The 70,306-nt window shown below is 41.4% G+C and overlaps 1 protein-coding gene, 1 non-coding gene and 1 pseudogene across 2 annotated transcripts; 2 read left to right on the top strand and 1 right to left on the bottom strand.

Moving 5' to 3' along the window:
* The first annotated feature begins 12,012 nt into the window (after positions 1-12,012).
* On the top strand, positions 12,013-12,132 carry LOC126016690 (uncharacterized; annotated as a pseudogene).
* Positions 12,133-30,592: 18,460 nt separating this feature from the next.
* SPATA19 (spermatogenesis associated 19) lies at positions 30,593-35,666 on the top strand. The gene is made up of 6 exons (XM_049778431.1): positions 30,593-30,670; positions 30,831-30,887; positions 32,379-32,468; positions 32,573-32,664; positions 35,303-35,377; positions 35,594-35,666. Exons 1-6 carry the CDS (start codon positions 30,593-30,595, stop codon positions 35,664-35,666), a joined length of 465 nt encoding a protein of 154 aa, XP_049634388.1.
* LOC126016657 (small nucleolar RNA SNORA51) lies at positions 31,539-31,672 on the bottom strand. The gene has a single exon (XR_007498442.1). It is a non-coding gene; the product is annotated as a small nucleolar RNA SNORA51 (small nucleolar RNA).
* Positions 35,667-70,306: the final 34,640 nt, after the last annotated feature.

The raw sequence follows: 70,306 nt of genomic DNA, 5'->3' as shown, positions 1-70,306 counted from the left end.
CTTCTTATACACCAATAATGATAGAGAAGCAATGGACATTAAAAAAACAATTCCATTCATATTAGTGCCACAAAAACAAATATCTTGGAGTCAACTTAACTAAAGAGGTGTAGGACCTATACAAGAAAACTACAAAAGCCTGCTTCAAGAAATAAGAGAGGACAACAAGGAAATAACCTGCTCGTGGATTGGCAGGTTTAATACTCATTAAAGTGGCAAACTCCCCTAAGCATTGTACAGATTTAATGCAATTACCTCTAAAAATACCCATGAAATTCTTCAAAGAAGTGGGTTAAAACACTCCTGAAAATCATTTGGAACAATAACCCCCATGAATAGCTAAAGTAATCCTTGGTAAAAGGAATATGGGAGGCATTACTTTTCCCCAATTTTATAAAGTATTATAAAGCAATAGTTTTTAAAACAGCATGACATTGGAATAAAGACAGATCCTCAATTCAGTGGAATATACTCGAGTATCAGAGAATGTTCCCCCTAGTCATACAATCAACTAATCTTTGATACATAGGTAAGAAATGCAAAATGGAGCAAGGAAAGCCTCTTCAACAAGTTGTGCTGGTGTAACTGGTTAGCATTTGCAAAAAAAGTGAACTCATACCCTTATCTAACATCCTGCACAAAGGTCAGATCCAATGACTCTAAACACCTTGATATCAAGCCTGAAACCCTTAAGGTAATATAGAGCAACACGTAGATAAACACTCCATGACATTGAGACTAAAGGCATCTTCAAGGAGGACACCACTCTCTAAAACAAGTGGAAGCAGATATAAACAGATGGGAAAAATATTAAGCGAGAAGCACCCTGCCACCTCAAGAAATAGTGCCTAGGATACAAAAAGCCATCCACACAATGAAGAGAAACTATTCATCCAATATCCATCATGTAGGGGGTTAATTTCAAAGATATACAAAGATACTGACAGAATTTAACAAGAAAAAATATCTAACCCATCAAAAAATGGGGAGAGAAATGAACAGACACTTTGTCAAAGAAGAAATATAAATGACCAAAAGGCCACATGAAAAAATGCTCCACATCATAAATCATCAAGGAAATGCAAATCAAAACAATGATAAGGTAGTATCTCACACCACAGAAGACTGGCACACCATAACAAAGAACAAGAACAATCAGTGCTGGCAAGGATTGGAGAGAAAGAAACTCTTATTCACTGCTGGTGGGAATGTCATCTAGTCCAGTCTTTATGGAAAACAATATGGAGATTCCTCAAAATACTGGAAGTTGAGCTACCAATATGATCCAGTTATTCTACTCCTAGGGATATACCCTATAACACAAATATACAATTCAAAAATCCCCTCCTCACACCAATATCATTGCAGTGCTGTTTTCAATAGCTGGAGTCTGGAAACAACCAAGATGCACATTAACAGAATGAGCGGCTAAAGAAACTTTGGTACATATACACAATGGAATATTATGACAGCCATCAGGAGAGATAAAGTCATGACATTTCCTATATGTGAATGTAACATATTATGCTGAGTGAAACAAGTCAGAGGTGAGAGAGAAAGACCAACAGAATAGTCTTACTGATCTATGGTTTTTTAAGAAAAATTTGGGACATTATTGTAATAATCCCCCCAGAGACAATAGAGTTCCAGAAGGACCAGCTCACAATATGAAGCTCACCACAAAGAGTGGTGAGTGCAGTTAGGGAAATAATTACAATAACACTATCATGACAATCTTTTTTTTTTTTTTTTTTTTTTGGTTTTTGGGTCACACCCGGCGGTGCTCAGGGGTTACTCCTGGCTGTCTGCTCAGAAATAGCTCCTGGCAGGCACGGTGGGACCATATGGGACACCGGGATTCGAACCATCCACCTTTGGTCCTGGATCAGCTGTCTTGCAAGGCAAACGCTGCTATGCTATCTCTCCGGGCCCTATCATGACAATCTTATTGATGTGAGAGAAGTAGAATGCCTGTCTCAAATACATGAAGGGGTTGGGAAGGGGGCGGCACTCGGTGGTGGGAATGTTGCACTGCTGAAGGGGGGTGTTCTATTTATGACTGAAACCCAACAATCAATGTTTGTGATTACTGGTGCTTAAATAAACATTTTATAAAAAAAATAAAACAACTACATGCAGTTCATTAGGAATGTTATATAAGGATATAGAAAGGTGTAAAATAAAAACATGTATATTCCAGCTAAATACTAAGGAAAAGTTGCTAGAGCCCTATTTAATGGCCAACTTGAAGTTAATGAAATATTTTTTGGCAATATTTTTTTTGAAATGTTACTTTAAGGGGCTGGAGATAGGGGCACAGCATTATAGAGGGCATTTGCCTTGCTTGCAATTGACCTGGGTTAGATCCCCAGCATCCCACCTGGTTCCCCTGAGCCTCCTAGGTGTGATCTCCGAGCACAAAAGCAGGAGTAACCCTCTGAACACTGCTAGGTATAGCCCCAAAACAAAAAGGAAAAAAGAAATAAAAGAAAAATGTTACTTTTAGGCTTTTATGATAAAGTGATAAGATTACCAGGAAGATAACTTACGTTTAATCTATGAATTAATACAAATTTTAAGGATATGGAGTCAAAATTGACAAATCTAAAAGGAGAAATAGATAAGATGCTCAATTATAATTGGTGACTGTGACTTCTCAGCATCTTCCAGAAAAGAGGACATGCTGTACAGATGGCAAGGAGAATGAAATGATGTGACAATGTTTGGATGCATCTGATCTAGAAAGCTCCCCCCAGCAGCAGGCTGACACCCCCTACCCCCTGACTCAGTGTGTTATACAGAGCAATGTGCAAGGGCAGGTACCTCTAAGCTTTCACAGTACTGACTTCAGCATTCGCTTCTCTGCCCACTGTGTATTTTAATTATAGATGAGTAGAATAATCTCGAGGACTTTTCTTTCACTACAAACTCAATTATAAGTTGAAGAAAACTAATGAAAATTAGAAAGTATTTCAGAGTGGGCTAGAGAAATGAGTGGGTAGAATAGAGTGGCGTAGCAGGCTTGCCTTCCAAGCAAAGAACCCTGGTACCAATCCCCCAGAGCCCCATAAAGTCTCCCAAACCCCACCAGGGAATCACTCCTGAGTACAGAGCCAGAATAAAGCCCTCCTGATCACTACCATACCCGCCCCACAGAAAGATAAATTTTGGTCTGAAGAATGTGAACATATCTATGAAATGTAGTTAAGGTAAAGTTATATTGTATGCAAATATTTTCTCCCCATGCTTTAGCTGTATTGAAAATCACAGGAACCTCAATCAATAAAAAAAGAAGGAAAAAATTAGTTTATGAAACACAGAGTATTGACAGAGAAGGAGAATTGACACTCGTGAGAATGGGAGGGAGCACAGGGCTGATTTTAGTCCCTGCTGTAACCAAAGTCTGGATTCTTGCATGGGATGAGGTGGCTTTTCCTCCTGGAAAGCATGATCCTTGTTTCTGGAGTTGGACTCTACCCCAGTTTTTTTAATATAATTTTTATTTTAATCATAGTGGCCTACCTATCATTGACATAATATTTTAGGTACATATTAACAAAATCAGGGGAGATTTCCATCACCGATTGTTCTCCCTCCACCTCCATTCCGTCCTACCTCCTATATCCTCCTCCTTCACCCCTGGGGCTGCCAGAATAAGTGGTTCCACCCTGTGCTTAGCTAACTACTTAGTGGTTCCTACACCTGTTTGGTCTTGGTACCTCCCTTATTTCCCCGCTCTAAGTTGGGAGGCGGGACTAGATAGTTCAAGTTATGTGGTTTTGTTTTGAAGAAGAGAAAAAGTAATAAATTGAGGGAAAAAATCAAATACGCTGAAAATAGGCGTAGAGTCCTTCTGGAAGCTCTCTCCTAGTTTTGAGAGGCGAAGGGGATAAAGGATGGTGGAACACCACAAACCCAGTTTTTAGTCTCTTTTTGGTCCACTATAGGAATGGTCTTTGGTTGGTGCCAAGCTAAGGGTATCCTAACCTGAAATAAGGGAGATGGATTCTCAGTCAGATGGGTTTCTGGCTGTGGACAAACAGACAGTACTATGTTTGCCCAGATCAACTGCTATGAAATGATCTGGTGTTCTGTGGATGTCAGACAGTGCTGCAGCAGAAGTGGATGTGCAAGAAAACGAGAATCCTTTTTTAAGAAACTCGTCCTTTAACCCACTGGGGTTTTCCACAAGCAAAGACACCCCTCCCCCAGGAATGAAGTGCTGAACATGCATCTTGGGGGAAGTGCATTCCTTGGCTAGGTACATGTCTTGGCCTTCCTGGAGGGCAGAGCAGTATTAATAGCTTCACTTGACAGAAACAGGTGGAAACTTCCAAATGCTTATGTAAGCACTAAAAATGAACCTGGTATTTAGTAATTGAGACCAGTTTGCCAATAACTTTTTTTTTGGTCACAGGGAAGCTATGAAAATGTACCTCATTACATTATACAGAATGTCGACATAGCAGTAGCTACATTCTCTTTTTTAGTCTGTCTTGTGGTTTCCCCCAGAAAGCAATTCTCCCTGTTCCTCATGTACCCCGTTGGAGTAGCAGCTCATAACAGGAAAATAGGGAAACTGATGTTTTGATGTGGGACATCTGCTCTGTAATGCTTCTATTGATGCTGGGAAGCAATGTGTAGATGGGAAACAAGGGGTCTCCATATTTCGTCTCATCTCATTTGTTGATGGTTATTTAAGTCAACATCATTTTTTTGCCAATAGAAATGCATTGACTCCTAAAATGAAGGGAAAAAGTTAAAAAAATATCTGATGAATGAATGTAGGAGGGACAAGTGAGGATACATTTTTTTTCAATCCGAACACCCACATAGAAAATAAAAATATAATTGCTTGAAAAATAGGAATAAAATTAACATAGCTCTAACAAAAAAATACAATGGAGATAATAAAACAAAACTAAGAAATGATGGTCAAGAATAACATTTAGGATCTCACATCAAACTCCACACTTTAGGAAGATGAAAAAAGAATTTTGTGAACAGTGTGCCAGTACATTTAACAGCTTAGATAAACGATATCCTTTGAGAAACACAAAGTTAAAATTTACACCAGCAGAAAAACAAATCTGAAGAATTTTCTCTCTCTCTCTATCTCTCTCTCTCTATATATATGAAGTTCATTCTGTAATTAAAATATACCCCAAACAAAAAGCTCCAGGGCCAGACAGATGGATTCACAGATGGATTCTTCCAAACCTATAGGAAAGGAACATTATGAAGCTTTACTTGAAATTGCCTAGAGAATAGACACAGTGATATTTAGCATATGAGTTCAGCATAATGCTGAACTCAATATCCAATAAGAAAAGACAAACCAGGGAAATTATAGACTAATATCTCGTATTATCCAAGATGCAAAGACTCTAACAAGACCAGACATGTTAAAATGTCTATGTGTGCATATATATACTTATATACACTAGTAATGGTATTCATCACAAAATTTCAGAGTTAGTCTAAAACTTGAAAACTAGTCAATGAAATTAAAAGAATATGGTTATCTCAACATATGCAAAGACAAATTGGTGAAATTTAACATACTTTATTTTTTATTTTTTTTTAAATTTTTAATATCTTTATTTAGGCACCATTATTGTTGTATTTTTGTTTAGGAAATTTTTAAAAATTTTTTTTATTTTGAATTATGAGAACAAAAGATGCAAAGAAAGAGGACAAGGTAAAGTTACAGTGGAAGGACAATCACCCATAACATAATTCTCAGAAGAAATCCCCTTGCTGATATCTTAACTTTGAACTTTCAGCCAAAGAACGTTAAGATAAATAAAACAGAATCCATGTATAATTACTTTGTCCCTCAAGTCCCCAGATTGTAACACATTATAATATTTCTTAACAGCACACAAGGCAATCTAAAGACATAAAACTTACGTAACTCCTTAAACATTACAGGCATAGTATTTTTTACATTTCCATGTACATGCATATTAGCTTAAGTTAACCTCAAATTTTAAGTGGTTTTTTTTTAAGGATTAGAGTCAAAGGAGCACAGTAAAAACGGTGTTAGAGTGGCAATTGTTGTTTGCATAGGCCCACCAAAATATGAGAGGCATGGAAAGGAATAACCTTGGCCTAAATACAAAGAGATCCTACCCCTAAAGTTTCCTGGCATAAGACCAACTCTAGGCTTCAGGCAAGTTATCGTCCAATCCAAGACATTGTCCGTAGTGCCAACACACTTTTCACACAGTCTCTGTTGTTGGTATCATGTTTCTGTATTAAAGATTCTGGAATCTGCATATCCTACATTGAAGTCATGATGTGGAGCGTCTTCTCGTTTCACCTCACCATGAAAGGGCAATGCAGGAAGCCCTGTCCTGTAAGCAGGTCGTTGTTGTTAAGTCTTCTCAGTGTTAAGGGAAGTCTCTTTTGAGCAGGTCGATGTCTGAGCAGTGGTAGGGTCTTCTGTGGTAGAGGATTGCTTCCAGGTGATGTTATAGACAAACCTCACAATTAAGGTGCAATACAGCAAGCCCTGTCCAGTAAGCAGGTCATTGTTCTTGTTAAGTCTTCTCAGTGTTAAGGGAAGTCTCTTTTGAGTAGATCGATGTCAGAGCAGCTGTAGGGTCTTCCCTGGTAGAGGAATGCCTCCAGGTGATGTTATATACAACCTTGGATGTTTTGTAGATGTCTTCTCTAGATCAGGGGTGAATGGAGAATGCCCATTCTTCTGAGGCCTGTACCAGGTCTTTATGTCAATGTTCAGGGTGTAAGGTCCCATTGCACTACAAGATTTGTGTTTTCCCATCTCTATTAGATAAGAACTTATTGGTATGTATAGTATTTTCCCGTTTTAGCGTGCCTAAGCAAACAAGAAATAAAGCCACATGGTGCTATCAGAGTATATGGGGGCGTAAGAACATTTCCAACAATACCCATGACTTGGTTCAAACATAAGCATTAAACTGAGGGATTCTTTCACACCAAATTCCATATTAAGCAGTTCACAAAGAGAAGATAAAAAAAATGGGGGGGGAATCGTCACTGTATAAGAAAATATTCAGCAAAAGTTATAGCCATCAAAGAAAACACCCATAAAATATTGAAAAGACATAAGTGGCCTTTTTATGCCTTTTAAAATAGTTGGGTGGGTGTTAACTCCACTTTGGTCTGTGACTTAGGACTCTATAGTACTTAAGTTAGAAAGGGTAAATGAGGAGTAATGATGATAGGAGTTAAGGAAGTTAAAGAGAAATATGATCTTTTGAAGGGGTATGCAAAAGGGCAGAGTACAAAATGGACATTCTGCATACATAAAAACATAATTCAATGATAGTGAGTACTATTAATGTTTCTTGTGCTACTGCCCCCGCGCAATTTTGAAAATATAGACTGGAAAGAGATTACCAGTGACTTCAAGAAGCTGGGAGGCCAGAAGTTCAGAGCCCCACCCAGACCCTCCCTAAGGAGCTGAATGGATAATGGGGAAAGCCTAGGGTACCTTCAAGGTTCACCAAGGGGCCCGACTCACCGGCTTGCCCAGGCATGTGGCCCGGGGAAGCCCTGGAGATCTGGAGCAAGGCGGTAGAGGGGTGCTGGGGTTACCCAAGTCCCACACCCCCCCCCAGGCCTGGTTAAGAAGGCCTCCGACAGGGCGGGGGCCTGCCGAACCCCATACTGCTAGACTCTAACATACTTTTATTAGAAAAGTTTTCAGCAAATGAAAGAATTTGATCTTGATGACAAATGGACACCATATTTAATGGTGAAATAGTGATTTCTCCAATATTATAAATGAAACCAACACTTTTATCATTTCTATCCAATATTTTACCGAAAGTGCTAATTAGGGTCAAAAGAATGAAAAGAAACACTAAAGCGATTAGAAATCAGAAAAAGAATCATTCAGATTTGTCCTGACAGAATATATAGAATCTCAAGACTCCATGCTCACGAAAAATGAGTGAATTTTACAAGATTACTGAATAAAAGGACAACATAAAAATTATATTTACTAACAGCAAACACAGAAACACAGCTGAACTTGACTCAATATGGATGAAAATACTTAATCTAAAGAGAGACAAGCAACCCTCTTCACAGAAACTGTAAAATAGTGCTGATTAAAACAAAACTAAAACTAGGGGTCGTAGAGATAGGGTGTTTGCTTTGCATGCAGAACGATGGTGGTTTGAATCCCTGCATCCCATATAGTCTCCCAAACTTGCCAGGAGTGATTTCTGAGTGTAGAGCCAGAGGTAATCCCTGAGTGCTGCTGGCACGGCCCCAAAACAAACAAAAACAACAGCAACAAAAAACTAACCAAAAAAAAAAATGAAGAAAGGAATGGACATTTAATTCCTTAAAATGTCATTCAAAGGTGGTCTTCGGCCTGGCCTGCAGCGAATGTCATGGTGCCCAATGACTGAGTCTCAGGCCAGGGTGGCACTAACATGCTCAAATATGGCCTCTCACCTTCCTGGACATAGCAGGCCTGTGTCCTCTGAGCCATCAGTATCTATGACTTTAGCTCCATTCTTGCCTATTGATTTAGACATAAGGCCTCCTATGAGCTTCCTTTTCAGTAGGGTCATTTCGTCTACTACCACTGGAATTAAGGTATTCAGACAGGGCAAGAACAAGGTTCTGACACAGGAAGCCAACATTTTGCTATAGTTTCATTGACAGTACCAGGGAGTATGCCATGGCTGCTTCCCCACTGGCTTTCTGGGCTAGTGGAGATAGTAGGTTATAGGCAATGCTGAGCAGGGAAAGCAAGCCTCCAGATTTCTAAAGCTTCACCCCTTAGCCACTTTAAATGCCATTTTTGCTGTTCTATTGCTTCAAAGTGGCAGGGAACACTCTGGGTGGAGGGAAAAGTACCACCAGTATTGAGCTCCATGTGCTATGAATTCCTTGACCAGATGTCTGTCCATGGCTATTGCACCTGGCTGCTTGAGGAAACATGGTAGGCAGGGAAGGAAGGTCCACATCCAGAGTAAGGGTCTTACCAGGATACGAGCAAACCCTGTGTCCCAGAACAAGCGGGGAAGTGTGAGTATTATTAGTTCCCATGTCTGAACAATGAGTGGACTCTGCTGCTGGCAGGCTGGGTTCCTGCAGAGGCTGATGCCATGCTCATGTGGCATTACAGTCCCTGTTTGGAGCCCTCAGAGACACTTGGTGCCTGGGTTTATAGATGATAACTATGGTCACTGGGAAGATACACTAGTTAGTAAGTCCACAATGGGTATCTAAATCACTTGGATATTGAAAACTACTAAGGTTCTCTTGGATGAGATTTACACGAGACACAGTATCTTGACAATGTTATTCTGTTTTCCCTGTCGGGAGTATGATTCAGCCCCAGGACGAAGGGAATGGATGCTCCCATGTGCAGGAACCCTGAGACTTGAGGCTTAGAAAATAAGGCAGGCACAGAAGGGCAAATATTCCAGGGTTCACCTGCAGAAAGTCCTGGAGCAGGAAGAGTCATAAAGACAGAAAGAAGGACCATGAGTGCCAGGAGCAGGGTGTTGGGTTACTAGGTCCTACCCTACTCAGTATTCTTATCCCACCCTAGGGTATGATCTGGTGATTGGATTACTGGGTCCCTCCCTGCTTGGCATTCCTTCTCCACTCAATGGTGTGGTCTGGTTCTTGCTAACAAAAGCCTAGGTTTCAGGAAGCCAGGGGCTCATTCTTTGATTTTCTTCGACTAAGCTGCTTTCCTTCTTAGGAGAAGAAGGCTTGTGTGATGGAATTCGTGGCTTGAGTGTTGGAATTCCTGAACCCATTCTTGCACCCTTTCACTGTATGGATTATTTCTTGCATCTCTCCAGGTCCTAGTTTTGTAGCTAGAGGCTTCCCTCACAGTAGGGGACAGGGAAGAATAAAGAATTACTGCTTAGTTTTCAGTTTTTCAAAATGATGAGTCCTGAAGCTGAAAGGTGGAGAGAGGGATACCAGACAATATTGATGTGTTTAATACCACTTTAAAAAATGGAGAGGATGGCATATCTCAATTTACATGTAGATTAGCACAATGAAAAAGTAATATCTATATGAATATTTTGCTTTCCTTACTTCTTGAAAAGACATATATTCCATAAAATAATGATTATAACCCACTGTGTGTATAAATGTACACCATATATATTCTGTATCTGTTAAAATTTACTGAAATAAAAGGAAGATGAAGGTGTGTCATTTAAGCTTCCATCTCATATTTCATCTTAGCATTCAAATCATGTTTATATTAGTTTGAAGGAGACTAATATCAATCAACATCATCATCATCATAATGCTGATCATTATGATTGAAGATGCTTAATTGTTTGAAATGATTATTTCAATAATTAATTGAAATCTCTGGAGCCACCATGAAGAAACAAAAATAAAAAAAATCAAGATAAATAAAATAAACGTTAAAATGGGGCTGAAGAGACAGTATGGAGGTAGAGCGTTTGTCTTGCATGCAGAAGGATGGTGGTTTGAATCCCAGCATCCCATATGGTCTCCCTGAGCCTGCCAGGAGCAATTTCTGAGCACAGAGCCAGGAATAACCCCTGAGCACTGCCAGGTGTGACCCAAAAAACAAAACAAAACAAAAAAGTTAAAATGACATATGTAACACAAAACAAAGTAGTAAATAAAGGCCATATAATTAAAGCAAAATACATAAAAATTACATCAGGCAGGCTGATAGGACTATAATCATGTCAATAATAATAATAATAATAATAATATTTTATATGAATGAACTAAATAGAAGGCAGAGTGTCAGAGCAGATTGAAAATCTAACTTCTACTGTCTGCTCTCTTAGAGACAGATTGGATGCCAAGATATGAGTTAAAAAACAAAAGGGTGAAAAGATGTCATGAAAATTATAGTCAGTGGAGGACTGGAATATTTTATTAATGTCAGTGCAGATCCTAAGAAAATTAGTAGATATAAAAATGGCATTTCTTTTCTTTAATATATTTTTTATTTAAGTAACATGATCATAGTTGGGTTACAGTCAACCAAAACACCCCCCTTCACCAGTGTAACATTACCCCCTCCCCCTTCCCATCCTCTACTTGTATTCGAGACAGGCATTCTACTACAGTTATTTGTTTTTAGGTTCAGTTAGTTGTATTTTTTTCCTTAAAGGATGAGTAAAAAAATATAGTAAAGGTGTGGTAGTGGCAATCACCATTGTTTGCATAAGTCCAGAAAAATGGGAAAATGGAAAAAAAAATTTCTTTTTTTTTTTTTTTTTTGGTTTTGGGCCACACCCAGCGTTGCTCAGGGGTTACTCCTGGCTATCTGCTCAGAAATAGCTCCTGGCAGGCACAGGGGACCATATGGGACACCGGGATTCGAACCAACCACCTTTGGTCCTGGATGGGCTGCTTGCAAGGCAAACGCCGCTATGCTATCTCTCCGGGCCTGGAAAAAAAATCTTTGACCTGATTACAAAAAGGCCTCACCCCAGAAATTTATTGGCATAAGATCGACTCTGCGTTCCAGGCATATCAGTCTGTCCAACTTGAGACATTCTCAAGGTCCCGGTAAAAATGGCATTTCTTAAAGATAGGAGTTAATTTTTAAGGAAAATGTAACACTTACAGATGTCTGTGAGGGAAAAGAGTCCCTAAGAGTAGGAAGCAATAACCAATAAAAAGGATGAACTGGGTTTGGAGTGATAGAGTGGTAAGGCATTTGCCTTGCACTCAGAAAACATAGGATTGACCCTGATTTTATTCCCGGCATCTCTTATGGTCCCTCAAGCCTGCCAGGAGTGATTTCTGAGCTTAGAGCCAGGAGTAACCACTGAGTGCTACGGGGTGTAACCCAAAAACAAAAAACCACAAAACAAACAAACAAACAATAGGAGGAATCAACAATTCAAGTTGAAGTCTTAAATGTTTCTCAGTGATGGCCAGTGTGGGGTGGGGAGGAAGAACACTTGGGATATTGGTGATGGGAATGTTGCATTGGTGAAGGGTTTTTATATATATAATAAAAAAAAAAAGAAAAGATAAGGCCTTCCAATGCTTACCACAGTCACTGTATAGAAAGAGGAGGTTACAGTAAATGCTCCCCCACATACACCTCAAACCAGGCCCTTTGCCTGGTCTTGTATTGTGAATGGGGGGGGGGGGACAAAAGATAGAAAAAAAATAGTTGTTAGCAAGAGTGTAAAAACTTGGCACAACAATGCAATTATCTATAACCTAATGGATAGTGAAAGAATACTCAGGCCAGACACAGCAGGATCTGTTCGTGTGTATGCTTTGCAACGGGGAAAGATAGTGTGAATTGTATTGGTGGGTGAACTTCATAGTGTGAATGTTGTCTCGTGAATGTCAATTACAAAGACAAAACTAGAGAGTGGAGCAACTCATCTCTGCATCTCAGCTCTACTCTGGCTGTAGGGACTCACAGATAAGAGGCGGCTCATTATTTACTGAAATATCACAAAGTGATGCATGATTGCTTAATTCTTTGCCCTGCACACTTGGAGTTTTTCTGGAGGTAGATCAGACACTGGATCATAAAAACCAAGTTTCAATACACTTAAATGAACTGAAATCAAAGCTACTATTCTTTGATCACAAAAGAATTAAAGAAGAAATCAACAATAGGAAGATAATTGTAAACTCTTTAACCTACTTGAATAATTAGGCACATGCTTCTAGATTTACCTAGGGATAAAATAATAAGTCACCCAAGGAAATTTGAACATATGCTGAATCAAATGCCTACAGACATACAATTTATGAAATACAGCTTAAAGCTGTGTTTGCAAAGGCAATTTATATCTTTAAATACTGGTAAGAGAAATAGAGAAAGATCTCAAATGATTCTGAGTCTCCTTATTTATAAATTAGCAAAGAAGAGCTAAACCAAAAGCTATCAAAAGCAAAATCAAAAGATTAGAGAGCAATAAAACAGAAAGCAGGGGATATAGAGAATTTATTGTGACACCAGATGGTCTTGTGACAATATTTAATTAAACAACAACCGGTTAACCAAACACCAAACCCAAGTCAACAATCAACAGCCAAACCAAACCTAACCAAACCAGACCAGACCAAACATCTATCTAGAATTACCCAAGAAAAGAGAAGACATGAGGCTGCCATGCTCGGAATACAGCAGGTAAGATGCTTGCCTTACAGTAAGAGGACCCTGGTTCAATTCCCAGTATCCCATATCATCTCTGGAGCCCTTCCCAGGAGTGATTACTGTGTGCAGAACCAGGAGTACATTAAGGCTTCTGGGAGGCTATCATGAACAATTATATACCCATAGGAGAGGCAAGTTAGGGTAAACCTGAGTCCTTGCTTAAAAAAAAAGTTCTAACAACATTTCAGCAGTTTACTTACTAATGAATCTCCAAAATGTAAAGTAGGGGCCGGAGAGATGGCATGGAGGGTAAGGCGTTTACCTTTCATGCAGAAGGTCATCGGTTCAAATCCCGGCATCCCATATGGTCCCCCGTGCCTACCAGGAGCAGTTTCTGAGCACAGAGCCAGGAAAAAACCCTGAGCACTGTCCGGGTGTGACCCAAAAACCCACAAAAAAAAAAAAAAAAAAGTAAAGAAAAGGAATTAAAAGGAAAAATTTAAATTTATATGTAAACTCAATGGATATATTCTAGACTGGGAAGTTGGAGGAAAATAAGAGGATTTCTACTAACTGAAATATACTATATATATATATATATATATATATATATATATATATATATATATATATTTGTCAGGGGTCTCAAACTCAATTTACTTGGGGGCCACAGGAGGCAAAGTCGGGGTGATCCTTGAGTGCAAAGTCAGTAGTAAGCCTTGAACATTGGGGAGTGTGACCCAAACAACTAAAACAAAACAAAACAAACAAACAAAAGATTCCTCTAGGGCAGGACCACAAAATGTACAGAGGATCGCAAACGGTACACGCGGCGCGACGTTTGAGACCCCCTGGAGATAGTAAGTTTGAAAGCTTTACTATAAAAGCTGTAACTAGGGGCCAACGATGGTGGCGCTAGAGGTAAAGGTGTCTCCTTGCAAGCGCTAGCCAAGGATAGGACCGCGGTTCGATCCCCCGGCCATCCCATATGGTCCCCCCCAAGCCGGGGCAATTTGCTGAGCATCAACGGGTGTGGCCCCCCCCCAAAAAAGCTGTAATTAGTCAATGTGATATTTGTATAAGAATAAAATATCAGTCGAGTGAAACCAAAATTGAGATGCAGAAATAAATTATTATGGGAAGTAACTTGATTTTCAGTAGAAGTATTGACAACTCAAAGGGAGAAGAAATCAGTTTTTCCCCAATGAATGGTTTACTATAACATATTCGTATCTAAAAAAGATGTGCTCAGATACAAAATCAGGTTATACACATAGAAATAATGAAAAATAAGTCACAGTTCTTGAGGAGAGCAAAAATTTCTGGAAATAAAGGGAAAACAGGGGGCCGGAGAGGATAGCACAGTGGTGGGGCATTTGCCTTGCACGCAGCCAACTCAGGACAGATGGTTTTAAATCCTGGCATCCCATATAGTCCCCCCCGTGCCTGCCAGGCGCGACATCTGAGTGCAGAGCAGGAGTAACCCTGAGCGCTGGCTGGGTGTAACCCAAAAACAAACAAATTAAAAAGGGAAAAACAGTCTTATTGACTTTAAAGTTTGAAATGATGCATAAATATGAGATGATAAACCAATTTGATTCAATCAAAATGTGAACTGTTTTCCCTCCAGAAGAGGAAGTACAAGCCACGTTGTAGGAGAAAATATTTGTACACCATATATTTGAGAAAGTATGATGAAATCATGCAACTTGCTGCAATCTGGTTGGAGCCGGAAGATACTATGTTGAGTGAAGCCAGAAGAAGAGAGACACCAGGACGATCCCATTATCTGTGGTATATGGATAAAAAAAAATGTAATGTAGTAAAGGGGATGCCTAAATCACCCTTGATCCTAAAGCTTAGGGAGGAGAAGAACAGAGAAGGAAAAAAATCAAGGCAAGAAGGAAGAAGATAAGAAAGGGAAGCAGGGGCCAGAGTGATTGTGCAACAGTGATGTGTTTGCCTTGCATGTGGCTGACCCAAGATGGACCTGCGGTTTGATCCCCCTGTGTCCCATATGGTCCCCAAGCCAGGAGCGATTTTCTGAGTGCATAGCCAGGAGTAACCGCTGTGGTGTCACCAGGTGTGACCCCCCCCAAAAAAAAGAAAGCAATGGGGGAACAGGGGTCTGTGTTTTATTCATATTGATCATTTGGGAGAGCAGTATGACTTTACATCCAATGCAAAGACCCAACAACACTAAAAACAGGGATGACAGAGTACAGGAGTACTGTGTTGGGAGTTAACATTGGTGTTGAAAATATATGCTTAAAACTCAACTATCAATAACTTTGTAATGCACTGTTCTTTAAATAAGAAATTAAAAAAAATAAAATAAAACTCATCACAAGTTAAATCTCCATTCATTAAAACTGGCATAAATAAAACATTCTTTCAAAAAAAATGTTTTGTCTGAGGAAAGAAAAAGATTTCTACAGTTCTGTGCTCAGAGTTGTCCTCTGGTGGTGCCATAGGGACCATTGGTGCCCAGGATTCAAATTAAGATCAGCCACAGCAGGACAATCACCTGCACCTCTGGTCGGTAGAATATAGAAAATAATTCTTATAAAGTAACAAAAAGTCCTAATAAAATATATACATAGCTTTTAGTTCAATGACTAACTTGTTAGCATTAATAAATTAGGAAAACACAAGGTTAAAACCAAAGATACACCTTTTTCCTCTATGACTAACATGGTTATGATAGGAACTAAATGTCAATCTGAGTGTGGCAAGGATATGGAGAACCTTGAACCTGCATGTATTGCAGGCGGGAATATTTTGAAAGTGCTTACATTTACTAAAAATTAGCTATGAAATATTTAGAAAGGGACTGGCTACTTTTGCAGACTATTTAAAAAATAGAAGAGAAGAAAGCAGGACTCATTCTATGAGTCAAGTATTACCTTGAGAGCAAAACTAGAAAAGTCTATTGCAAGAAAATAAACTATATACCAATATTTCCTATAGCCTGTAGATGTGAAATCCACAACAAAGTATTAGTAAATTGAATTGGAGCAATGCATTGAAAGGATTAATATCTCAGGACCATGTAGGATTATCTCAAGAGACAAGATTGAATTCAGCACCTGGAAATCAAAATCATGTAGAGCTATTAATAGACTGAAAAGCCAAATGCCCACATGATCTTCTCCTCAAATGCAGAAAAAGCGTTTGCCAAAATCCAAAGATTTTTAATGAGGAAAACACAATCTAGGAAAAAAAAAAAAGAAATTTTCTCAATTTGTTTAAAAGGACATACAAAAAAAGCCCTGATCAAACACCATACTTAATGGTCAAAGAGAATGTTTTCCTCCTAAAATCTTGAGTAAAAAAGAAATTCAATCTATCAGTATTTAACAATGTGTACCACGGTAATTAGACAAGAAAAGCATTGGGAAGCACCCAGACTACAAATAAAGAAGAAATCTTATCTCTAGCTGCTAAAGACATGATTCATTTATAAAGAATCCTAAAGAAACCACTAAAAAATTACCCCAGCAAATGTTTGAAAAGTTGCAAAATTAGTATTTTAAAGTCTGCTGTATTTCTATATGCTAGAAATGCCCAATACAAAAATTAGGATAAGATAAATAGGTCAATGGACTGAACAAATGCTTTGTTTTCAGGAAGTAGGGTTCATTCTGCTTGTTTCCCTGAGTACCATTGGCAGTACCACCCCAAACAGCCACTTGTAGATGCTAAGCGCCACTGAGTATGATTCAAATTGCTATTATCCCCTTAACCCCCAAATAATAACATTTACTATAGCATTAAAAAGAATAAAATACTTGTGAATACATTTAACAGATTAAGTAAAAGTATGAAAAAATTTGAAAACTATAAACTTCATTGAAAGAAATGAAAGAAGATAAAAATAATTAAAAAAAAACTCCACACCACACCATGTTTGTGAAATGAAAATAATATGTTCAAGGTGATAATAATCCCTACCCAGACACCAGCAGATATGTTTCTTCTTATGGAAATGGACACTTTGATCCTAAAATGCTGCTGGCACTAGAAGTAGCTAAAAGGATCTTGAGAAAAAGTGATTTCCAGTGTCAGAAAATAATAGTAAGTCCATAGTAACCAAAACAGGTTGGTGTCAGTCTAAGGATAAACACTACAAAAATAGAGACTGACATGTCTAGAAATAAACTCATAATATGTCTAGCTCATTTTTTGACAAAAGTGCTTTTCTAAAAGGGAGAAAAAGTTTCTTTTCAGCATATGGGTCTGGGAACTAAGATTCCACATACAAAATAAGTATATGTCTTATATTTATCATATATATATATTTGGTTTTTGGCAGTGCTCAAGGATGACTCCTGACTCTACACTCAGAAATCGCTACTGACAGGCTCAGGGGAACCGTATGGGATGCTGGAATTCGAACCACCCTCCTTCTGCATGCAAGGCAAACTTCCTACCTCCATGCTATCTCTCTGGCCCTATATTTACCATATATAAAATTAATTAAAATGCACCAAAGGCATAACTATAAAAGCTACAACTATTTAACAATTTAAAATGAACACAAAAGTATATTGAAAATGAACATAGGGGACTGGAGATGTGGTGCAGGGCATAAAGGTGTCTGCCTTGTGCTCGCTAGTCTAGGACTGACCACAGTTTGATCTCCTGGCCATCCCTATATGGTCCCCCAAGCCAGGAGTGATTTCTGAGCTCATAGTCAGGAGATAACCCTGAGCACCACTGATGTGGCCCAAAATAAAAAAAGAAGAAGAGAAGAAAAAAATGACACATAGAAGAGTATTCTTTCAGAGTTCCCCAACACAGCAAGGGAGCAACCAAGGGCGAAAGGCAGCAACACAGGAAGGAGAATTGACCCACACAGCTGTTGTTGGGGACATTGAAAGGAAAGGGCAATTGGCATTCCTGGGGGAGGGTGGTGGGTCACTGGGATGGTTGAGGTGTTGGAATTATGTGCATGAACAACCATTATAAAGAGTATTGTAAAACACAGAATCTCAATCAATAAAACTTAAAAAAATAGATACCACCTGGACTTTTTCAAAAATGAAATTTATTCATTTTGTGTGTTTAGTACTTAGTTTCAGTTTCATCAAGAAAGTGAGAAAAAAAGAGCATCAAAGAATGGAGAAAAATATTTTCTACATGTGACTTGTCAACAGAACTTTGATGAACTCTTAAGACTTGACACTGGAGTCCTGGACCTGAAACTGAATTTCAGGCTCCCAATATGACCCACTGCTCCCCTTTGCCCAGCCTGTTTCCTGTCCTCACATCCATCTGCCCTCACATTCTCAAATCATGTGAATGTTAACTGTCTGCATGATGACATGCTAATTTATAATCATCTGCTATTTTCAGGTAGGGGGACCCAAGCATTTCTTTCTCTCAGACCATATACAGCATCAAAACTCAGTAGACCAAACCAAGTAAATAGTTGTTAATTTTTTTTTATCATACTCCAAATAACCCTGAATGGTTATTTGGAGTATCCTGTAAGGCAGATGTATTCGTAGTTACCTTTTGTATAAATCAATTCAATATATCACTTTCTTAAGTAAAACTTAAGAATGTGAAACTTTACCATTCCAACACACAAAATGCAAAGAACAATGGGGAAATACTGGAGGCTAACTGCAAGTGAGGTTAGGAAGAGAAACCTAGGCAAATCTTCAAGCCTGAGCCTTGTAGATGAGAACCTAAAATCAACACTTAATGCTTTAGCAATAGAAATCAAGGAGGCACTAGCCAACAAAATAAAGCAACCAATAGATGAGCAATTTAACTAACTCAAAGAACTCTTTCAGAAAATGAAAAAATCTATACAAATGGAACTTAATAAACTAAAGAACATGTCAGCAAGTCGTAGTAGCAGAATCACACAGGTGGAGAACTGTATATATAAACATAAAAACAATTTACAAGCCAGTATTGATAAAGAAGTAAAAAAATAAATAAAAAAGAAAAAAGACACAAAAAGATGGGAAAAATGTAAGGTAGTTAAAAAACGAAGACAAGAGAAATAATCTCCAAAGTATAGAAATACTAGGAGAGGGAAATGGAAAGAACAAGTAGTGGGAGAGATAACAGCAGAGAAATTTCCCATTCTTTGAAAGAGGCCACTGTACAAATACAAGTGGCAAAAAGAGTATCAAATAAAATAGACTCAAACAGAACAATACCAACACATATAGTAATCAAAATAGCAAAAACCAAAGAGAGATGTACTTCTTAAAGGAGTAAGGGAGAAGAAAAACCATAAGTATAAAGGAAAAAAACAAAAGAATCACTCCAGATTTCCCATACACGATGGTCCAGACAAGAGCGAATGACATATTCAAATTACTGAAAGAAAGGAAATTTCAACCTAGAGTCCACTGCCCAGTTAGCCTCATTTTTTATATGTGAGGGAGAGGTAAAAACATTCTCAGACAAAAAGAAATTGCAACGTTCAAAATAACCAAACTGACTCTAAATGAACAACTGAAAGACCACTTATATAAACCAAAGAGTCAATTGTAACAGCAATAATCATATACAATTTAATAGCACAACAACCATTTTTGTCAATAGTTAACTTAAATATCAATGGACTAAACTCTCCCACCAAAAGGCACAGTCTATCCCATTTAAAATATTGTCAAAACCATCAAGTACCTAGGAATCAACCTATCAAGAGATATGAGAGACCTATACCACTAGGTTAGCCCTTGAGATAACCACAAAATTTCATAGCAGTGGCAGACCAGCATGATTAAAGCAATTCTGATATAGAATTTTCACACTCAGTGAGCCTAAACAGTAGAAATACAGACAGCTCAAAAAGTACCAACCACTGCCCAGTAAACCCTTAGTACTTTAGTAACACCACTGAGTGATATTATTATATTATTATTTTTTTATTATCATCATCATCAAATACCCCTTATTGACCTAAGTTTTAATGATTCTATTTGCCTTTTTGTTGTAACTTGGTAAATCATGGTGTTGTAATAACAAATTAAAAATCTGATAAACAATTTGTATTACTGGAAATGATCTACAATTAAAATAATAGCAAACTATTGGCTCATGCAACACCAGAATGTCAAGTGAAAGGGCCAGATGAATAGAAGAGGACATGTGACTGAAATCTAGATAAAATCTGTCAGTGAGACTAGAGGTCAAAATGCTGGTCACCTATACAAAGAAAACTATAAAACAGTTTCAAGAAATAAAAATTGACACAAAGAAATGAAGACATATATGCTGTTTATGGATTGGGAGGATTAACATAATTAAAATGGCAATACTCCCCAAAACACTGTACAGATTTAATGCAAAGTTTCTAAGCATACCTATAACATTCTTTAAAAAAGTAGATTTAGGCCACTCCCCCCAGAGACTTCTGAGTGCCGGCTGGGGAGGCGTGAGTGAGCTTCTCTCCTTTTGCTTGGCGTTTGGGCCTGCCCCTCCCCCCAGAGACTCCTGAGTGCCGGCTGGGGAGGCTTGAGTGAGTTTCCCTCCTTTTGCTTGGCATTTGGGCCTGCCACTCCCCTCAGAGACTCCTGAGTGCCGGCTGGGGAGGCGTGAGTGAGTTTCTTTCCTTTTGCTTGGCGTTTGGGCCTGCCACTCCTCCCAGAGACTCCTGAGTGCCGGCTGGGGGGGCGTGAGTGAGCTTCTCTCCTTTTGCTTGGCATTTGGGCCTGCCACTCCTCCCAGAGACTCCTGAGTGCCGGCTGGGGAGGCGTGAGTGAGCTTCTCTCCTTTTGCTTGGCGTTTGGGCCTGCCACTCCCCCCAGAGACTTCTGAGTGCCGGCTGGGGAGGCGTGAGTGAGCTTCTCTCCTTTTGCTTGGCGTTTGGGCCTGCCACTCCTCCCAGAGACTCCTGAGTGCCGGCTGGGGAGGCGTGAGTGAGTTTCTCTCCTTTTGCTTGGCGTTTGGGCCTGCCACTCCTCCCAGAGACTCCTGAGTGCCGGCTGGGGAGGCGTGAGCTCCTCTAGAAAAACCTTTAGGAAGGAGACCAAAGCAGGCCGAAATTAGAAGCCACAGCACTCCAAAACACACCATTAAATACAAAGAATTATGCGTAAATCAAGGAGATCTCTTATAACTGAAGACATCATGACAAGCCCTATCAAGTTTCCAAGTCCACCAAAACGCACAGATCCAGGGGAAGAAGACCTAAAAGCGGTCATGAGGAAGGAAATGCGAGAATTACTAAAACAAATGAAAGAAAACCTAGCAACCGAGTATAAGAATTTCATGGACGAACGACTCAGCCAAATTAAAGAAGAAATGTTAAAGAACATGAGAGATTCCATACAAAAAGAAGTGAAGGATTTAAAAGACAAAATAACAAGCCTTACGAGTAGAACCACAGAGTTGGAGAAGCACATCGATGAACTCGAAGGAAAACTGCAATATAAAAATGATCAAGAAACCAACAAAGAAATAAAAGGCAAAGCACTGGAAGGAAAAATCCAATATCTAATGAACAAGGACAAAAGAAACAATCTAAGAATTGTGGGTATACCAGAAGGGGAAGAAATAGGGAAAGGGGAAGAACAAGTAGTCAGGGAGATAATAACAGAGAACTTTCCCACCCTCTGGAAAGACAATTTAGGACAAATCCAAGAAGTCAAGAGAGTCCCTAATAAAATAGACCCTAATAAACTCACACCAAGACACATAATAATCCAAATGGCGAAAAACAAAGAGAAAGAGGAACTCCTGAAAGCAATAAGGGAGAAAAAAAACCTCAAGTACAAAGGAAAGGACATAAGAATCAAACCAGATCTCCCATTTGAAATAATTCAAGCAAGAAGACAGTGGAATGACGTATTTAAACGACTGAGTGAAAGAAATTTCCAACCCAGGGTCCAATACCCAGCAAAACTATCATTCATATGGGAGGGCAGACTAAAAACATTCACAAATATGAACGAACTTGAACTATTTGTGCAAACTAAGCCGATCCTAAGTGACTTACTCAGAGACGAATTACACAATCCAAACCCCCGATTGTAACAACAACCACGCCACACAATACAACTGCACAACAGTCCTCTTTATCAATAATTTCCCTAAATGTTAATGGACTAAACTCTCCAATTAAAAGACACATAGTAGAGAACTGGGTTAGGAAAAATAAACCGGACTTCTGCTGTCTGCAAGAAACACACCTACAGTTACAGGATAAGCACAGGCTTAGAATTAAAGGATGGAAAGTAATTATTCAGGCCAATGGAAAACAAAAAAGAGCAGGGACAGCCATTCTTATATCAGACCAAATTGTATTCAACCTCAAGAAAGTGATCAGAGACAAAGAGGGGCACTACTTACTGATCAGGGGAACATTAGATCAAGAAGTGCTAACCCTGGTCAATATCTATGCACCTAATGTAAAATCACCAAAATATGTGAGGCAACTACTGACAAACCTGGAGAAACACATGAAGGGAATTGTGATAATAGTAGGGGACCTCAATACTCCACTATCACCACTGGACAGATCCTCCAAACAGAAAAATAGTAAAGAAATAAGAGCTCTAAATGAAAAATTAGAAGAATTAGGGCTAATAGACTTATATAGAGCCCTCCATCCCCAGAAAGTAGAATACACATTCTTCTCAAACCCACATGGAACCTTCTCCAGAATAGATCATGTCTTAGGATACAAAGCCAACCTATATAAGACCACAAAGGTAAGGATCATTAGAAGTACTCTTTCAGATCACTATGCAACAGAGCTTATAATTGATGTCAAGAAGAAGCAATGGAGGAAAACTAATACCTGGAGATTGAATAACATACTGCTTAACAACAGCTGGATCAAAGAACAACTCAAGGAGGAAATAAAAAGATTCCTTGAGACGAATGACAATGAAGAGACAACATGTCAGAATTTATGGGATACAGCAAAAGCAGTACTTAGGGGGAAACTCATAGCATTACAGGCCTATGTTAAGAAACAGGAAAATAACAAAACCAACAGTTTAAAAGATCACCTCAAAGAATTGGAACAACAGCAACAGAGAAATCCAACCACAACCAGAAGGCAAGAAATCATAAAAACCAGAGCAGAAATAAACAACATAGAGACTAAGAAAACAATACAAAAAATCAATGAGACCAGGAGTTGGTTTTTCGAAAAAATAAATAAGATAGACAAACCATTGGCAAAACTTACCAAAAAAAAAGAGGGAAAACACCCAAATCACTAGGATCACGAATGAAAGGGGAGAGATTACAACAGAACCCCAAGAAATACAACATATCATGAGATCATATTATGAACAACTATATTCAACTAGGCTAGAGAACCCACCAGAAATCGACAGATTCTTGGACAAACACCCTCTTCCAAGACTGGAAAAGGAAGACCTAGAAACTCTAAACAGTCCAATCACTTCAGAGGAAATTGAAGACGTAATTAAAAGACTCCCTAAGAACAAATGCCCAGGCCCAGATGGATTTACAGGTGAATTCTATCAAACATTTCAAGAAGACTTATTACCACTGTTCCATAGGCTTTTCAAAACCATAGAAAAAACAGGAATCCTCCCCAACTCCTTTTATGAGGCTAATATCACACTCATTCCTAAAGAAGGCAAAGACACCACCAAAAAAGAAAACTACAGACCAATCTCACTAATGAACATTGATGCAAAGATACTTAACAAAATCTTAGCAAACCGAATCCAACACCTCATCAAAAAGATCATACATCACGATCAAGTGGGATTCATACCAGGAATGCAAGGTTGGTTCAACATACGCAAATCAATAAACATTATACACCACATCAACAACATGAAGGACAAAAACCACATGATCATATCAATCGATGCAGAGAAGGCGTTTGACAAAATCCAACATCCGTTCATGTTAAAGACACTCAGCAAAATAGGGTTAGAAGGCACCTTCCTTAAGATAGTTACAGCTATTTATGAAAAGCCTACAGCCAACATTATACTTAATGGCGAGAAGCTAGAAGCATTCCCACTAAGGTCAGGAACTAGGCAAGGCTGTCCACTCTCTCCACTCTTATTCAATATAACCTTAGAAGTCCTAGCAATAGCAATCCGACAAGAGAAGGGAATCAAAGGAATTCAAGTAGGGAAAGAGGAACACAAGCTAGCTCTATTTGCTGATGATATGATGATATACATCAAAAACCCTAAAGAATCCACAGAAAAACTCCTAGAAACAATCAACCAATACAGTAAAGTGGCTGGATACAAAGTCAATACACAAAAGACAGTAGCGTTTTTATATACAAACAATGAAGTTGAGGAGAGAGAGATTAAAAATACAATTCCATTTAAGATAGTATCAAAAAATATCAAATACCTAGGAATCAACCTTACAAGAGAAGTGAAAGATCTATACCAGGGAAACTTCAAAACACTTCAGAAAGAAATTGAAGACGATCTAAAGAAATGGAAGAACATCCCATCCTCATGGATAGGTAGAATTAACATAGTCAAAATGACTATTTTACCCAAACTGCTATATAGATTTAATGCAATCCCTATCCAAATCCAGACACAATTCTTTAAAGAAATAGAACAATCAATTATAAAATTCATTTGGAACCATAAAAGACCCAGGATAGCTAAACACATTCTGAAAAATGAGAAGTTGGGAGGTATCTCCTTACCTAACTTGAAACTATACTATAAAGCCATAGTAATAAAAACAGCATGGTACTGGAACAGAGACAGGACCTCAGACCAGTGGATTAGAACAGAATTCCCAGACATAAACCCCCAGATATATAGCCAACTAATATTTGATAAAAGAGGCAAGAATATGAAATGGAACAAAGAAAGCCTATTCAACAAATGGTGTTGGTACAACTGGAAACTCATATGCACGAAAGTGAAAATCGACCCATATCTCACTCCTTATACAAAAGTCAACTCAAAATGGATCAAAGATCTGGAAATCAGACCTGAATCTATAAAGTTTATCGAGAATAAAATAGGCAGAACACTCAAAGACCTTTATATCAAAAGGGTCTTTGACAATGGAGCACCAATGGCAAAAACGTTAGCATCAACTATAAACAAATGGGACTATATCAAACTAAAAAGCTTCTGCATGGCAAAAGAAACCCTACTTAATGCAAGAAGACAGCTAACAGAATGGGAAAAAATCTTTTCACTTGATATATCAGATAAAGGGCTGATATCTAGAACATACAAAGCGCTCAGAAACCTGAGCCCTTCAAAACCAAACGAAGCCATAAAAAAATGGGGAGACGAAATGAATAGACATTTCTCTGAGGAAGAGAGAAGGATGGCCAACAAACACATGAAAACATGCTCACCTTCGCTCATCATCAGGGAGATCCAAATCAAGACAACAATGAGATACCACCTCACACCAGTGAGGTTGGCTCACATCAAAAATAATGGAAACAACCTTTGTTGGCGAGGATGCGGTATGAAAGGAACTCTCATCCACTGCTGGTGGGAATGCCCCCTAGTCCAACATCTATGGAGAAAAGTCTGGAGAGTGCTCAAAGAACTCAGAATTGAGCTGCCATTTGACCCAGCAATTGCTCTCCTAGGCATATACCCCCAAGATGGAAGGACATTCATTCCAAAATACGTATGCACCCCACTATTTATTGCAGCACTCAGTATAATAGCCAAATCTTGGAACCAACCTCGATGTCCAACAACAGATGAATGGATCATTAAGATGTGGTACATATATACAATGGAATATTACATGGCAGTTAGAAATGATACAATCACAGACTTTGCAGCAACGTGGATGGACCTAGATCATGTTATGTTAAACGAAGTAAGTCAGAAGACAAAAGAAAAACACAGAATGGTAGCACTATTCTGAAACACCTAGAACACATAAAAAACAAAAAAATGACATTGAAGAAGCATAACTGCTTGAACCACAAAGAAAGACTTCATAAACTCCATTCCCTGATCTGCACAGCCACCAAGATCTTTAGAAACAGGTCTGATTTTACCATCCAAGATAAAGTAGAAGTCTTCCACATACCACGAAAGCAGCAAGAGGAGAATAAATGATCTATTTTTTTGACGTCTTTATTTTGGTGTGGAGATTACGGTTGATGTCTCCAATATTATTTTATTTTATTTTGTTTTGTTTTTCTCTTTCTTTTTTGCACTTGAGTATGATTTGATTTCAGAACCGAGATTATTGTGTGGTGCCTGTCTTTATTGCTGTGGTGCTTATCGGTTATTTAATTCGATATTTTTTTTGTATTGTGGTATTTTAATTACTTTTTTCACATCCTCTCTCAAACTGAGGTTGGAAGCCTCTAGACAGGACTCTGCCTATTTTCAGCATATTTGATTTTTGATTGAGAAGAGGACATATTAGGTGATGGGTATTCCCCTGATTCAATGTGAATATGTACCCAAAATACTACAGTGAAAGATATGTAAGCCATTATGAAAAAAAAATTGTGTTTTTAATCAGATAAAAAAAAAAAGTAGATTTAACACTTCTGAAATTCGTTTGGAACAATAAATGCCCCCAACTAGCTAAAGCAACCTTTAGGAAAAGAAGATGGGAGGCATCACTTTCTCCTACTTTAAATTGTATTACAAAGCAATAGGAATTTAAACAGCATGGTATTCGAATAAAGACAGATCCTCAGATCAATGGAATAGACTTGAGTATTCAGAGAATGTTCCCCAGACATACAATAAATTAATCTTTGATAAAGGAGCAAGAAATGCAAAACGGAGCAAGGAAAGCCTCTTCAACAAGTGGTGTTGGGACAATTGGTCAGCCACATGCAGAAAAGTGAACTCAGACCTCCATCTAACACCATGCACAAAGTTCAAATTCAAATGGATTAAAGACCTTGATATCAGACCCAGAACTATAAGGTATATAGAAGAAAATATAGGTAAAACACTCCATGACATTGAGATGAAAGGCATCTTCAAGGAGGAAACAGCACTCTCCATGCCACTCTTCAAGTGGAAGCAGAGATAAACAGATGGAACTATTAAACCGAGAAGCTTCTGCACCTTGAAGAAAACAATGACTAGAATACAAAGGCCATCCACAGAATGGGAGAAACTATTCACCCCATACCCATCAGACAAGAGGCTAGCAACTAAGATATATACAAGGTACTGACAGAACTCAACAAAAAGAACCCCATCTAACCTCATCAAAAATGGGGAGAAGAAATGAACAGACATTTCCTTAAAGAAGAAATACAGATAGCCAAAAGGCACATGAAAAAATGCTCCACATCACTAATCATCAGGGAGATGCAAATTAAAACAACAATGCCACAGAGACTGGCGCACATCACAAAGAACAAGAACAATCAGTGCTGGTGGGATGTGGGGAGAAAGGAACTCTCATTCACTGCTGATGGGTATGCCGTCTAGTCCAGCCTTTATGGAAAACAATATGGAGATTCCTCAAGAAACTGGAAATTGAGCTCCCATATGATACAGCTATACCACTCCTAGGGATATACCCTAGGAACACAAAAACACAATACAAGAATTCTCTTTGCATGCCTATGTTCATTACAGCTCTATTTACAATAGCCAAAATTTGGAAACAATCCAAAGATCCAAAAACAGAGGAGTGGCTAAAGAAATTGTGGCATATATATATATATATATATATATATATATATATATATATAATGGAATACTATGCAGCTATTAGAAAAAATAAAGTCATGAAATTTTCCTATACATGGATGTAATGGAAACTATTATGCTGAGTGAAATAAGTCAGAGGGAGAGACACACACACAGAATAGTATCACTCATCTGTGGGATTTTAGAAGAATAAAAGACAGTATGCTAATAATACCCAGAGACAATAGAGATGAGGACCAAAAGGACCAGCTCATGATATGAAGCTTACCACAAAGATTGGTGAGTACAGTTAGAGAAATAATTATACCAACAACTATTATGACAATGATATTAAGAGAAATAGAATACCTGTATTGAAGACAGGTGGGGGGGGGAGGAGGGAGAAAGTAGGGGGCATTGGTGGTGAGAAAGTTGCAATGGTGAAGAGGGGGTGTACTTGTTTTATGACTGAAATTCAACTACAAACATGTTTGTAAACATGGTGCTTAAATAAATATTTTAATTAAAAAACAAACAAAAACTCCAAAAGCTGGTCACTTTATAGTTTCTGCGAACCTGTGATGAAACTGGAAATGACTTGGGTGTTGGTGACATACATATGCATGAATCTCTGTGAAATTTATGTGTTGTATGCTGGTACTGGTATAATTGTTTCTATGCAAATGATGTGTTAGACCTTTACTCATGGTAGATATGCAAAAATAACTCAGAAGCCTAAATTTGAAAGCTAAAATTATAAAACTTCTGAGAAAAAGTAGGAGAAAAATCAACCCTCCTGGGGGCTGGTGATTGGATTCAAAGGTGCAGGCTTTGTATGACCAAGGCCCAACCTTGATCTCCCTTTCTTTTCTTTTGTTTTTGGGCCACACCAGTGATGCTCAGGTGTTACTCCTGGCTATACATGCACTCAGAAATTGATCCTGGCTTGGGGAACCATATGGAATGCCCGGGGATCAAACCATGGTCTGTCCTAGGTTAGCTTGTGCAAGGCAGACACCCTTCTGCTTGTGCCACTGCTCTGGCCCCATAACCTTGATTTCTGGAAGTATAAAGCCTCAGCCCCAATCCCAGTACTTCTGAGTGCAACCCTGATGGACTTCAACACATCCATATCCAAGTGACACATCACTATCGTCTGGTCATTGAACAGTCACTGCCAGGCTGATCACTGCTGGATGACCTAGGAGATCCCTGGGGAGGCCCCCAGAGCTAGGTGACCTTGGACTTGAAGGCTTGCTCTAGAGCCTGACTCCCTGGGAGCTGAGACCAAACACCTGTATGATAGGGGTGTGTGTGTGTGTGTGTGTGTGTGTGTGTGTGTGTGTTCTGGTCTATACTTCTTTATGAAAATGGAAACTGGCATGTACTGGGAGGTCATTTTGGGAACAGACATGGTTGTTTGACTTTCATTATTAAGAAGAGCCTCTGGGATCAGAGAGAGAGCATGTAAGTAAGGCGTTTACCTTGCATGTAGAACGATGGTTCGAATCCCGGCATCCCATATGTTCCCCTGAGCCTGCTGGGGGTGATTTCTGAGCATGGAGCCAGGAGTAACCCCTGAGTGCTTCCGGGAGTAACTCAAAAACAAGACAAAAAACAAACAAACAACAAAAAAACAACAAAAAAAGGAAGAGCCTCTGGCATGAGAGCAGAGCTATTGGATCTTTCCAGAGTTCATCTTTCCATCTCATGTGAATTTGGGGTTCAAGTGACTCTGACAAATAAAAACCAAAAAGTGGTGTCTGTCCATCAGGGAGGCAGACAGTTCTTAGGAGCCAGAAGCAGTCTCATTTTCTGTCTCCAGGAGGGTCAGGACCAGGTCATACGGCTAGAAACTTTCAGAAGAGGACTTGGGTGAGTGTCAAATCTTAAAGCTCCAGGACAAGTGTTCAGGCCGGATGGTCCCCAACAGTCTATCCTTACTGAGAATCACTGGCCTCATGGGGGAGATGTGGGGAAGCGAGGTGCAGGACCTGAACCCTTCTCTTGTCATCCAGCATCTTGTACTGGAAGTTGAGGCCGATGCTGGGGCAACATCCTGACCAAGTAGCTCAGGGTAGGGTAACAGAAACCCATACCTGTGGGGTCCCCACAACCTGACATGCACAGAACAGCCTCTGTGCCTCTGCTGCCTCTCAGAGCTATAGGAGATCTACACTGTATAAGAAACACCCCTTTTCCATGACAACCTTTATAATAAGTGTGTTCTTTTGCTTAGTAAATCTATTTCTGTATCATCTGCTCCTGAGACTCGCCATACATACCCTGTGATTCTGTGATTAGGGAAATTCTGTCTGAAGTTTCTGGTTTCTCGCTTCCCTGCCCCATCTGTCTACTTCCAAGCTGCACCAAGGCAGATACTTATTTTAAATTGAATCACCTTGAGAAACACAGTTATAAAGAGGATGGTTGATTTTCAGCCATACAGTGGCCAATACCCATCCCTTCATCAGTGCACATTTCCCATTACCAATGTCCCCAATTTCCCTCCCACCACCCCCAGCTTGTCTCACAGGCAGACATCTCTCTCTCTCTCTCTCTCTCTCTCTCTCTCTCACACACACACACACACACACTTTTTCATTTTTCTTTTTAACACTCTGATTTACAATACTGTTACTGAAGGTATATGATGCATATCACTTTACCTACTTTCAGTGCCCAATTCTTGTCCCAAGAGATCATTTCCCACTCTCATTTGTCATAGTGGTCCCTTCACAGGCAGATAGATACTCTGATCTGGGTTCTCTCCACTGGGAGCCTGAGTTGAGGGTCATTGTCGCATCATCGTGGACCAACCAATCAGGGAGATGCCTTCACTCCCTTGCTTGACTGGCTTCTCAGGCAGCGTCAATGGAAGGAGGTCTGGCCTATTTTCAAGATGATTATTACAACATGGACTGTCTACATTGTTTTAAGGAAAAAGCTAGGCTTCCCCTTCCCACCAAGGAAGTACTCGGTAAGTGCTATTGGGATCACTATCAGAAACTGTTTCTACCCCCCCCCCCCCACTTTGAGCATCCTGCTGGCCAGGAGGAAGAGGTTCTTGGTATGGAGAAGAGGGGTAGATGTGGGGCCCTCAGGTTTCTGGAGGGCCTCATTAAACTCATTTGTTGCAGGATGTTCAAGTGGTGGAAAGTGATGCTGTGAATGTCGTGCAACATTGGTTGAAGAAAGTGAGTATGATTTTGGCATGCCTTGGCCCTCTCTTCTAGAGAGCAGGCCCAGAGGGTGCAGATATCCCGGTGGCTCTTGCCCTGGACCCAGGAAACTCTATCAGGGCTCTCAAACTCAATTTACCTGGGGGCTGCAGGAGGCAAAGTCGGGGTGATCCTTGAGTGAAAAGTCAGTAGTAAGCCTTGAACATTGGGGTGTGTGACCCAAACAACTAAAACAAAACAAAAAAAGATTCCTCTAGGGCAGGTCTATAAAATGTTGTATGGAGGGCCGTTTGAGACCCCTGCCAGTTTCTTGACAAACCTTTCTCCCTACTCCGTCCCTTCCTTCCTTCCTCCCGTCCTCCCTTCCTCCCTTCCTTCCTTCCTTCCTTCCTTCCTTCCTTCCTTCCTTCCTTCCTTCCTTCCTTCCTTCCTTCCTTCCTTCCTCCATTCTCCCTACTCACTCCCTCCCTCCCTCCCTCCCTTCCTTCCTTCCTTCCTTCCTTCCTTCCTTCCTTCCTTCCTTCCTTCCTTCCTTCCTTCCTTCCTTCCTTCCTTCCTTCCTTCCTTCCTTCCTTCCTTCCTTCCTTCCTTCCTTCCTTCCTTCCTTCCTCCCTTCTCTTCCCTTCCCCTCCCTCCCTTCCTCCTCTTCCTTTCTTTCCTCCTTTTTTTGGTCCCCCCATTCACAATACAGACCAGGCAAAGGGCCTGTGTTGAGGTGTATATGGGGTGCATTTATATATATCTATATATCTTTCTATACAGTCAGTGTAAAGAACACAGCCTGTGGTAAGAATGAGGCCTTATCTTTTTTTTTTTTATTTTATATATATTTATATATATCCCAGTGTCCCAGTGTCCTTCCTCCCCATCCCACACTGGCCTGTACTCTAGACAGGCTTTCTACAATGGAATATTATGCAGCCATCAGAAGAGATGAAGCCATGAAATTTTCTAAAATAGAGGGCATTTTATTTTTAGATAAACTGCACAATTTTCTAAAACATCCTATGTTCTTCATGATGCATAGCACACACTTTTATTTGTTAAGTCCGGCCAGTCTAATCTGACCCAAAACAGGCCATTTGACTTGTTCCCACTCCCTGGCTTTTGCACTAAGTGCTGCTGTGAACCTAGGTGTGCATACTAATCTTTTCAGAGGAATGTTTTGTGCTTTGGGAGTAGATACCAAGAAATGGAGTTAGTGGGGAATGTGGGATTCCCAGTATTTATCTTTAAAGGACTCTCCATATTGTTTTCTATGGAGACTGAGCCAGACAATACCTCAAGCAGTGACAGGGGTTCTTTCTGCACCTCCACCAATGCTGGTTGTGTATGATTGGAGGTACCTGTCCTTGTACGCTCTGTGCTCTAAGGGACACTGACCTGGGGTCCACTCTCAGTCTGTGGGCATCAGCATTAAAGTCCTGAGGGGGAGAAAGAAAAGAAACCTGGCAGAGGGGGACTGGGCCTGGTGAGGAGCACTGCTGGGGGTCACTCCTGTTTCAGACTGAAGATGAGGCTTGCCAGGACATCAAGGAGAAGCTCTCCACCTGCCCTTCCATCCACGGCCAGGATGTACATGTGACCCGAGATGTGGTAATGGAGGTGGCTCGGGAGAGTGGGGGGAGCTAGTTCTCAGTCTCCCCTGCTGCCCTGAGGTCTTGGCTGCAGGGGTCATGGAAGTACCCCTGGTTTCCTAGGTAAAGCATCGTTTTTCAAAGGCGGATCTGTTAACCAATCCGAGTCAGGAAGTTCTGGAGGAAAGAACAAGGATCCAGTTCATAAGATGGAGGTAAACATCCTGAGCCATGTTGTGGGTGGGGGTCTGGCCAATGCATACTCACAGCTGCTCTTCCCAGACTCGTCATTGCTTCAGTGAAGGCAGATATTGAATGTCTCGCTCATCGGTGGTTTGTAAGTATTGAAATAAGAGAACGGCAGGAGGACCAGCAATGACCTCTTGGCCTTGGATGACAAAACTTGGTTGCCAAGGCATGGGGTAGCAAGTGTGGGGAAGAGGAAGGCTAGAAGTCAAGTGGGGACCCTGCTGGAGGATCTAGGACACCGGTGGTGGTGAGGTGCAGTAACTGTGTCCTTAAAACAAAAAACATTAACACACTTGTAACCACATTATCCAAACAACCACAAACACCACCATCAAAATACGAGTGAAATCTCACACAAAAAAGATTTTCAGGTGTGGAACATGGGGCTTACTTCCTGTTTCTGGAGCACTTTGAACACATCTCCTACTTGTGTTACTTTTACACTTGATTTCTTCAGAGGTGGCTGCCCTTTGAGAAGCCAAACGAAAATAAAGTCATACAGTGCAAAAGCCCAAGCCCTCAACCAAGCCCAAGCCCTCATACAGGGTTAGGATGTGCTTAGAGCCTAAAGCGAAGAAGACTCTGTGGCTTTTTGAGGGTGTCTTGGGCAGCTTTATCCAGCACAGAGCCAGGTGCCGAGTGAGCTTGGCAGAAATGTGCTCCCTGCATCCTAGACTTCCACTTTCTTTGTGAGTTCTTGAGTGTGTCTTCCAGTAAAGGAGGGTGGAGTCTTCTACAGAGGTGCCAAGCCCCCCCTTGATCTCTGCATGTGGCCTCTGTACTTCCTTTCATGCCTCATTCTCCAGCTAGCTTGAGCAAATATGCCTCAAGAAATAAATGCCTTCTGGCTTCAGGGTATCTGGTTTCTGTGTGCATCTCATTCCCTCTATTCAAGACTCCTTCCCCGTTTTAGAAGAGGTTTAGGATGCATTTACACAGCAGGAAGGGAGGATGGGGTCAAATTGGAAACCTGGGAAAGATGGTTTACAGATCTTACAAATATATTTGAGTATTTTTTATTAATTTTGTTTATTAGTAATACTGTTATAACAGATTGTGAGTTGTTTTGGGTCAGGCTTACTACCACATGTTCTCTGCTACAGATTCTTTATTTGACAGCTCTTAACTGCTCATGTAGGTCTGACTGCTCTTGAGGTTGGAGCAGCTGCAAACAACAGAAATGTCATGTCCTGGACAGAAACCCTGATTGCTGTCCCTCTTCTTCCTTCTCCTTACCAGTCTGCTCTCTCTTTGCCAAACTTGCAGCCCCCTTCATCTTTCTCTCATACTACACCTCATCACACCTTTCCCCCCCAGTACTAGTCCACAAATATACAGTGACCTGGTTTTATGCATTATATATCCCCACCCCTTAATTGTTCCTACTATCTAATTGGTTGCACTCTATGAGGTCATCCAATTGGAACAGCCAGTCTGGTTTGTATGCAAATGAAAACATGAGGTGATTGTGGGATTTCCAATTAGATCACAGTACCCTGATGTGGGTTTGCAAGGTACACTTTTTGCAAATTTTTGCAAAATGTGCAAAAATTTGCACATTTTATGCAAATGAGGTCTGTAGAATGACACTACCCCATGCATGATTCTGAACCCTTCTATCATCTTTACTCAGAGTGTAGTGCTTGGATCCTATACCAAGAACCCTGTTTGTGCCTTTGTTGGGTACCAGTACCCTAATACCTCCTGCTTGCTCAGCCTTTGGAATAGAGGCAGATACTAGGAGGGGATGCATGGTGAATAGGTGCTGGGTGCATGCCAGTTCCTGGGAAGCAGAGACAGACCATGAAGTGCATCATAAGGGCCCTACATGGGGCCTGGTGTTGATAGGTTTCTAGTTGGATATTGGCTTGGCTATGCCACAGTCATGTGGGACCATCCACATGCAGAACTGGACCATCTCCTCTTCCCTGAGGCTCCCTTAACACACTCCTCCTAGCCTAACCTTTTCTCTCTCAACTCTCTCTCAACCTCTGAGAAAAGCATTTATGGTCATGTGGTTTTATTTGGGGGAAATTCCTATCTATCTTCACATGGAAATGGAGTGAGGCGGGGACAGTTCATGTCCTGGAGGTGGAGGGTTTCTGAGGCTTGAGTGGGTCCATGGAATTGGAAAAATAAATCTATTATGGCATCCACAACAATAAAATGTATGGCAAATGGCCAAGAGAGGATGACAGCTTGCCTCACTGTCCAAATCAGCTTTATAACTGGTTGTAAGAAGCCTGTGTCTTACAAGGCTACTGAATGGTTATGACTGGAGGAAAGTCTAAACCTCTCCCTGCCTACAATATTTGCTGGCTAAGGGGAATTTATGTATTTTAATTAAAACAACAAGCTTTCATGTTCCTTATGCCAGTGGCATAAATGAGCCCTGCAGATATGCAGGGAGGGAGTCTGTCCTCCAATGATTCAACCCAGTAGCTTGAAACACCCAGGAAGGTCAGGTGGGGTCCAGGTGTGGAGCACACCTTGCATGAGAGAGGCCCTCGGCTTCACTCTGGTACCTCACTGTCCCCTTACACCTCTGGGCGTGGCTCCATAAAACAAAGAGCCCCAGGAACCCCAATGCTCTCTGTCTTGTAGCCACACCCGCGTTTTTCAAGCGCCCGAGTCGAGAGAGGAGGTTATTCGTGATCGGATCCAGCAAGTAAGACAAAGGTAAAACAAGCAGCCGGGTAGCATCTTCCAGAGACTGTGGGGGACAGGCTGTGGGCTTCTACCTGTGCCTGCCCTCTGCTGCAGTCTATAGCAACCCCCACCCAGATGCTCCCACCTGAGTGAATGCTCCCATTTGGCTGGTGATTGTCTGCCTACCCAGCAGCCCTGTCCCACTGCACAGCTCTGCAGTCCCCATAAACACTCCTATCCCCACAGCCTCTGCCAGCTCTCAGATGAATCCTCCTCCGAAGGCTTCGATTGTTATGATTGTTGTTACCCAGAGTGCTAAGAGCTGCAGGTGAGGAGTGGAGGAGATGGTGAAGAACTGGGAATGGAACTTGCGACTTTCCCCTGGAATAGTTGGGCCCCCTTAGACTGCTGAAGGGCCTGGAGGTCATTTCCCAAAAGAAGTCACTGAGTTCAGAGTAGGGGTAGGCGTGAGGGGAATGGGTCAGACACAACGCAGCAGCCAGGCCTGAGTTGCATTTTCATGGCCCAGACCTTTATCACAGAGTACTTGTGTGGGCCCAGGTCACCCATAACAGGACTTCCAGGTTGCTCTTGACATGTTCTCCTGATGACAGCCATGCAGCTGTTTTTTGGTGTGAACAGTACAGGCCAGGGCACAAGTCAGTCACTACTAAGGAACCTCTGACACCCTGCCAGGTGCAAAGGACAGAGGAGCCTTGTCCACTTGAAACTCAATGGGAGGGTGGCAGAGAGGTGTTCAGGACTCAGGGAACACTTAACAGTACATCCTCTCTGCAAGGATGCACTTTGCATCTGCCTATTCCACCATGACACTTACTTTGTACTCTCCCATCATGGTGCTCACTCATAGTACACACTGCATACCACCCTGCAGTATGTTGAGGTTTCTCCTTGAGCCTAAAGATTTTTTGAGAAGGGTGTGGAGGGTGTCCACCACACAGATGGCCAAGAGCAAACTAAATATGGGACTAGATAGATGTTTCCCTGCAGCAAGGAAACTGGGTAAAAGTGCCACTAGGCTGGCCTTTTTGCACAAACTGTTGTATACCTGGGTGCTGGTGGGAAGAGAACTGGCTGGGATTAGAAGGTGTGTGAAGCAGAGCTTATCTTAGTTCCTCTGACCCCCTTTTCTTTCTGTTTGGAGGCACTGTCTTGCTCCAAGCACATCTCTGATGGTCCAACTTAGAGGAGCTGTGAGCCTGCCTCTGGCTATCATCTGTCACCTCTGGGCCATCATCTGTCACCCATCTTTTATTTTGAATATTTCTTTGCTTTCCAGGTTGATGGCTGTCAGGGTCAAGAATCAACCTGTGTCAGAACAAAATCACCTCCCCTTGACCCAAGGAATGGTCCCAGCTGGGTTGAGAGTATCACCAGATGGCCCTATCCAGCTCTGGGGTATCTGGGGAGCTGCTAATAAAGAGATGTTGCTATTTAACCACCACCTTGGTGTAAGAGCTCGTTATTCATTTATTTATTCACTCACTCAAGTATCACCCCTTTATTTATTCACTTAATCTTCCAAATATTCATCCATTTCTTATTCATTCACTCATTTACCCATCATTCCTCATTCACTCATATATTGAATTATTCAGTCATTGACTAACTTATTTGTTCATTCATTTCCATCCATCTCATTTACTAATTCCTTTATTCACCTATTTCCTTTTATTCACTTATTCATTCATTTTTCATCCACTAACTCATCTGTTCATTCACTTATGCATCCTTCCATTTACTCACTCACCCATCCATCTCTTTATTCACTCATTCATTCATTAATCACTTACTCTTCTATTCACTTATTCACCCATCCATTCATTTACGCATCAACCAATCCATCCATTTATATATATACTGACTTATTTATTTACTTCTTTATATACTTCCCTTCCTCCATCCATTTCCTTATTCACTCATTCATTTATCTATTTATTTACTCATCCATCCATCCCACTCATTCCCTGATTCATTCACCATTAACTTATCCCTCCATCATCCATTTATTCATTTACTTACTCCATTCAATATTATTTATTCATTCATTGCCTGATTCATTTACTCAATCATTCATTCACATATCCATCTATCATATTTTTATTCACTTATTCATTCACTCAGTAATTCTTTTATGGGACATTGAGCATCCTTAAAGTTCTTTTCTGAGCACACACAGTCATAGTTGTGAGGAAGAACACAGTCCATCCAGTGCTGGGCCCCAGGAGGACCGCAGGGCCAGTGCCCAGTGGAAGGAAGACTGGCCAGTGTCCAGGACTGGCTCCATCCTGTGGTCCTGGCCAGAGCCCTCCTCCTACTTCTGAAAGGTCTACTTTTCTTCTTCTGAGTCCTTTTTGAGCCTTTTTGAAAGGCAGGGAGGTTTCTTATGGTTTTGTCACTTTATTAAGACCAACACTCTTCCCTTTTTTTTTTTTTTTTTTGAAATAATGACTGAATGGCATTTAAATTTTTTGTTTGTTTTTTGGCCACACCTGGTGAGGCTCAGGGGTTTATTCCTGGCTATTTGCTCAGAAATTGCTCCTGGCTTGGGTAACCATATGGGATGCTGAAGGATCAAATCATGGTCGGTCCTAGGTTAGCAAGTGCAAAGCAAACGTTCTACCGCTTGTGCCACCACTTCGGCCTCATGAATGGCATTTAATTAAAATATAAATCTTTAGGGGCCAGAGAGATAGCACAGCAGTAGGGCATTTGCCTTGCATGCAGCCAATTCAGGACAACAATGGTTCGAATCTTGGCATCTTAGATCAGGGGTCCTCAAACTTTTTAAACAGGGGGTCAGTTCACTGTTCCTCAGACCATTGGAGGGTCTGACTATAGTAAAAACAAAACTTATGAATGAATTCTTATGCACACTGCATATATCTTATTTTGCAATGAAGAAACAAAACAGATACAATTACAATATGTGGCCCGCGGGCCATAGTTTGAGGACCACTGTCTTAGATGGTCCCCCATGCCTGCCAGGAGCGATTTCTTTCTTTCTTTTTTTTTATGTCATCATTATATTTTTCCACATTTTTTAAATAGCTTTATTTAAACATCTTGATTACAAACATGATTGTGGTTGGGTTTCAGTCATGTAAAGAACACCCCCCTTCACCAGTGCAACATTCCCATCACCAATGTTCCAAATCTCCCTCTCTCCTCTTCACCCCAGCCCCACCTGTACTCTTTTTTTTTTTTTTTTTGGGCCTCACCCGGCGGTGCTCAGGGGTTACTCCTGGCTGTCTGCTCAGAAATAGCTCCTGGCAGGCACGGGGGCCCATATGGGACACCGGGATTCGAACCAACCACCTTTGGTCCTGGATTGGCTGCTTGCAAGGCAAAACGCCACTGTGCTATCTCTCCGGGCCCTGGCCTGTACTCTTGACAGGTTTTCTACTTCCCTCATTCATTCACATTGTTATGATAGTTCGCAATGTAATTATTTCTCTAACTGCACTCATCACTCTTTGTGGTGAGCTTCATATCATGAGCTGGATCTTCCAGTTGCCAAGAGCGATTTTTGAGCGCAGCTGGGTGTGACCCAAAACAAAACAAACAAACAAAAATATCTTTCAGCACCATGGTTACAAATAGATTTGTATTAGGTTTTAGTCATAGATATACACAACCTTCACCAACGCAACCTTCCTGCCACCAATGTTCCCCATTTCCCTCCTGCCTGTCATCAGGACAGGCATTCTATTTCTCAATATCATTGTCATAATAGTATTTGGTGTAGTTATTTCTTTAACTGCACTCACCAATCTTTGTGGTAATCTTCACATCATGGGCTGATCCTTTTGGTTTTCATTTCTATTTTCTCTGGGTATTATTTACCATACTGTCTTTTATTTTTCTTAAAATAAAATAAAATGAGTGAGACTATTCTGTGTCTATCTCTTTCTCTCTGGCTTATTTCACTCAGAATAATAGTCTTCATGTCCATCCATGTACAGACAAATTTTATGACTTTATCTTTCCTAACAGCTGCATAGTATTTCATTGTATATTTATACCAAAGTTTTCTTTAGACACTTATCTGTTGTCGGGCATCTAGGTTGTTTCCAGATTATGGCTATTGTAAATAGCATTGCAATGAACATAGGCTTGTAGAGAACATTTTTATATTGTATTTTTATGTTCCTAAGGTATATCCCTAGGAGTAGTATGGCTGGATCATATGGGAGCTCAATTTCCAGTTTTTTGAGGAATCTCCATATTGTTTTTTATAAAGGCTGGACTAGATGGCATACCCACCAGCAGTAAATGAGAGTTCCTTTTTCCCCACATCTCTGCTAGTACTGATTGCTTTTGTTCTTTGTAATGTGTTCCAGTCTCTGTGGTATGAGATGATACCTCATTGTTGTTTTGATTTGATTTGCATCTTCCTGATGTGAAGCATTATCTTTATGTGCCTTTTGGCCATCTGTATTTTTTTTTTTTTTGAGGAAATGTCTGTTCATTTCTTCTCCCCATTTTTTTTTTTGTTTTGTTTTTGGGCCACACCTGGTGATGCTCAGGGGTTACTTCCGGCTATGTGCTATGAAATCGCTCTTGGCTTGGGGGACCATATGGGACGCTGGGGGATTGAATCACAATCTGTCATAGGCTAGCACAGGCAAGGCAGATGCCTTACCACTTGTGCCACTGCTCTGGCCCCTATTCTTCCCATTTTTTGATGAGGTTGGATGGAATTCTTTTTGTTGAGTTCTGTCAGTACCTTGTATATATCTTAGATGCTAGCCCCTTGTCTGATGGGTATTGGGTGAATAGTTTCTCCCATTCTGTGGATGGCCTTTGTATCCTAGTCACTACCGTATTTTCTGGTGTATAAGACGACAGGGCGTATAAGACAACCCCCTAATTTTGCAGTTAAAACATAGGTTTAGGCCTATATTCTCTGTATCAGACAGAATGTTCCTATGCTGTATGAGCATATGAGCCAATCACAACAAGCAAAGGTTCAAAGGTTATACTGTAATAGACTTCCTCTCTGACTCTGGCCAATCTGAGCAGGCTTTTTACAGTGTAGATTCAGGTCAAAAACATTGTCTAATTTGCATGCATAAAAAGCCTGCTTGGATTGGTTGAGTTAGAGAGGTGATCCGAGCAGCCTTGCAGTGATTGGTGCAGGATTGAGTTGGAAAATTCGTTTTGTGGCAATATTCAGACAATTTTCGTTTAGCGGCATATTGAAACATTTTTCGGGATATACTCGGCGTATAAGAGGACCCCCGATTTTCGGTTGACTTTTTTTTTTGTTTCAAAAGTCGTCTTATACGCTGGAAAATACGGTATTTCCTTTGAGGGGCAGAGCTTCTCACTTTAATATAGTCTCATTTGTTTATCTCTGCTTCGACTTGTTTGGACAGTGATGTTTCCTCCTTGAAAATTCCTTTAGACTCAATATCTTGGAGTGTTTTACCTATGTATTATTCTATATGTTTATGGTCTTGAATCTGATATCAAGGTCTTTAATTCATTTGGATTTGACCTTAGTGCATGCTGTTAGATGGAGATCTGAGTTTGTTTTTTTTGCAAGTGGCTGACCAGTTGTCCCAACACCACTTGTTGAAGAGGCTTTCCTTTTGCACCATTTTGTGGTTTTTGCCCCTTTATCAAAGATTAATTGATTTTATATCTGGGGAACATTCTCTGAAGACTCAAATCTATTCCACTGATATAAGGGTCTGTCTTTATTCTAATACTAATGTTTTAGTGATATTACTTTGTAATACAATTTAAAGTTGAAGAAAGCGATGCCTCCCACTTTATTTTTCCTAAGGGCTGCTTTAGCTATTCTTGGGCGTTTACTGTTCCAAATGAATATAAGGAACGTTCCGTCCACTTCTTTGAAGAATGTCATATACACCTTAAACAGATTGCATTAAATCTGTATAGTGCTTTGGGGAGTATTGCCATTTTAATGGTGTTATTCCTCCCAAACCATGAACAGGGTATGTATTTCCATTTCCTTGTATCCTCTTTTATTTCTTGAATCAGTGTCTTGTAGTTTTCTTTGTATTGGTCCTTCACCTCTTTAGTTAACTTGACTCCAAGATATTTGAGTTTGTGTGGCACTAATGTGAATGGGATTTTTTTGTTTGTTTGTTTTTGGGCCACACCAGGCAGTGCTCAGGGGTTACTCCTGGCTATCTGTTCAGAAATAGCTCCTGGCAGGCACGGGGGACCATATGGGATGCCAGGATTTGAACCAACCACCTTAGGTTCTGGATCAGCTTGCAATCAGTTAGGTCCTGGATCAGTTTGCAAGGCAAACGCCATTGTGCTATCTCTCCGGCCTGTGAATGGGATTTTTTAATGTCCATTTCTTCTCTATATTTGTGTATAAGAAGGCCATTGATTTTCGTGTGTTAATTTTGTAGGCTGCCACTTTGCTATATGAATCTATATTTTTCTAGAAGCTTTTTGGTAGTCTTTTGGTTTTCTAAATACAGTAGCATGCCATTTGCAAACAGTGAGAGCTTGATTCTTCCTTTCCTATTTGGATGCCCCTGATATCTTTTTTTTGACTAATTGTGATGGCAAGTGTTTCCAGTACTATGTTAAATAGGAGTGGTGAGAGGGGATAGCCTTATCAAGTACCAGATTTTAGAGGAAAGGCTTTTAGTTCGTTTCCATTGAGTATAATATTTGCCATGGGCTTTGTGGCAAATGGCCTTGACTATATTGAGAAAGGTTTTTTCCATTCCCATCTTTTGAGAGTTTTTTTTATCATGAATGGGCATTGGACCATATAAAATAATTTCTCTGCATCTATTGAATAATCATATGGTTTTTCTTTTTCTTCTATTGATATGGTGTATTACATTGATTCACATATGTTAAACCATCATTGCATCTCTGAAATAAAACCTACTTGGTCATGGTATGGTGTAAAGTGAACTTTTCCCCCAACTTCCTTTTGCCCTAATCTCTCTTTTGGTATGTAAAAGCCCACCTAGATGAAAGGAACTCCCCACACCCTGGTGGGTGGGGTTCTGGATAATAAAGAAAGGATCTGGCTTTGAGGTTCGAGAGAGAGACATGACAGAGAAAGCACCTGGTGGAGAAAGGCTATGAGGAATAAAGTGAGCTGACTCCAGTGACTATCTTTTCTAACTGCTTGGTGTATTATTTCTCCACTGCTACCTTGCTTCAATAGACCTATTTGCCTGAGGGGTTAGGAACATGCTGCTTGGGAGGTCTCACCCAACTCATGGACTCATTATTATATTTTTATTTTACTGTATATGACCTTCTTGATTAGGCATTGGATCCTATTTGGATCCTATTAGGATTTTTCAAAACTCATTATTAATTCTTTAATAGGAGGGAGACTACTTTAGGTGGATAAAAACAGAATGTTTGAAGTAAAAACGAGTTTATTGGGAAATTCTGAGGAAGGGGGAGGAGAAGGAAGAAAGAGAGAGAAATAGAGTAAGGTGCTAATGAGAAAAAGTAGCTTTTCCAAAGGTGGAAAGAGCAAAGCCAGAATTTTTATCTAAACTAATAACCAGGATAGTAAATGAGGGTGAAGTGTTAGAGACAATTCTGTGAAACTAGACAAAAATGGAACTTTTTTTCTTCTAAAAAGTTCTTATTATAGTGTTAGGTAGTATAATGACAGTGTTAGATGCTATGTTAATGATTAATTTGATGTGCCAAGTTACTGCAGATTTCAGAGAGTGAGTATAGGGATTAAGGCACTTGCGTTGCATGTGACCAACCCAGATTCAATTCTTGAAACTGGAGTTAGTTCCTTACCCCATTTGTCACTTTTGAAATGCATTTCTTTTTTTGCTTGTTTTCTCTTTTTCCTTTCTTTTTTTTTGTCACACCTGGCAGTGCTCAGAAGTTACTCCTGGCTTCATGCTCAGAAATCGCTCCTGGCAGGCTTGGGGGACCATATGGGATGCCGGTATTTGAACCAATGACTTTCTGCATGAAAGGCAAACACCTTACCTCCATTCTATCTCTCAGGCCCCTCAAGTACAATTTTGTGTTTTTTTTTTTTTTTTTTTTGGTTTTCAGGCCACACCTGTTTGATGCTCAGGGGTTACTCCTGGCTAAGTGCTCAGAAATTGCCCCTGGCTTGGGGGGACCATATGGGATGGCGGGGGATCGAACTGCGGTCGCGATCTTTCCTTGACTAGAACTTGCAAGGCAGACACTTTACCTCTAGCGCCACCTCGCCGGCCCAATTTTGAAGGCGAAATTCTAGCTTTTTTGTGTGTGTGCGACTTATTTCAATACTTTCTCTCCACACTCTATCAGCTTGCATGGTTTCTGAAAGGGAAATTAGAAGTAATTTTAGCCTTGTTCTCTTGATAAGATTCTCTCCCCCAGTTTATAGATTTCTTTTTCTGTGATTTCCTGTAGTTTGGTGAAGAGAGCCATGGTGTAGACTCCTTTGTACTTACTCAGCTTGAAGTCTTGAGTCTACTGGATCTATAGTTTGGGTGTTGCATTCATTTAGAACTTTCTTTTTTTTTTATCACACTCTAAAATCTTAAGCAGATAAAGAAATTTTCGTTGGAATTTCTTTTCATTACAAACTTTGAATATATCATTTTATTCTCTTCTAGCTTATAGAATTTTATTTGATCATCTTACAAAATAGAGGTCCAGCTCACAAAAAGTAAAAAAAAAAAAAGATAGCAAAAGAGAAGCAAAATCTCACTTATATAAAATTAAATTCTTGGGAAAAGAGCTATAGTATATGAAAGTTCTTGCTTGCTTGCAGCAGAACTAGTTAGATACTTGGCATTGCATTTGGTTCCTTGAACATGCCAAGAATGATTCCTGAGCATAGAGCTAGGAGTAAGCACTGAACACAGCTGGGTATGACCCAAATACAAGTTCTCTAAAAAGTCACATAAGATGATCATTTGGAACTTTCTTAAGTATGATTATTCTTCAAATCTTTCTCTCTTGAAGTTTTTCTCCTCCTGATATTCCCTTTATCAGAATGGGATTTTTTTGTAATTACTCCACAGTTCTTCGATATAATGTTCTATTTTTCATTCTTGTCCTATTCTTCATTTCTCTACCTCTGCAATTTGGGAAGCTTCTGTTAATATTTCTTCCAATTCCTGGATTCTTTTCTTGGGCATATGTAGTCTCAGGATGAGTCTTCTAGATACCTTCTTTATTTATATCGGACAGCTTTCATTCCCTTTGGATTTTTTCTTCACTCCACCCTTTGTTCTTGCTGGGGGGCCCTTTCCCTGGTAGCCTTTGTCCTAATTCTCTCTGATCACCAACCCTGCCATGTCTGGCTCTGCTGCTTGATCTGTCACTTCAGACTCTTTTGGGGGTCACACTTGGCAGTGTTTGGGGATACTCCTAGCTCACTGCTCAGAGGTTGCTCCTGGTGATGTTGAGGAGAATATGGAATATACCATGGGGTACAGACCATAGAATTCTCATGCATGTACATGTGATGATGACCAGAGATGTGGGGAGAGGGAGTCTGGACAATACTGAGGTACCTTCTGAGACAGGCTGAGAGACAAGTCTCCAGACTAGGAAAGTGCATATTGAACAGAGATAAGGCCAGACCGTTGTGCACGGAGGAGAATAATAGCAAGGGAGGGACTCACATGGGACAAGATGGTGACCATACATGTGGATTAAAGTACTTAAACTGTACAGTAAACTAACACATTATTATTGTTGTTTTGGACCCACACACAATGATGCTAAGGGAGTATTTGGCTCTGATCTCAGGGACAAACCAGGTAGGCTCAGAAGATGCTGAGGATTGAACCTGGGATCAACTACATGCAAGGCAAATGCCCCCTTCCCCCCCGAGCTGTACTATTACATCAGCCTTCAAACCCTAACTTTTTAACCTTCTGAGTTTTGTGTATAAATATTTCATGCAACACTCAAAAATCTACCAGTTCAGAAAAAAGAAATCTACTTTGTGTTAACAGAACCTGGGATGCCTGCACATTTCAAACCTGCTCTCCAGCTGGTGGAGCCATTCTGGCCTGTCAGGAGGCCACATTGATTCTTTCATGGACACCACGGGTTAGAGTTATTCTAGTTGAGTTTTAGGCATACGATGTCTTGGTCAGTGTGTGTTTGAATATGCATGTGGGTGTATGTGAGTATATGTTAGAGTGTGTGTTTATGAGTACATGTGTGTTGTGAGTCTATGTGCATATGAGTATACATTTAGGTGTGCAAGAGTATGCATGTGAGTGCATGTATGAGTGTGTGGGCTTATAAGTATGTGTGTTATGAGTGTCTGTGAGTGTCCATGCAAGTGTTGTGATTGAGTGCATGATAGTATGGGATGATGTGTGAATATGTATGCGAGTATGAGTGTATGTATGTTTGTGTACATGTGAATGTGTCTCACTGTGTGTGAGTATAAGTCGTGTGTGAGTCTATGTGTGTCTCCTAAGACTGGGCCCAGACTGTCTGACTCTCCAGCTGTCTATGTTGACCTTGGAGCCTGTCCCTCCTAGGCATATGTTGTGCCTCAGCCCTGGGGGTGAGTTGAGGACCCACTCATCTCTCTGGATCTCCAGGTGTCCTGGGCATGCTGTCAGTTTTCTAGTGAGATTCTTCTCCATGTGGGGAGTGAGGATCAGATAGAGACTTGGACAGGTCAATGGAAATCTGGAGTCTTGTCCAGAGATTTTGATGTGTAGGGGGCATGCCTCAGTACCAAGACCATTTATTTCCTTGGACACAGTCACTGGAGGAGACAGAGCCAAAGGCCATCAACCCCATCATCGTCACTCACCCCACTCTCAGAATGCCTTTTGGGATTGTGATGGCCAGGCTTATACCTGGAGAACATGGTAGAAGCCATGTTCAATCAAGCACCCTTGATTCCTGCATGATGAACCCTCAGTTTTGGCAGGAGAGAAGTTCTGAAAAATTGATCAAAGATGAGTCCTACTCATGGGACAGCTGAGAGAAAGGAGGGGATGATGCGTGAAGGCAGAGGGGCCTACAGACAGTGGTTGCTGGAACCACACTGTGGGTGGGTATGATGTGGCTTGATTACCCACAGTCCTGGAAACTATCACTCCAGGAAGAAAATGCAGACACCAGGAGCCTTATTTTGCAGATGAAGACCAGAGAGTACATGACTTTCCCAAAGTCACATAGCAATGAACACAGCACTCAGATTTGCATGCAGGTAAGTCCCCAGCGGAGCCAATGCCCCAGTAAAGGAATCAGCCCCCATTCAGTGCTGCTGCCCCTTTACAGTGGGTGGCCTTGGTTGGCCTGACCCTGGAAGGGATGAGCAGAGGTGGTCAGGCCCCTGCTCTCAGTCCTGAATTCCCAATATCAGGGACTGTGACCAGGACACGTGTGTGTGTGTGTGTGTGTGTGTGTGTGTGTGTGTGTGTGTGTGTGTGTGTGTGTGGTCTGGGGAGACCTGGCAGGTGCAAATGGGCAGCAGGGCGATGGTGGAGCACTGGGGTCCTGGCTGGGCAGAGCCTGAATGCCGGTGGCCCAAGAGGGGCCCTGGGGCCCTAGAAGGCCTGTGTGGCCCCCACAGAGAGAGAGAGAGAACGGAGAGAACAGTGCCTGCATCCCTGGCAGACAGTGGGGGGAGCCGGACCAGCACCTCACAAAAGGCAGACAAGCGGGACCGGGTGAGGGTGCAGGACAGGCTCCTGAGAGGAGGATGGAACCACTGGTGTGGGGCTCAGAAGCATCTGAGAAGTCCAGGAAGGGCTGAGCCTTCAGCCCTACCCCAGGCTGGGGATTACAGCGCAGGTTCCGCTGGGCTGGGAGGCGCACACGCAGGGCAGTTCCTCCAGAAGCCGGCAGATGGCACCATTTCCACGCAAACCAGGTTGCCTGCGGGCGCACTCGCGCTCCGAAGGCAATGCAGGTTGGCTTGCTGCAGGTTCTGCTCCTCCAGGGCCGCCGCCTTTCTTGGGGAGGGCAGTGGGCAGCCACATGCACGGGCTGGGCCAGAGAGTCATTCTGTGTGTGTGTGTGTGTGTGTGTGTGTGTGTGTGTGTGTGTGTGTGTGTGTGTGTGTCCCTATCCCCTGAGGAAGTGCAGAAGTTATTCTTGAAGAGGACGCTAGCAGCACTGAGGGGACACCAAGCTTGGAAGGTGGATCCTGGTGGGGAAAGGCCCAGGAGAGATCCTGCAGTGCTGCCCCGGTCTCTCCAGATGTGTCTGCCAGGTATCTTATGCTACTGCCAGGTGTGCTAGGTGCTCCTGCCAAGTGTGCAGGTGTGCCCGCCAGGTGTGCCAGATTCTCCCGCCAGGTGTGCCAGGTGTGTGACTCCTAGACTCCAATTTCTGGCACTTGAGGAAGTAGCTGCAAGGTTCCAGGTTGAGACCCCTCTGAGTACTTCCTCACCCCCAAAGAATTCGATTCGGGCATTCAGGGTCCCGCATTAGTATTGGAAAAGGCTGCTTGCAGCCTGGGGTGGAATGAAATCATTAAGTGGCTCAAATGGAGTTTTGTTTTGTGCATGATTAACCCCGGAGGGTGTTTGGGAACAAATAGGCCTCCTCTACCTGTGTTATAGGGGGACTGAGCTGTGGTAAATTAAAAGAAAATCACCGGCAAATTTGGGACCAGTCAGCTGTGACCAGGCCATTTGTGTAGTTTAATGGACCTGAAAGAGCTAATAAAGGCGCATGGACCACGGAGTTCTGGGCGAGGCGGCCACAGCTGGTGATCTGGCCCCTTGCCCAGACTTCCACAGTCGGAGGTGGCAGGGTGCCTACCGGTCTGTCCCTTCGGACCCTTGTTAGTCTGGGTGGAGATGGTCCAGGTGGGCTGAACCTTGGGGTGGTATCCAGGAGGGTACAGGGCAGTCACTGCTCCACCAGAAACAACCTCCCCTAGGTCTGAGTGTGTGCCGGCTGGGGGTTGGCACCTGGAAAGACCAGTCTGGGCCTGGGGTACCCACAGAGACTTCTGGGCAGTGCAAGCTCCTGGAAACAGTTGTTGCTGGATGGAACTCTGCTCCACTGTGTGTGACTGTGTGACCTTGAACTGTGTGACCTGCCTTCTCCGACCTGGTGATTTGCTATAATCTGCTTGGAACTAGAAGATGACATGTTGAGAGAAGCAAGCCAAAAGAAAAACACTGATCCGTGCAGTACAGAATTCTTAGGCAAGGAAATGTAATGTAGTAAGAAGGGGTGCCCAGATCACCCTCAATCCCAGAGCTTAATGGGGACAAGGACAGAAGAGAGAAATCAAGGTGGGAAGGAAGGATTGAACAGGAAGTAATGGAGAGCCAGGGTCAGGGCCAGTTCTGTCTCCAATGGAGGGCAGAAGAGGGACAGCTCTGTATCTAGTGGCACTTGGAGATCTGGGCAGCTCTGTCTCCAGGGAAAGCTCAGAAATGTTCTGCCGGAGCAGGGTTCAGGGTGGGGGGATCTTGAGAAGGTGCAGTCTAAGGTCGTAGTGACCTTGAAGTGAGGGTCCTCCAAACCCCACCCCAACCCGATGGGTAATGCAGCTGTGTTCTCTTTGGTTTGGGCTGGACCACAGGTGTCCCCATCATCGTGGGCAGGGGCTCTGTGTCCTGGGTGCGCTTCCGTGGGTGTGCCCCACCAGGAGGACTTGTGGCCATGGGTCGCCAACAGGTGTGCTGTGGAGCCAGTGTGGTTTGGGACTAGGTGGTCTGGGACCTTCTGCCTCTCCTGTGGCCTCAGCTCCACCATGCTCCATTAGCTACTGCGCTGAGCTCAGGAGTGCCCTCTGGCTGGTAAGGTCACCTCCTCTGTCTACTAGGGGCTCCTTGGAGTTGGGCTGTAGATCTCAGTGGGGAGGAGGCCCTTTCTCTGGCATGGCAAAGCTCTGGGTGTGGTACTGAGTGTCTGTGGGGATGCCTGTATGTAATGTTTGTGTCATTGCATGTATACCCTGTGGATGTGTTCCTGCATGTTCTGACCCAGCAACATGCACACCTGGCACATGCTCCCTGTCCTCTGTCCCAGAGCCTCAGGCTCCACTCAGCCTGCTCCACTTAGCCTGACTCTCCACAATGACCTCAGAGCTGCTGGAGGGCACCGACTCTCTAGAAAGTGTGGGGCCACCCATGTGAGAAACACCCCAGACATGGCCTGCTTCTGGCTCAGCTCACCAGCCCTCACTCAGCACTCATTTACACTCATTCAATGGCAGAGCCATGAATCCAGACTACATGTCTCCATCCACCCAACCTCTTCCAATGAGGGATTAACCAAAGTGGAAACATTCAGCTCAGGGCCTCCAGCTGGAGAAACCACTAAGAGAGGCCCTAAAAACAGACAGAATTAAACCTCAGCATTTGGCATTCCTGAAGCTCAGCAACAAAGACACCAATAACCCATCAAAAGATGGGTATAAGGGGACAGAGCTATAGTACAGCAGGGAGGGCACTTGCCTTGCTCACAGCCTGCCTAGATTCAATCACTGGCATCCCATATGGTCCCCTGAGCAATCCCAAGCATAATTACTGAAAATATCAATGAAATATTACCTCACATCAATGAGAATAGCATATACATATATTTTAAAAACTGAGGATAAATGTTAGGGGGGTATGGTTAAAAAAATGGGCCTTTCATTCATAGCTGGCAGGCATGTCACCTATATCAGCCTCTGTGAAAAATAATATGTAGAATTTTTTTTTTTTTTGGTTTTTGGGCCACACCCGTTTGACGCTCAGGGGTTACTCCTGGCTATGTGCTCAGAAATCGCCCCTGGCTTGGGTGGACCATATGGGATGCCGGGGGATCGAACCGAGGTCCTTCCTTGGCTAGCGCTTGCAAGGCAGACACCTTACCTCCAGCGCCACCTACCCGGCCCCAATATGTAGAATTTTTTTTTTTTTTGTTTTTTGGGTCACATCCGGCAGTGCTCAGGGGTTACTCCTGGCTCTATGCTCAGAAATAACTTCTGGCAGGCTCAGAGGACCATATGGGATGCCAGGATTCAAACCACCGACCTTCTGCATGCAAGGCAAATGCCTTTCCTCCAAACTGTGAGAGTCAGAGAGCCATACCACTCAGACCCCTGACCACTCCTGGGTGTGGCCCATAAACAAACTAAAAAGAGTGAACATCAGGATAGGAGGCAGGGGAATGGTGAGTACTTTGGGGGCTGGGATGGGCAAAGAAACTGGAACACGGCCGGAGAGATAGCATGGAGGTGGGGCGTTTGCTTTTCATGCAGAAGGTCATTGGTTCGAATCCCAGCATCCCATATGGTCCCCCGTGCCTGCCAGGTCCCCCATGCCTGCCAGGAGTGATTTCTGAGCGTGGAGCCAGGAATAACTCCTGAGCGCTGCCAGATGTGACCCAAAAACAAAAACAAAATAAAAAAAAAAAAGAAACTGGAACACTATTGTAGCCCTGTCACCTATACTATAATAAATAAGTATTTATTAAAATAAAATAAAGACCTTGTGCTTCTCTAATGGTACATTGGCCTGAACCTTGCACTATTTGCTTCCTCATAGTTCCTGACTTTCTGTAAATGAGGTACATCAGGCCTCTTCATCTCAGCCTCAGAGAGTCAACTTGAGAGGGAGAGCACATGTTCAACTCCAGCACTTCAGTCCCTCTGAGCACCATCATGTGTGGCCCTCGAAATCCTCAAGCACAACCACACACACGCGCACACACACATCCCCACACCTGCCTCAGACACTTCTAAGGAACGGAATTTCAACATAATTTAAATGATAATAATGATCAGAATAATTGCTCGAATCTATGGAGCACTTAAGGCAGGCCAGGCATTGATGGTCAAGTTCTTCTCTATGCTACCAAATTTTAGTTAATTAACATAGGAGCTAAAAACATGGCTATTTCAGGTTATATTTTGTAGCAGATGTCATTCCTCAAAGGTTTATTTTAATAGTAATTAAAAAATAAAAATAAAACTCAATAATGATATATAGAGAAGACAGAAAAACTTCTAACAAGGTTAAACTGATACAATCTATTTCTATAGGCCAGAGAGAGAGAGAGAAAAGCAGGGAGAGTACTAGACTTGCACATAACCAACCCAGGTTCTATTCCTGGCACCCCGTATGGTTCCCCAATCCCCACTGGGGTTGATTCCTGAGCATAGAGCAAGGAGTAAGCTCAGAACACAGCTAGGCATGACCAAAAAATAAAAAGGCAAAATCAATTGTAGGGAACAGAAAGATAGCTCAGAAGCCTGGAACACCAATTTGTATGAAGGAGTCTGGGTCCAGTCCCAAGTTCTGCATGCCCCCCTGAGTTTTGCCAGGAGCAGCACCAAAACAGAGAAGTAAAACAAAATAAAAATAAATGTGACTGAAATACAAAGATCCACTTTTACAATACTAATTTCAAGTTTTAAGATGGCTTCCAAAAATTAAAAAAAAATTGTCTAGAGGAATAATAACAAAAGACAGTAATGCCTTTTGTTAAAAGTGGCTAAAGAAAACATAAAGACTTGTCATGTTCTGAAATGAAAATATAAAATCGTGGTCCGTTCCTCTCCAATTCATCTCAAAACTGTGTGTAATTTCAATAAAATTAGACAAGGATCTTCCAGAAGCGTGAAGAGCCGATTTTCAAATGCATATAGAAAATTAAAGACTGTGCAGTGGAGCAAAAGTCTTAATAAGAACGAAGTGGGCAAACTTATTACATCCAATACAGTGACATTAGAGTGCTACAGTTCAATTAGTATAGCAAGGCTGCAGAAACTAGCATGCACTAAAGTCTCAGAGTTAGAACCAGAGTGATATGGTGCCTGGTGTATGGGGAAGGAGAGGCAGGAAGAAGGGAGGGAGAGAGGTGCTGAGACCATTGGGAACTCATGTGGAAAAATAGAATGATATTTCGTACTCCATTTCAAAATTATATTCCACACAGATTTAAAAGCTTAAAATAAGCCTTTTAAAAACCTTCAGAAGAAAATGAAAGAAACTATCTTTAGGATCTTGAGGGCAGAATGGATCAAAAACACAAAAACATTAGCTATAAAGGAGGCTTTTAATTTCCACATTGATACCAAAAACCCATGAATGTGAAAAGTGACATAAAAATGGAAAAGACAAGTCACAGAAAAGGAAAAGACAGAACCAACAAAAAGACATAGCTAGAATGTTTAAAAACTACAAGAAAGTAAGCAAAAGGCAAAAACAATCCCGAGGAGAAAATAGCAACTGGAACAGACATGGAATTCACAGGAGAAAAGCCCTGAGGTGGCTGGGATGGAGAAAATGGCCAATCTCTAGACCAATTACTAAATGAAGACACACCAGTGATGCCTATTTCAGGCACCTCAATAGAATGAGCTCGAAAGTCGGTGAGAATATGGAGCAATTAGGGCTTGAAACAAGGCTTGAAAATCAGTTCGCCCACTTTTGAAAATAATTTGTCTAAATCTGATTATGATGAAGAGACACGCACCCTTAGCCAGCAAATGACATGGAACCCTGAATTCAATACCTGCCTCTTGTGTAAACAGAGACACTGTTTGAAGCTGCAGAGTCACGCTCTATTGACTGAACTCCGGGCCAGGGGTGGCTAAACTTTGGACCAGCAGGGCTGAAAGGGGCACTGTGCCCTGCACAGCCTGGCTCATGGGCCTGAACACTGGTAGAGGGCATCTGGTAGCAGGGGGCCTCATGCCCAATCAACCCATCTCATCTTCAACCTGCTCCCCCACAATTTGAGATGCCCTTTGTCCTGTTCTGTTTACACCTGTCCCACACCCCTGCTTCCCGGCTCTGCAGGCCCCGAAGGCTCTCGGGGACCACACTCATGGGTAGTGCCCATCATCAACCCAACTCCCCGTTCTTACCCCAATCCCTGGGGGCGCAACCGGCAGACCAGAGCCTCAGACCCAGCTGGTTGGACTGGAAGGGCCAAGATCTCCCCCAGCAAAGGCGGGCACATTACTCACTGTACACCAAAGGGCAGCCACATGGCCTTGGAGCCACTTACAAGCCTCACTGTGTTCGCCAGGGATGTCTACTGAGTTCCTCCTCAAGAGCTTGTCACCCCCAGGAGTGCAGCGGTGGTGAGACCTGAAGTGAGTTTTGTTCTTGCTCACTCCATCATTTTCTGCCCTGGGAAACCCTCCAAAGCTGCTGGCACATTTGCTCTGGTCAGTCCATTCAGCCACACACCCGAGTTCATGGTTTTGTTGTAGACGCGAGTCTGAATCAGAGGTGCAGGTGTAGGGGACGGACGAAATAGTTCAAGGCAGAAAATCCTTTCTATGTCCAGAGAAAAACAAAGGTGCCTGAGACCCCATCCAGCCTTGTGCTCTGACCCTTCCCGATGAAGAGGGGACTTAGAAAGACCAAGATCAGCTGGCTCCTGGAGCATGTTCAGTGAACCCATGCCTGGCTCATTCCTCTTTTCTCCTGAAACCCCGACTATAGACGAACATGTGGAGATGCTAATGGCACATGGGATGGACGAGCAAGCAAGTAGCCTGTGGACACCTGCACAGTGTAGGTGTGCTCCACCCTTCATGCCACTCCTGCACCCCGAATGCAGAGTCCTCTCCTTAGTTCATACTTCCACCCTCACCCCAAACCTAGCGAGACTTGCCGGAGGGTGTCCTGTTATTTTAATTATAGATCAATCTCTCTGCTGTCCATCCTTTGTTATCAACAAGACAAAGAGCCCAGCTGAGCCCTCTTTTCCAGCACCATCTTTTGGTACTGTTGAATCTTGAACTACATCTCTGAGCTTGTGCCTAGGGAGTCAATCTCTGCTGTGGTCCATAGCCATACCATCTCCGGGCTGAAAAAGTGAGTCTGTTTAAGCCTGGGCCCAGCACTCAAAGGTTCAATCCAGGGACCTGCAAATCAAGTTGGCATGGGTGTGGCTGGTTGGTTACCCTGTGTTTTAGCAGAGTTGGTGCCTGCACCCTGCATTAACCCCCCATGGCTTTTTTGAGTGTGCTCTGCAAGTTTGCTTCTCAAGTCTCTTCCACCATAACCGCTTGGCAGTGTGTGAGCAGATGACCCACCTTCCTCCCATGACCAGATCCTTCTCATTCCAAAGGGTTCTGAGGTGCTGCACCCCACTCTGTCAGTACAGGGTCCTTTCCTGAGATCAAGCACAACCCAGTGTCCTCTTTGAGATGGGGAACGGCCGCCAGTATCTTCTGGACACTGTCCTGCTTTCATCTGACTTTCCTAAGATTGTCTTGGGTGCCTGCCCCAATGCATGGCTCCTTCTGCCAGCTACATTCCTGCCCTCCTTTTTTTTTCTTTTCTTTTTTTTTTGGTTTTTGGGCCACCCCTGGCATTGCTCAGGGGTTACTCCTGGCTGTCTGCTCAGAAATAGCTCCTGGCAGGCACCGGGGACCATATGGGACACCGGGATTCGAACCAACCACCTTTGGTCTTGGATCGGCTGCTTGCAAGGCAAACGGCACTGTGCTATCTCTCCGGGCCCTCATTCCTGCCCTCCTAAGGGCAAGCAGTGAACGAGTGTTGAGTTTTGTGCTGATTGTGCCACTGTGGGCTTTTAGGATGTGTAGCCAAGGTCAAAAACCTGATACAATTGGCTGGTGAAGTACTAGGCATCTTTGTCTTTGCCAACATCTCCAACAGGCCAACTCACTAGCATTTCCTTTTCATCATGAGACCAGTGAAAAAGCTTCCCAGGACACAGTGAAGTTAGTGTTTATAAATACGGACAGTGCATGGGATGCTCAGAGCTTGTCCGTTTCTGAGTGCAAGTTCATGTACTTTGTTAAACATTTACAATTCCTTCTGCCACCCATCTCTGCTCAGCTTCACTCAACCCCTCAATTTCTCACTTCTACTCCCTTGAGTGTGCTCCCGAGTGATATCACCCATGATTTGTCCTTCTCTGGCTTATCTGTTTTGGTACTGTCTCTTCAAGGACCATGCCTGATGCCAAAGAGTTCATTTTTCCTCAGGCATGAATTATATCCCATTGTATATAATGCCACCTATTTTTAATGCAGTTATCCATTTATAAGCATTTAGGTCATTTCTGTTTCTTTGCTATTGTGAACAATGCTGCTAGGAACAAGGATATTCAGATCTCTTTCAATATGCTGCTTTTATTTCTTTTGGGCAAATATCTAGAACAGAAATGACAGGGCCAGGTGAGAGTTAGGTTTCCATTTCTTTGTGAGGCTACCACCCTGTTTTTTATTGTGACTACACTATTTTCCCTTCCCAGAAAACTATACCAAGAGCTCTGTTCTCACATTTTTTCTCTAAAACTTGTTATTTTTTGGGGGTGGGGTGGGGGGCACACCTAGTGACTCTCAGGGGTTACTCCTGGCTATGTGCTCAAAAATCATTCCTGGCTTGGGGGACCATATGAGATGATGGGGATCGAACTCAGGTTTGTCCTGGGTCAGCCACGTGCAAGACAAATGCCCTCCTGCTGTATTATCGCTCTGGCCCCCCAAAAACTTATCTTTTACTTCCATTTGGGGTGGAGAGCATTTGGGCCACTCTTGGTGGTGATCAGGGTTTACTCTTGCCTCTGTGCTCAGAGGTTATTCCTGGTGATGCTTTGGGGAACAGGTGTGGTGCTGGGGTTCAGACTGGGGTTGGTCACAAGCAAAGCAAGTGCCTCTTCTGCCCCTCTTGTCTTTTTGACATCAGCTATACTGACCACTCTGGGGTGGCACTCATTCTATTCTTTCTTTGTATTTCTTTCATGGCTAGTTGAGCATCTTTTCAAGAACTTATATATCATTTGTATACCCTTTTTTGGAAAAATGATCACTTAGTTCCTTTGCACATTTTTTCTCTTTTTCTAAATTGAAATAATCTTACTGTTTTGTAACATTATATCAATTTGGGCCCGGAGAGATAGCACAGCGGTGTTTGCCTTGCAAGCAGCCGATCTAGGACCTAAGGTGGTTGGTTCGAATCCCGGTGTCCCATATGGTCCCCCGTGCCTGCCAGGAGCTATTTCTGAGCAGACAGCCAGGAGTAACCCTTGAGCAATGCTGGGTGTGGCCCCAAAACCAAAAAAACCAAAAAACCAAAAAACATTATATCGATTTCAGGTGTTTCTCATGGAAAATTCAACATAAAATAGCCAATACACTGCATTAAGTTCATTGCTAGGCCTGGGGAATGAGGGTCTGTGATGGAATGCAAGTCTCACATGTGTGAGATTCTGAGTTAATGCTCACCCCACATACACATATACACACATTAATCACTAAAAACTTTATTTTATGAAACACGTCTTCTAATTAACTTCTGAGAACCACTAAAGGGTCTGATAACACAAAGATTTATTTTTGTAGTATTTTGCTCATCTGTTTTTCTCTATATACGACATATGAGTGAAATCATACAGTGTCTGCCATTTTCCATCTGCTCTATTTCACTAAAAATAATACCCTCTAGGTCCACCCGTGTAACAAACAAACAAACAAACAAACAAACAAACCTCTTAAAAACAGCTGAGTGGTATTCAATTTTGTGTTTACCATGACTTTATTCATTCATTCTGAGGTTGTTTGTTCTTGGCTATTTTGCTGCAATAATCATGGCAGTGCACATATCTCTTTTAATCATTAATTTTAATTTTTTTGTTTTTTGTTTTTGGGTCACACCCAGCAGCGCTCAGGGGTTACTCCTGGCTCTATGCTCAGAAATCGCTCCTGGCAGGCTGGGGGTGGCAACCGTATGGGATGCCGAGATTCAAACCACCGTCCTTCTGCATGCAAGACAGACGCCTTACCTCCATGCTATCATTCTGGCCCCCACTATTTTTATTTTTTGAGTAAATATCCAGAAGTGGGGTATCTAAGCTGTGTGAAATTTATATTTCCATTTTGAAGAATTTTGAGATCAGCTGTGTTCCTGCCTACAGGTTCCCTTCACTCTATGTCCTCTCTCATGCTTGGTGTTTTTGTCTTGGATAACAGCCATTCTCACATGTGCGAGGTTATAGGCCTATTGTTTAGATTTACATTTTCCTAATAATAACAGATAATGAACATCTTTTCAAGTTCCGATTGGTCATCTGTATGTCTTCTTTGGAAAAGTATCTATTCAGATCCTCTGCTCATTTTTAATTGGGTTGTTTGCTTTTTTATTGTTCAGTTTTATGAGTTATTTGCATATTTGGTCTATTTATATTTTTTGCCAGATACACACATATCTCCTCATATTTAGTAGAATGTTTTTTCATTTTAATGCAAGTTTCTTTACTGTTTAGAAGCTCTAAATAAAGGTAGAGGGGCCTGAGAGATAGCATGGAGATAGGGCATTTGCCTTGCATGCAGAATGACAGTGGTTCGAATCCCAGTATTCCATATGGTTCCCCTGTGCCTGCCAGGAGCGATTTCGGAGCATAGAGCCAGAAGTAACCCCTGAACATTGCCCAGTGTGACCCCAAAACCAAAATAAATAAATAAATAAAGTAGAGGTAATACATTAAATTTTTGTTTTAAAATTTTTGTTTTCTAATAAATTATACTGTGCCTGTCAAAGGGGGGTAGGCTTGGAGTGGTTGGGAAACCGGAGACAATGGTGGGAGGAATGTTATTCTGGTGATGATAATAATGGTGTTGGAACATTAATGCCAGAAAATGTATTACAAACCAAAGAACTTAGTAACTTAGGATGTTTAAATAAAGTAAAACATAATTTAGTTTCCTTTGTTGTTGACTAGAATCTTCAAATATATTTAATGTCAAGAAACCATCTATGTTTCATTCCATGTATTTCATGGTTTCAGATCTTACTCCCAAGCCTTTAACTTATAGTATATTAGTTATTTGTAAGTGTTGTTTTGTGAGGGTCAAACTTATTCTTTTGCCTGGGTTTGATCAGTTTTCCAAGCATCATTTCTCTAAGAGCTTTTCCTTGTTTTATTTCAGGATTCTGGTTTATTTGTCATAAATTAGTTGTCTGCATATGCGTGGTTTTATTTCTGGGCTCTTAATTCTGTTTCATTGATCTGTGTGTCTGTTTTTATTCCAGTAACATGCTGTTTTAATTACTATCTCTGTAGTATCATTTGTAGTATTGTTTGATGTTAGGAAATGTGATAACCTCTATTTTTGTTCTTTTTTCTCAGGAGTATGATTGCTCCTCAGGGCCTTTTGTAGTTGCAAGTATATTTCATGATTTTTTTGGTTCTATTTTTGTGAAGAATGCCACTGATGTTTTGAAGGCAATTGCATTTAATCTGTATATTACTTTAGGTAACATAATTATTTTAATGGTGTTAATTCTTCCAGTCCATGAGCCCAGACTATCTTCCCTTATCTTGTAGCTTCCATTTCTTTCATCAATGACTTATAGTTTTCAGTGTTCAGGGCTTTCATTTTTTTATGTTAAGTTTATTCCAAGGTTTTTAATTACCTTTGGTATAATATAATTGTAACTGGGGTTATTTATTTTTATTTTTTCTGTTAGTTCATTATTTGCATATAAAATGAAAAATATGAGGGTGGAGAGATAGTAGAGGGACCAAGCACTTGCTTTGCATTTACACTGACCAGTTGAATACTCAGCACCACATATGGTGCCCTGAATATTGCCAAGGGTCACAGCTGAACACAAAGCCAGTAGTTTGAAGCACTGGTTTGTGTGGCCTGAATATAAAATATAATATTACATCAATTTTCTCAAACCAAGCAAACTAGAAAACAAGCAAACAACAACAAAAAAGCCTCACTAATTTTGGATTTTTTAAAATCATATCTGGTGGTGCTCAGGACTAACTCCTGGCTTAGGAATCACACCTGATGGTGCTTGGGGGATCCAATAAGGTGCCGGGGATTGAATTCCAGTTGGCTGCCTTACCCATTTTACTGTCTTTCTGGCCACTTTACAAACTATTTTGAATTATGTCCCCTGAACTTTACTGTTGATTTATTGTTTATATTAATTGTTACTAGAGTCTTAGAGACATTTTTTATGTCATTAGCAATGAATTGCCCATTTTCTTCTTCCTCTCCCATTTTATGCTCTTGAATTCCCCCCAACCCCCATATTGTTGCTTTTACCTGGACTTTCATACAATATAGACTTGTGGAGCTGAGACTAAAAATAACAGAGGAAAACTCCTAGCATTCTACCATTGAATATGATGTTTGCTACCATTTTGTCAAATGTGGCCTATATTATGGTCAGATATATTCTTTTCTTGCATTATGTTGAGGATTTTTATTATTCAAAAATGTTTAATTTTGTCAAATGATTTTTTTTGTTTTTTGTTTTTTTTTTTTTGTTTTTGGCCACACTCGTTTGATGCTCAGGGGTTACTCCTGGCTAAGTGCTCAGAAATTGCCCCTGGCTTTGGGGGGACCATATGGGACACTGGGGGATCAAACCACAGTCCTTCCTTGGCTAGCGCTTGCAAGGCAGACACCTTACCTCTAGTGCCACCTCTCCGGCCCCATCAAATGATTTTTCTTGGTCTACTAAGATGATTACGTTCTTCCTTTTATTTTTGTGTTATAAAATATTGATTAGCATTTGTTGAATAATTCTTGTATACCTAGAATCAATTCCTCTTTATGTGGTATGATATGTGTATTATGGAATTAAGCTATCTAGTATTTTGTTAAAAAACTTTTTTTGCTTTCCTGGTAGTGTACAGAGGCCTAGTGTTTACTCCTGATAATGCAGGTCTAACTGTTAGCACCAGGAACTGCTCATGTGGAGAAATTAATGATATATAGGGCTGTATTGCCATTTTTGGTAAACTGTGTATGGAATCTAGCTGTTTTTGCAAGAGTCTGTTTTTATAGTTTCTAGGAATCATTCAGGATTGGTTTTGTTGTCACAAATGCTACCTGTGCAAAGTATTCATGATTATTCGCTTACCGAATAATCACGATAAAAATTGCACTAGTAAGAAAAAAATCGCATTAAACATTCGCATACCCTGAGCATTTCCGTTTGGGGTATGCAAATGTTTAATGCGATTTTTTTGCTATTTTTTCTTACTAATGCGATTTTTTATTGTGAATATTCGGTAAGCTAATAATCGCAAATATTTTGTGCCTAGCACAGACGTCATTTCCACTGCTCCTGCCTGCTGTCTCTTGCATTATCAAAGGCCTAAGGGAGAGAAGAGAGAGAAGGGAGAAAAGTTTATTGCAGAATTAGATTTTGTCATACCTTCATCATGACTTCATCAAAGCCTGCAGTGAAGAGAAAGATTGATGACGAGCACAGACAATTTCAGGAAAAGTGGGAGACGCAGTACTTCTTTGTTGAGCACAGGGGCATCCACACATGTCTTATTTGCTCAGAGAAAGTCGCAGTGCACAAGAAATACAACTTGAAACGCCATTATTCAACTAAACATGCTGAGGAATGTGCAAAATATCAAGGAAATGAGAGAGCCAAACGGGTTGCCAGTCTTAAAGCATGTCTAATGAGGCAACAAGATTTCTTCAAGAAAGCAACCAAAGAGAATGTTGCATCAGTCGAAGCTAGTTATATGGTTAGTGAGATGATTGCTAAGGCAGGGAAACCATTCACAGAAGGAGAGTTTGTTAAAAAATGCATGTTACAGGCTGCAAGTATTATCTGTCGGGAGAAGAAAGGTCAGTTTAGCAAAATCAGCCTTTCTGCCAACACTGGCAGAGCACATTTCTGACATGTCAAGTGACATTTATCATCAACTGTGTGAGAAAGCAAATGTTTTGATGTATACTCAGTTGCTCTTGATGAGGGCACAGATAGAACAGACACTGCACAGCTCACAATTTATGTCTGTAGTGTTGATTGCAATTTTGAATTGACAGAGGAGCTGCTCATAATAATTTCCAATTGCATGGCCAGACCACTGCTAATGAGATATTTCAGCCTCTGTGTGATGCCATTGAGAATTCAGGTTTGCCATGGAAGAGGTTTGTTGGAATAATAACTGATGGAGCGCCATTGATGGCAGGGAGGAAAAATGGACTGGTGGTACTTGTTCAAAAAAAACTTGAAGAGGAACTAAGAAAAGTGATTATTTTGCATAGGCACAATAGAAATTGGCTGTAAAAGCATCAAAGGTTTGATTGTATACATCATTCTCAAAACAATCAGCCTTATTCATATCTTTAGCTTATGCATATCACATAATCTTTATAGACTTCTCTGAACATAGACATTAGAACCTTTCTGTAGATACACTTAATTTAAAAAAATTTTTTTTTGGTTTTTTGGATCACACCCCATTTGATGCTCAGGGGTTACTCCTGGCTAAGTGCTAAGAAATTGCCCCTGGCTTGGGGGAACCATATGGGGCGCCGGGGGATTCGAACCGCGGTCCTTCCTTGGGCTAATGCTTGCAAGGCAGACACCTTACCTCTAAGCACCACCTCACCGGGCCCCTAATTTGAAAATTCTTAAACATTCTAATGCTAAGTACTATAATACAAGTTTAGAATATCCAAGTTCCTCTTCCATAAACTTCTCTAAACCAAATTATAAAAGCATTTCTGCAGATATATAGTTTGAAAATAAGTTTTTCTTTTGTTGTTTGTTTTTTGTTTTGGGGTCACACCCAGCAGCACTCAGGGGTTACTCTTGGCTCTACACTCAGAAATCACTCCTGGCAGGCTCAGGGGATTATATGAGTTGCCGGGAATTCGAAACCACCGACCTTCTGCATGTGAGGCAAATGCCTCACCTCCATATTATCTCTCCGGCCCCGAAAATAAGTTTTTCTAAAACATTCTGAACCCAAGTTTTTACTTGTTTATTTACACTGCAATAAGATTCTATAGTATCCAACTTTCTTTTGCATTGACTTCTGTGGACAAAGACAGAATACTTTAGCAGACATAATTTTTGGAATAAATTGCTACTTAATATACACAATTAAGCATCACACCAATTGGATAGCTGAGAACCATTAAAAATCTAACAACATTATGCCTTTTCCCAGAACTGTACAAACTAATATTAAACCAGTAGAGTTGGATACAAAATGATCTGTTTGCAGTGGGGCATAGAACAGAAACAGAATGCTATTAAGATCCATACAGATCTTTCAGCCTGAAACCACCATCTTCCAGTTTTTTTCCCCAATAAATCACAGTCATGACCAACACAAAGGGAAAGAGGAGGGGTACCCACTATATGTGTTCTAGACCCTTTAGAAAACATGAAGTTGGGGCCGGGTGGTGGCGCTAAAGGTAAGGTGCCTGCCTTGCCTGCACTAGCCTTGGACGGACCGCGGTTCGATCCCCCGGTGTCCCATATGGTCCCCCAAGCCAGGAGCAACTTCTGAGCACATAACCAGGAGTAACCCCTGAGCGTTACCGGGTGTGGCCCAAAAACCAAAAAAGAAAACATGGGTTGTTCTTTTGGCCACATACATTCAGATTTATAAGAAAGGTGATACTGTAGACATAAAGGGAATGGCACTGTTCAAAAAGGAATGTCCCACAAACGTTACCATGGAAAAAATTGGAAGAGTCTACAATGTTACCCAGCATGGTGTTGGCATTGTTGTAAATAAACAAGTAAAAAGTAAGATTCTTGCCAAGAGTATTAATGTTCTTATTGAGCATATTAAGCACACTAAAAGTTGAATCAGCTTCCTGAAGTAGGTGAAGGAAAATGATCAGAAAAAAAGGAAGCTAAAGAGAAAGGGACTTGGGTTTAGTTGAAGTGCCAGCCTGCTCCACCCAGAGAAGCACACTTTGTGAGAACCAATGGAAGGAGTCTGAGCTGCTGAAACCCATTTCTAATGAATTCATGGCATTTTTCTAAAAGTAAAAGATCTCCAAAATATTAAAAATATCCATACAGGTAGAACACACAGTTTATCTAAAAATATAGTGATCAATGCAAATAGGATCAAGATTAACCTAGAAGAAAGATGCAGGAGGTTCTGAAAGCAGCTGCTCATCAGCTGGGCTTCAGTTGTGCTTGGATTCTCCATCTTCTACTTATGCTGTGGTCTCCTGGGTTGAAAAGGTCTTTGGCACCTGGGCTGAAATTTGGGTGTGGCGATCCACTCATCTTCCTGCTGTTGGTTCCCCTCTAAAGGAGCTTTTTCTTTTTTTTTGGTTTTTGGGTCACACCCGGCTCCACGCTCAGAAATTGCTCCTGGTAGGCTCGGGGGACCATATGGAATGCCGGGATTAGAACCAATGACCTTCTCCATGAAAGGCAAATGCCTTACCTCCATGCTATTTCTACGGCCCCTAAAGGAGCTTTTTCTTTGTCTTCTACCACATCAGTGATCTCATGCTGCAATTTAGGGGGCTGTATGGGATGCTGGGGAACGAACCTGGATCAGCTGTGTGCAAGGCAAATGCCCTACCCACTGTACTATTGTTTCAGCCCTGAGTTTTGGTTTTTAACTTAAATTATGCTTGATTTAAATTTGATTTAAATTATGCTTGATTTAAGAGACAGGTCTGTATAGCTCTAAAGCTTCCTTTTGTACTTGTTCCATTGGCTACTTTATTATTTTTGTTTTTGGTTTTGAGCCACATCTGGCAGTACTCTGGGGTTACTCCTGGCTATGCACTCAGAAATCACTCTGGGCAGGCTTAGGGGACCACATGGAATGTTGGGAATCAAACCCAGGTCTGTCCTGGGTCTGCTGTATGCAAGGCAAGAGCCCTACCACTGTGCTATCTCTCCAGTCCCCCACTGGCTACTTTAAATTTCTCTGGAAAATTTTTTTTCTCATTCTCTGGACCAGCAACTTGAGTGCTGAATTAGTTTCACTGTTGCAAAAGGTGATACTGAGGCTTTATTTGCCTAGACTTTGCATTTTGGTCATCATAGGCTTCTGTATCTCTGAGATTTGGATCTGCAGTGACACCAGAGCAGGTGGAGATGGGCTGGGAGGAGGTGCAGCCTCTTCTGATAGTGTTCTGGTCTGGGTTGTGTCTGTGGTACCATAGCTCCTCTCATCTGTGGACTCAAAGTCTAAGACTGAGCAGTTTGGCAGTGGTAAGTCTTTTTCTGAGTCTAGTTCCAGGTCTGAGGGTGGGCGTGTAGACTCAGTTTCTCTTGTCTTCCTCTCTATGGGGCACCCTAGCTCTTCTATGTTGGCCTCACCTCTATCAAGGGCATGACCCCATCTTCCCTACTCAGGACACTTTATTGGGAGAGATTTACACATCTTAGACAAAAGGAGAAAGGATGGTGGCCAGAATCCTGTACTTCTGTGCCTCAGTTCCCCCTTATGTACTTGAAATGCAGTTCTCTGACAAGTCTGAAATACTGGTGTGATAAGTTAAAGTGGAGCAAAAGAAACTTGCTTGGTAGTGGGGGGCTCCCCAACTTAGATACTGTTCTCGATCATTTTTCTCAGAATGGACCCTGGAGAATGGATAGATCGATTTCTCTATCTATCCTGTCCCTGACCCACAGCCTTCAAGCTTCTCTCTCCCCTTTTTCTGTTCAAGGACACTCTAATATTGTTTAGTCCTTCAAATTGCTACTTGGGCCCCTGAGGGGTCAGGGATGTGCTCATCTGGCCCCATGCTGGACTTCCATGGGTCTTGTCATTCAAGTTCATTATTACTTGTTCCCAGTGAAAAAGACACAGAAAAACTACTCTATTGCCACCTTGATCTGGGGTTTCTCCCTCTTTGCTGATTTTTAATTGTATATTTTTGTTACTATTATATATATATGTATATATATATATGCTTTGGCTATTAATTCCTTATAAGATATGGTTTATAACCCCCCCACCCATCTAATTTTTGCTGGTTGCTTCTTTCCTGGACCGAGACATTTTTTTCAGCCTGATATCCTACTTGCAGATTTTTGTTTATGTGACTCGGTATCACATAAAAAATATTGGTGACACCCCCTACTGGGAATCTCTTACCTATTTTTGTTTTTGTCTGTGTGAATTTTTATAGTGTTAGGGCTTACATTTAAGCCTTAAAGCTACTTTTGGTTTTGTGAGTGATATGGATAGGACTTGAAATTCATTTTTTAGCACGTGTTGTCCAGTTTCTCCATGATTTATTAATGTACCTACTCTTCCCCATGTAGTTCTTGAGCCCTTGATCCCTCACCCCTTGTTGATGATTATATTCTTTCTCTCTTTCTCTCTCTTTCTCTCTCTCTCTTTCTCTCTCTCTCTCTTTCTCTCTCTTTCTCTCTCTCTCTTTCTCTCTCTTTCTTTCTCTCTCTCTCTTTCTTTCTTTCTTTCTTTCTTTCTTTCTTTCTTTCTTTCTTTCTTTCTTTCTTTCTTTCTTTCTTTCTTTCTTTCTTTCTTTCTTTCTTTCTTTCTTTCTTCTTCTTTCTTTCTTTCTTTTCTTTCTTTCTTTCTTTCTTTCTTTCTTTCTTTCTTTCTTTCTTTCTTCTCTTTTCTTCCTTCCTTCCTTCTTCCTTCTTTTTTCTTTCTTTCTTTCTTTCTTTCTTTCTTTCTTTCTTTCTTTCTTCTTTCTTTCTTTCTTTCTTTCTTTCTTTCTTTCTTTCTTTCTTTCTTTCTTTCTTTCTTTCTTTCTTTCTTTCTTTCTTTCTTTCTCCTCCCTTCTTCTTTCCTTCTTTCCTTCCTTCCTTCCTTTTCCTCTTCCTTCCTTCCTTCTTCCTTCCTTCCTTCCTTCTTCCTTCCTTCCTTCCTTCCTTCCTTCCTTCCTTCTTTTTTTCTTTCTTTCTTTCTTTTTTCTTTCTTTTTTCTTTCTTTCTTTCTTTCTTTCTTTCTTTCTTTCTTTTCTTCTTTCTTTCTTTCTTTCTTTCTTTCTTTCTTTCTTTCTTTCTTTTCTTTCTTTCTTTTTCTTTCTTTCTTTCTTTTCTTTCTTTCTTTCTTTCTTTCTTTCTTTCTTTCTTTCTTTCTTTCTTCCTTCCTTCCTTTTTCTTTCATTGAATCAATGCCCTTTTTCCATTTTAGAGAGAAGTTCAACTCAAATTTCTGCTACCTAACCCCAGACTCCCCATGCACAAAACATTCCTTAACCTTCATCATCACTTTATATACATTGCTTTGCTCACATTCTTATGGTCTCTTTGCTTAGAGCAATACATAAAATATATGGTGGTAGACATAATTTCAGGATGATTTTCCATGATTTCTTGCTCTTGGTGTACCTTTTCATTTTCCCAGCTATTCCATCTTTCTTCTAGGAACTGCAGTGAAGGGATGGAATTATAAATATAATCAAGGTCCCAAATAAATTTCTTTAGGATGGGGGGTTACCTGGGCTCATCTAATGTCTCGAGCAGAATTTTAAACGCACATATGTCAGAGGTTTGAAACATGAGCAGATTGGACACACAGGAATTCTCTGAATATAGAGAGGGCAAATAATATAGAAAGAGGGCAGCATTTGGGGGAAGAGGGTAACCTGAGTATGCAATTAGCAAACAAAAAGGGATGTACAATGCAGAATCTTGGGCTGTTCTTTTCCTTGGCGCTGTGCTCAAAAATCACTCTTGGCATGCTTGGTGGACCATATGGGATACCGGGGATTGAACCTGTGTCTGCCATGTTTAAGACAAACTCCCTATCTATTGTGCTATTGTTCTGACCTCATCTCAGTTTGTTGATAAGGCTCATAAAGAAAATGTCAGTATTTAAGAAACACTGTCAGCAAGAGGAGAAACTCCACATCTTTCCAACTCTCAGGAAGAGGACAATTGCCCTGCAGCTCACAAAAATCACCTCTTCATCATTATTTTTCAAGTTTTTGATTTTTTAAAATTTTTTTTATTTAAACAACTTTATTAGATACATGATTGTGTTTGGGTTTCAGTCATGTAAAGAACACCACCCATCACCAGTGCATCATTCCCATCACCAATGTCCCAAATCTTCCTCCTCCCCATGGTTACAAGGTTATTCATAATAGTTGATTTTTTCCACAGTTAAAGTAGTTCAAAATTCAACTACAGTAATTACAATGTACAACACCCTTTGCAACTTATTTATGACTATAAATTATTATTGAGTAATTCAGGATTAGTCTTCAAGTTTTCTTGGCCGCTGTGTCTATGACATCTTTACACACTCCATTTTCTCCTAGTCTGGATACCCTTTGGTGCCCTTGTACTAAATATGTCCATCGAGTTGGATTCTGACTTGGTACTTACTTCTTTATCCCATACTTTCACTTGGAGCCCTTATTGCATATTTCCTCTATGTGGCTCATGCTTCCATTGGCTCCTTGGCTCTGTGACATGCAGGAATCCAGGAGAGTATCTTGTCTTCTGCAAATCTGTAGAAGAAATATTTGTTGAAAGCAGGTACAATCTCCAAGGGCAGATTCCCCTTGAAACTAAGGCTGCAGCTCAGGAATAGGGGAAGGAGGGCTGACCAGGGACTCCAAAGGGACAGAATTGGCCTCTGGAATAGATGGTATTAGGCCAGGGGCACAGTACTTTCTGAAGAAGTACTTTTGAGGGGGAATTTTTCTTTTCTAAAATTTCTCTTTAACTTGAAGCATGTTTATGTGGGGAAATATGACTTGTCTTCAGATATTTAAAAATAGCAATTCAGAGTCTTTCAAATCAACCCCAGCCCATGGCTTTGGAGATATCCAGAGTTTTCTCTCTTACTTAGTTGGTATCAGACAACTCATCAAAATTTTTTTTAATTTAAAATATATTTTAATATTATTAAAGAGTCATGATTTTCAAAGTGATAGTTGAGTTTTAGGCTAAAAATGTTTCAGCATAAATCACATTACCAGGATCAATTTCTAACCACCAGAGTTCCAAGCTCCCTCCTGTCCCCTAGACACCACTTTGGAAGGCAGCTATGCTAACCACCGATGTGGCACAGATACCATTTTGATAGGCACATTTAAAAGTTTGTTGTCGGCATTTTGAAGCTGGTGAGTGCGTGCATTCTGGGGCCGCGGAATCGCTTTGCCCTGCCCTGCCTTTGTTTACTCTGAGGACTTCGGGGAAAACTCCTATCTCTGTCTGCCTGAAACTGTGCTTCTGAACTTCCGAAGGTTTCCTCAGGGGCCTAGGGAGCGCACCCCCAAAAACACTGCATTCTGAAGCTGGTGAGTGCCTGCATTGTGGGGCCGCGGAATCGCTTTGCCCTGCCCTGCCTTTGTTTACTCTGAGGACTTCGGGGAAAACTCCTATCTCTGTCTGCCTGAAACTGTGCTTCTGAACTTCCGAAGGTTTCCTCAGGGGCCTAGGGAGTGCACCCCTAAAAAACTGCATTTTGAAGCTGGTGAGCAGCTGCATTCTGGGGCTGCGGGATCGCTCTACCTTGCCCTGCCTTTGTTCACCCTGAGGACTTGCAACTAGAGGCAACAGAAGCGCTCAGCCGCTTCGCTTCCCTTTGCAGCCGCGAACTCTTCCTAATCAATGAACCCCACCACAACACGCAGGAAAAACCACACTACAAGCGTGACAATGGGGAAAACTCGCAGGCAAACACCATCCATAGAGAATGAAGATGAAAGCTCGGTTGATCTAATAAATTACAACCACCTGATTAACCTTTCAGATAAGGAGTTTAGAGTAGAAATATGGAATATGTTTGTAGACCTCAAAAAGAGCATAGATCGATCTGAAGAGAACACAAAAACAGAAATCAGAAAACTCCAAACTGAAATAACAGATCTGAAAAATACGGTTGCTCAACTGAAAACCACAATGGATAGCCTCGCCAACAGGGTATCAGCAGCTGAGGAGAGAATCGGAGTACTGGAAGATGAGATGCAGAAAAGCTCAACACAACAGAAGAAATTGGAAAAGAACATTAAGACAAACGAACAGGCAATGGAAAATGTACTCAAGGCATGCGAAGAGATGAAAATAGAAGTCTTTGATAAACTCAACAGAAACAACATAAGAATCATTGGAGTCCCAGAAACCCAGGAAGGAGATCTCCAAGAAGAATCAACTGTCAAAGACATCATCAAAGAGATACTCCCAGAGTTAAAGCCTACATGCAATCAAATACTGCATGCCCGAAGAATACCAGCTAAAAGAGACCCAAAGAAAAACACACCAAGACACATCCTCGTTACAATGACAAATCCCATAGATAGGGATAGAATACTGAAAGCAGCAAGATCAAAAAGGGAAATTACATTCAAAGGAGCATCCCTAAGACTTACAGCAGACATGTCACAAGAAACTCTCAAGGCCAGAAGACAGTGGTTGGATATTGTGACAAGATTGAATGAAATGAATGCCTCCCCAAGAATACTGCACCCAGCCCGACTCACATTCAGGTTTGGAGGAAGAATACACAGCTTCACGGATAAACAACAGCTCAGAAACTTCACAGAAGATAAACCAGCCTTAAAGGAAAAACTGACAGGTCTACTCTAAGACAAGAGAGACCAACAAACACAGCAAACTTATCTACAAAGATGACATTAAATCCTATGACAATCATCTCCCTCAATGTCAATGGACTAAATTCACCAATTAAAAGACACAGAGTGGCAAAATGGGTCAAAAAGATGAATCCAACCTTCTGCTGCCTACAAGAAACACATCTGAATAGTCAGAACAAACATAGACTCAAAATCAAAGGTTGGAAGAAAATTATCCAAGCAAACAACACCCTGAAAAAAGCTGGGGTGGCCATATTAATATCAGATGACACCAACTTTATACTCAGAAAAGTGGTAAGGGACAAAGATGGACACTATGTACTAATCAAGGGATATGTGCAACAGGAAGAAATCAGACTATTAAACATATATGCACCCAATGAGAGACCAGCAAATTATCTAATACAATTACTGACAAATCTGAAAGAAGAAATCAATAATAACACAATCATTGTGGGAGACTTCAACACAGCCCTATCAACACTTGATAGGTCAACCAGACTGAAACCCAACAAAACATACTAGCCCTGAAAAGTGTTATGGAAGAAAGAGGACTAGTAGATATATACAGGACACTCCATCCCAAAAAACCTGGATACACATTCTTTTCCAATGTACATGGGTCATTCTCCAGAATAGACTACATGCTGACACATAAAACATACCTCCATAAAATCAAGAGGATAGAAATCTTGCAGGCTACCTTTGCTGACCACAAGGCTATGAAATTAGATGTGAAC

Source organism: Suncus etruscus, chromosome 8, assembly GCF_024139225.1.
Source record: "Suncus etruscus isolate mSunEtr1 chromosome 8, mSunEtr1.pri.cur, whole genome shotgun sequence".
NCBI classification, from domain to species: Eukaryota; Metazoa; Chordata; class Mammalia; order Eulipotyphla; family Soricidae; genus Suncus; species Suncus etruscus.
This window is presented reverse-complemented; position numbering and strand designations above follow the sequence as displayed.

Bases quoted from the DNA above. Each gene is read 5' to 3' on its own strand.
- SPATA19 (XM_049778431.1), top strand. From the start codon at position 30,593: ATGATTATTACAACATGGACTGTCTACATTGTTTTAAGGAAAAAGCTA. The intron at 30,888-32,378 runs GTGAGTATGATT...CTCCTGTTTCAG, and splicing joins TGCAACATTGGTTGAAGAAA to ACTGAAGATGAGGCTTGCCA. The intron at 32,469-32,572 runs GTAATGGAGGTG...CTGGTTTCCTAG, and splicing joins TACATGTGACCCGAGATGTG to GTAAAGCATCGTTTTTCAAA.